At 42.2% G+C, this 71,405-nt stretch overlaps 5 protein-coding genes across 8 annotated transcripts in view; all 5 read left to right on the top strand.

The window, feature by feature from the left end:
* The window catches only part of LOC115559005 (cytochrome P450 27C1), an 11,374-nt gene extending 1,743 nt beyond the window's left edge, over nt 1-9,631 (top strand). The window contains exons 2-9 of the mRNA XM_030377599.1: nt 1,123-1,313; nt 3,497-3,696; nt 5,700-5,909; nt 6,113-6,276; nt 7,170-7,336; nt 8,278-8,356; nt 9,003-9,206; nt 9,354-9,631. Coding sequence (XP_030233459.1) covers nt 1,123-1,313; nt 3,497-3,696; nt 5,700-5,909; nt 6,113-6,276; nt 7,170-7,336; nt 8,278-8,356; nt 9,003-9,206; nt 9,354-9,476 — 1,338 coding nt within the window. The 3' untranslated portion in view covers nt 9,477-9,631. The remainder of the gene's footprint in view (nt 1-1,122; nt 1,314-3,496; nt 3,697-5,699; nt 5,910-6,112; nt 6,277-7,169; nt 7,337-8,277; nt 8,357-9,002; nt 9,207-9,353) is intronic.
* A 20,230-nt stretch (nt 9,632-29,861) lies between these two features.
* Nucleotides 29,862-36,926, top strand: LOC115559006 (cytochrome P450 27C1-like). Its single transcript, XM_030377600.1, is given in 10 exon segments — nt 29,862-30,044; nt 30,139-30,329; nt 31,692-31,891; nt 32,819-32,891; nt 32,893-33,008; nt 33,212-33,375; nt 34,526-34,692; nt 35,380-35,458; nt 36,097-36,300; nt 36,477-36,926. Coding segments are annotated over 9 exon segments (1,317 nt in total). The 5' UTR covers nt 29,862-30,044; the 3' UTR covers nt 36,600-36,926.
* A 2,245-nt stretch (nt 36,927-39,171) lies between these two features.
* On the top strand, nt 39,172-48,632 carry shcbp1 (SHC SH2-domain binding protein 1). Of its 3 annotated transcripts, none has more exons than XM_030377315.1 (13): nt 39,172-39,503; nt 40,382-40,588; nt 40,757-40,872; nt 41,240-41,448; nt 41,579-41,674; nt 42,697-42,927; nt 43,364-43,541; nt 44,041-44,161; nt 44,979-45,110; nt 46,588-46,706; nt 46,972-47,058; nt 47,264-47,411; nt 47,804-48,632. In XM_030377315.1, exons 1-13 carry the CDS (start codon nt 39,350-39,352, stop codon nt 48,202-48,204), a joined length of 2,199 nt encoding a protein of 732 aa, XP_030233175.1. In that variant the 5' UTR covers nt 39,172-39,349; the 3' UTR covers nt 48,205-48,632. The 3 variants fall into 3 exon arrangements, with proteins under 3 accessions (XP_030233175.1, XP_030233176.1, XP_030233177.1); XM_030377316.1 differs by having other exon boundaries at nt 47,264-47,378; nt 47,804-48,258; XM_030377317.1 differs by lacking the exon at nt 40,382-40,588 and having other exon boundaries at nt 39,223-39,503.
* Nucleotides 48,633-53,479: 4,847 nt separating this feature from the next.
* On the top strand, nt 53,480-62,998 carry slc38a9 (solute carrier family 38 member 9). 2 transcript variants are annotated; one of them, XM_030376996.1, is made up of 15 exons: nt 53,480-53,699; nt 55,076-55,229; nt 55,701-55,830; nt 56,298-56,416; nt 56,503-56,566; nt 56,674-56,767; nt 57,005-57,175; nt 57,277-57,324; nt 58,793-58,978; nt 60,154-60,261; nt 60,619-60,725; nt 60,868-60,981; nt 61,451-61,599; nt 61,725-61,814; nt 62,247-62,998. In XM_030376996.1, the coding sequence occupies exons 2-15, from the start codon at nt 55,132-55,134 to the stop codon at nt 62,410-62,412; spliced, it is 1,644 nt and encodes a 547-aa protein (XP_030232856.1). In that variant the 5' UTR covers nt 53,480-53,699; nt 55,076-55,131; the 3' UTR covers nt 62,413-62,998. The 2 variants fall into 2 exon arrangements, with proteins under 2 accessions (XP_030232856.1, XP_030232855.1); XM_030376995.1 differs by having other exon boundaries at nt 53,480-53,817.
* Nucleotides 62,999-64,294: 1,296 nt separating this feature from the next.
* On the top strand, nt 64,295-67,042 carry tmem208 (transmembrane protein 208). Its single transcript, XM_030376997.1, has 6 exons — nt 64,295-64,501; nt 65,081-65,176; nt 65,322-65,381; nt 65,515-65,651; nt 65,794-65,878; nt 66,027-67,042. The coding sequence occupies exons 1-6, from the start codon at nt 64,496-64,498 to the stop codon at nt 66,162-66,164; spliced, it is 522 nt and encodes a 173-aa protein (XP_030232857.1). The 5' UTR covers nt 64,295-64,495; the 3' UTR covers nt 66,165-67,042.
* Nucleotides 67,043-71,405: the final 4,363 nt, after the last annotated feature.

Raw genomic sequence — 71,405 nt, 5'->3', positions numbered from 1 at the left:
TGTTTCAAAAGTTTTTGATCCTATGCATACTTTTTAAACTGCCTTGTGGTATTGTGTGTAGATACGTTATGAGAGAGAGAGAGGGAGCCAAGCAGAAGACACTTTAAAATCGATAGTCACATTGCCTGACAACAAGTATGCGAGAATTTTACCATAGGTTTGGAGGAAGTATGATCATTATCTTGCAAATACGAATGAAACAAGTGTGGAAAAAGCACTGGATTCTCAGTGACATCCAAACGTGGGACTTGTTTAAACCTTCTGTTGCCACCGAGATGAACTTTGTTTACTTTGCTGCCCTTAAGGGAATCCCTGGAACTGTAATTCTGTATATTTCTGGGTCACCCCATCTTGACAGGAAAAGACGGGGAGGGCTTTATGACACCAACTGTATACGTAGATGTCACCCATTCATGCCTTCTGCTGCCCGGGGATGAATCTTGTTTGCTGAGCTTACTCCAAGTTATCTGCTGAAGCTGTGTACCCCACCAAAGAAGAAAGAAACCCCATGCATTCTTTCTCTCACTTTACTTGTATGCCTACTGACCTTTATGTTAAGGTTAACTAGTTAAAGTCACTGTCGAAGTCGAACATTTGCTGCTTTATGAATGTATTCCACAACAGGCTGGCCTTATACAATGTTTGTAGGATGTCTTACGAAAGGTTATGCTAGTTTTGTGATAAATAATGTTAAGTAATTTCAACTGGTCATGCTTTTCATGCTGATTTTGTGGTTTAATGGGAATATAATGTGGTTGGGGTATATTCTGTTTAAGAAATAACCAAAATTAGATCATTTATTACCCTACACGTGTAACCCCCCCCAATTTGCGTGTTACCATTTGTGCTTGTTTACGACCTGTGGCCATAGGTGCCTCTACTGTACCATGCAAGCATTATAATATTACATGCTACATGTTCACGTATTTAATACATGAATGTGTAAAATTACCACAATTTTCTGAATAGCCCCCTAAATGATTGATTCTTGTTTCCTGTGATCGGATCGTGACTCCATGATGAGGATCAAGTATTAACATTGTGCTCAGCCACAGTCACATGTAAATCTTCTGTGTATTATTTTTGAGGATAATATAGAGTGCATCGTCCCTCCGTCTCTAGATGGAGCACCGTCAGAAGTACGGAAAGATTTTCAAGTCCCGCTTCGGCCCCCAGCTGGTGGTGTCCATCGCTGACCGTGACTTGGTGGCCCAGGTGCTGCGGGCCGAGGGAGCCACCCCCCAGAGGGCAAACATGGAGTCCTGGAAGGAGTACCGTGACCTAAGGGGCCGCTCAACCGCTCTCATCTCTGCGTGAGTAACCTTTGACCTGTCTTTTTTGGACCCCATGAAACTGGTAGGCAATGCCTTTTAAAAATATTGTAGTAAAATGTCTAGTGATGTTTGGAGAGGGCAGGAGATGGGTAACTATGCATGATCCATACTGGCCTAATATGTGGTGTCGGGGCCAACATTAGCCTAATATGCTAATGAGGCCTAAAAAAAAATTTGGTTTGGTTCTGGTTTCCGACCGACCCTGTCAATTTATGTGCGACCCAAATTATTTTATGAGTTTTATAAAAAAAAATAATAATAATAATAATTTTTTTTTTAATGTAATTACGTTTTGGTACAGCACCTCTATAATTACGTTTTGGTACAGCACCTCTTCATTCTGTACAAGGATGAGCGAATTTTCTCGTTTTTAAATGAAAACAACCTACCTATCATTCGCTGCCGCTGGAAAAAATAAAATAAAAAAATAAAATAAATTCCCTACCTACCCATGACCTCAACTGACAACCAACAGGAACCAAACTTTTTTTTTTTTTAGGCCTGAGAGTGTCGGAGTCTTTAGAGTCTGGGGTGCATAACATGTTGGGGCTAGGGATGCACCATTTACCAATTCAGCTATTAACCATGGTTTAAATGTCTCGGTTTGGTAACTAATGGCACAGCCACACCTAGTGTTCTGTCCTCACTCTAAAAAAAAAAGGATAATAAAAAGCATTCACTTTTTATGACCAACCGTTGAACATTGAGTTTAAATTGTAATCTATAATCGTTGAATGGCTAATTGGGGCCTTTAAAATGTTAAAGTACATCGGGGCAGAGCCAGGATTTAAACATTAAATACGTAAATATAGTTCTGTATGTTTACTGCCAAATAACTATCACTAATGTTAACGGTCATATTAAATAAAAGCCTCAAGCTGTTTTCCGCCTTGTCCTCAATCGTTTTTAATCACACCAGTCCTGACAAGTGCTGAGCCGTGCTGAGCCTTGCAGCACTCCCCATATTAAAGCTCAGGTGTAATGATTTGGTTGGTATTGTCCTTATTAGCCTTTCTTATTAGGTGAGCGCTGCAAGCCAGCCCTAATAAATAAACCTATTAGCATTAAACGGTTTCTGAATGGATAACGCAAAGTTTATATATACCATAATACAATAATTGTTCTTATTTAAAGTATAGCCTTTTCTTCAAAAAAATTATTTGAAGGAAAATGAATTAGAGAATGCGTCGGAAAGAGCCAACAGCTCACAGCTAGCGGAGCTAGTGTATAGCCCCTTTTCTGAGGTGTATTGGTAGATCATTACTCTATAAACTGCAAACTAAACTACTAAACTGCGCCAAAAAAACGTAAGTTAAGGGCGAGAAGAGGAGGGGCTGATCATTGATGTACTTAAAGTGGAATCCCCTGTATTTTACAAGTGTTGCATTTTTGTACGGACAAATCATTTCAGGATTAATTACTCAGCAAATACTAATACTAATCATACCACTACTATGTATAGTAGTAGTACTAATTTTGTATCATCCTACAACAACATCGCCCATTATAACGGCCATACACTACGACTGCACTTAAAAAGTATTAAAATGTTGATATGGGTGGTAACCATGGGATAACATGCCCTCATCCTTCCATTAACTCTAAGCCGAAAGCAATTTATTTTCATCTTAGGGTATGAATTCATGCTGAAAAAGGGGGTTAATTTACTGCATATTTTACACGACACTCAACATTCTATTTTGATACATTGGATCTCCATTTTTGAATATGTTTACAAACAAGAGGACCAACAATTTAAATGATCAGACAAACTAACCATCCATATTAACGGTGTAAGACAAATTTGCTTGAAAACATAAATTATGAGCAGCAATCTACACACATTTTCTTTTGCATTGATTGATAAATCCTATAAGATGAGGGACCCCCTGAATTGTCATCACCTTCCCCCTGTTTGCTGCACCGCTGGTTAGATAACATGTTGGAATCTTTAGAATGTTGCAGTACATAACATGTTGGGGTCGTTAAAGTCCTGCAATCCTTAGAATGCTTAGTTTAATATCTTGTTGAAGTCATTAGAATGTGGGATACATAACATGTTGGGGTCTCTCTAGTGTTGAGGTACATAGCACAGTGTAATGTTTGAAGGTTTTGAGTGTAATGCATATATCAAAAGTTGTGTTGCTCTTTGTATCCTGCAGGGAGGGTGAGGAATGGCTGAAGATGCGTAGTGTGTTGCGGCAGCTGATCATGCGACCGCAGGACGTGGCCGTGTTCTCAGAGGATGTGAACCTTGTGGTGGACGACCTGGTTAAGAGGGTCGGCTCCCTACGCAGCCGATCATCTGACGGGGAGTCTGTGGTCAACATCAATGACCTGTTCTTCCAGTACGCCATGGAGGGTAGGTGTCTTGCCAAATAGGACGCTTCCTCAGTGCAGAAAAAATCCTAACCTGTATGAGAATAGGAGAGTCTTCCCCTTATCCTTCTTACTCTCCTCCCTCGTTCATTTCTTCCTTCTCCTCTCTACTCCCTCTTCCTCTCTCACCCACCTTCTCCTTCCCATCCTCCTCTCGTCTCTCTTCTTTCTTTCTCCTCTCCTCTGTTTGTGGAAAGAGGTAACAGTTATTGTAAAACTGGATGTCGGAGACATTGCAGTAACGGGGGAGGAAGTTTGGTTCCACTTGGCTGACGAAGGAATGTTGGATTTCAAGGAGATGTACTGCAGGGTAGGAAAGGTTAATAACTACCATATGTTTCAATGCTTGCTGGCAAGCATTCAAATTCCAGCCATAACTCATTGGAACGGCGCTGTGTGTGGATTTCTATGCTTAAAGTACAGCTGGCCCTGCCTCAATTATTCAAGAGGCAGAGAGGGGAAGGAAGGAGAAGGAGGAAGAGACTGACTCTATGGAGTCAGATTGATGTCAAAAGTATCGTCTTCGTATCAAAATAAAGCTGATGACATGATTTCAACATGCAGGCGGGGTGAAGGGAAGGGGGGGAATTCATTGGTCTTGTCCACTAGCTCGACTGAGGGCATGCAAAAATGTGAAACTTCAGAAAAGTCGGCTAGCCTGGCTACTGGCTAGGCTTGTCATTAGCCTCCAAGCCTAGAAACCCGCTGGATATGCTTGTGGCTTGGTTGGTTAGTAGCCTCTGTCTTGTAACAAGCATGCTGGGTAATCAATGACCAGACAATCCAGTAGCTGATCCTGCGGATTGCTAGGACACCTCCACATCAAAAAGATGTCCAAACCCATAGTGTCAGAAAAACAATATTGTATTTTTTTGTTTAAAGAACACATATTATGGTGTTTTCCCAACAAGTAAACATAGTATATGAGTTCCAGAAGACACGTTATTGAAGCTGTTTGTTGGAAGTTGCTTATAGGTAAAAGAATCTTGCCTACCACTACAACCCCTCTTTTTCAGTCCCTTCAGAATGTTTCTGGTGTTTCTGGTGTCTGTAGCTTTAATGCAAATAAGCTGCTGACGATTGACCAATGAGCTGTAAGAGTGAACCACAGCATGGAGGAGAAGTGATTGTTGCCGTTTAAGGACTGCTGGAGCTCTATATCTATATAATATAATATAATATAATATAATATAATATAATATGATATAATATAATAATAGGTATTATATATTATATCTAATATCACGGCCAAAAGCTATGCAAGCCGCGGATGATATTATGAATCGTAAAGACTGCGTCTGACGTCCCTGGCACTTCCACAACAAGTAAAGACTCATAGTGGGGGTTATCTCGGCCATGGTTAAGAAGAATGGGGGAAAGGAACTTTGGCCTTGACTCTCTGAAGTCCATATGGACATCGAGAAGAAAGGGATGGTGCTGCCGGAGCTGAGCTGCCGGACTGCCGCCAGAGCTTCGGCGGCAGTCCGGCAGCTCCGCCAGACGCCCTGCCAGGCAGTCACATATGGCGAACTGACAAATTAGACATCTATTTTTGTATGGAATATCCCTGCTTCTGAAATGCGAGAACATCTCCGCCCTGAGCTCTTCCGCTGGTCCACAAAATCGTAGCTCTGCTCTGATTGGAGGGGGGTGGGGAATTAAGGGAGGTAATATTCAACTGCGCCCCCTTCCTACGTAGGAGGGGGCGCCGAAACTGACTCGCTCGATTGCTAACTGTAGGCGGGGTACTTTCAGAAATGCATATCTCACTCAATAAATCATGCACAGACTTGTTCAAAGTTTGTATGCGTGTGGGAGCACCAGAGACCCAAAACAACACCCCAAATCCCAGGAAAAGTTTTGTTTCCATAATATGTCCCCTTTTTAAAGAGTGATAAATCAAATTGCAATCCCAAAAATGTAATTGTGAACTTAACTTTTTGTTAAGTCATAATTATGTGTTTATTCCATATGCATCCTCTGCAGGAATGGCCTCCATCCTGTATGAAACTCGTCTGGGCTGTCTGGAGGAGGAGGTGCCAAAAGATACGCAGGACTACATCGCTGCTCTGCACCTCATGTTCAGCTCCTTCAAGACCACCATGTACGCCGGGGCCATCCCAAAGTGGCTCCGGCCTGTCCTACCCGGGCCCTGGGAGGACTTCTGCAGCTCCTGGGACGGCCTTTTCAACTTCAGTAAGAAGTGTGTGTGTGTGTGTGTGTGTGTGTGTGTGTGTGTGTGTGTGTGTGTGTGTGTGTGTGTGTGTGTGTGTGTGTGTGTGTGTGTGTGTGTGTGTGTGTGTGTGTGTGTGTGTGTGTGTGGCTTTCTGTTGCTTCTGTACAATCTCTCACTCTCTTCCCTCTTTCTTCTCTGCCCCCCCCCCACCCCCCTTCTCCAGGTCAAGTCCATGTCAGTAAGAGGTTGGAGGAGGTCAGAGGTCAGACAGAGCGGGGGGAGGAGGTGAAGGGGGGTCTACTCACCCACATGCTGGTTACCATGGAGATGAGCCTGGAGGAGATCTATGCCAACGCGACGGAGATGCTGCTGGCAGGCGTCGACACGGTGTGTGTGTGTGTGTGTGTGTGTGTGTGTGTGAGAGAGGGTGTGTCAATGGATGGCCTGGTGCTGAAGTTTGGTTTCAATGTGTGTGTGTGTGTGTGTGTGTGTGTGTGTGTGTGTGTGTGTGTGTTCTAGTGTTGTATTTCAAGGATTGTGTTTCTTTGGCGCCAATATCAGGGTTTCAGCCTGAGGTCAGCACATGCGCACACGTACATTTACTCCACAGTTTAAGATGTTCTCACCCAGATCCAGTTTCTTGTCATTTTGCCTGAGATCCTCACAGGGTGGGACTTTTATCTTGTTTTCAGCTCAATGTGGTTCGTGTCACATTCACGCACCCACACTATTTTGCACTTGTATAACAACTTTGTTATACAACTTGTATAACAACTGTGTGTGTGTGTGTGTGTGTGTGTGTGTGTGTGTGTGTGTGTGTGTGTGTGTGTGTGTGTGTGTGTGTGTGTGTGTGTGTGTGTGTGTGTGTGTGTGTGTGTGTGTGTGAGTGATCTCCATGCCAGTATTCTTGAGGAATAGGTAAAGAGAGATGAGCGGAAGAAGCTATTAAGACAAAGACAGGAGGATAAGGAGCTTGAATACTAATGCCAATAACTCCAATACACACTTAACTACAAACATACTCCTTCCAACTTTAATATACACTAACAGCAAACCTATTAATGAGATATGGAATAGAGGAAACAACAGTACTGATAATAATGAACATGGCTCAATATACCCAGACTGGACTCAGACTGACTGCCTGGTATTGGTATAGTATTTAGCAAAGCCCTTTGGTACAGTCTTTTGTCGGATGAATCGGTCGCTGCCAAATGGAGATCCTTTGTTCTATATTCAGCTCTGTGTCTCTGACCCTCTTGCTCTGGCTCTCTCTCCAGACATCGTTCACCCTGACCTGGGCGGTCTACATGCTGGCTCTGAACAAGGAGGTGCAGCAGGAGATCTACGAGGAGGTGCTGGGGGTCCTGGGGCCGGAGGAGACCCCCACCGCCGACCACGTTACTCGCCTCCCCCTCGTCCGAGGCCTCGTTAAGGAGACGCTCAGGTACCCACAAATACCCTGACTCACTATCCATGTTTCATAACTTCATTTATTACTGAAAACCATTTCGCGAGTACGGACTATGGCTTAGCTGAAGACGTCTGTTGTGTGGTAAAGAAGTCGGAAATACTGACTACGCCTTTACTGCATACTTCTGTTGCCTGGAGAAGAAGTCTGAACTTTTTGCTTGGAGGTGGAGCGTTAGATGGTCGGGAATAGCGTGTTAAATGGTACGGAGGTGGAGGAAAAGAGAGTAGGGTGGTGGGGGGCCGGTGGGCAGTTGTAGGGTTAGATGCTCGGAAGCTGGAGGGTTAGATGGTGGGCAGATGGAGGGTTAGATGCTTGGAAGGTAGAGGGTTAGATGGTGGGGAGGTGGAGGGTTTGATAGTTGACAGGTGGAGGGTTAGAGGGTAGGGAGGTGGAGGTTTAGATGTTGGGAAGGAGAGGTTGAGGCAGAGGATGCGAGTAAAGAATGATACGAGAGGCGGGTAGAAAACGGGAGTTTAAATAAATACCGGTTGTTACATAACTTTTTATGTTACTCCATTAGTTACTCCATTTTAAATATAGGTGGTTATTTTGGTGGAGCAACTCTATTATAGAATGGAATTTCAACTTTTTTATGTTGCTTGGACTAACCTTGCACGGACATAATTTTGTATCTTCTTAGATGTCACCTGCCTTTTCCGTGTTCAATACCTGGTAGTTTCAGCGGTGGAGTTTGTGAACATGTGAATATCTCCAGGCTATGTGAAGGGCTGTAGCGGATGTAAACATGGTTTAAAGAGTTCTGGAAGAGTTCCTCTCCTCGTGAAGGACCTGCTCCCTGCGGCCCCTCGCTCTCTATGTCTGCCCCTCCCGCTCGTCTTCCAGAGGGAATGGTTTAAAGAGAGAGAATGTTTAGAGAGAGAGAGAGAAAGAGGGTCTTTGTGTGTCCGGTGCAGGCTGTTTCCAGTTCTCCCCGGCAACGGGCGGGTTACCCAGGATGACTTGGTGGTGGGAGGATACTACCTACCTAAAGGGGTGAGTAGGACACACGTTATCATGCACACACTGCCTAGATCTGTCTTTCTCAAAGACTGGGTCGCCAAATTAATTGGAAAGAAATTCAAAAAGAAATACTTTTTTTTTCCTTTTTACACATTAGCATTTAACAAACTTTCAGCAAGAAGCATGTTTTTGATAGTACTGAATGTTTGTATTGTTCTGATAATTTTGCTTATAACATTGAATCTAGTTGAAAGGCTAATGTACATGAATAACAACAATGAGATAGCCAAAACAAGGAGGTGTGAACCCCGCCTGAATGCATTTATTTGGTCTCATTTAGGGCCGAGTATTTCATATGTGTATTATGTTTTCAATAACAAGTGCATAAAACAAAGTTATGATTTATCTCTTTGAAATGGCTGGTTTAGGTTCATACATAAGGGGATGGGGAATTGGCAGTAAAAACGTTCAGGAATGTTCATTTATGCACAAATTTGTTCAGCTCACGATTTTTCTTTTTATTGATAAGGTCTACTGTGAATTGGGTCGCGATGGTTTGTAATTTAAAAAAATGGGTCCCTAGAAAAAAAAGTTTGGGAAACACTGGCCTAGATGACTAAATGTTGAGTCTCTCTGGATTAAAGTGTCCTAAATGACCCTATGTGCTTCATGGTGCCAGACCCAGCTGGCTCTTTGTCACTACTCCACATCTATGGAGGAGGAGAACTTCCCGGACGCCGGAGACTTCCGTCCGGCACGCTGGGTCCGAAAGGACAACACGGACCGCGTGGACAACTTTGGCTCCATCCCGTTCGGCTACGGCCTCCGCAGCTGCATCGGCCGCAGGGTAGCGGAGCTTGAGATGCACTTAGCCCTTGCAAGGGTAGGAGCAATACACACACACACACACACACACACACACACACACACACACACACACACACACACACACACACACACACACACACAGAAAATCAACACTCAACTGGTTGAATGTAAATGTTAAAAGTGTTTTATCTCCTCCTGTCAGCTGATCCAGAAGTTCAACATCGACGTGTCCCCACTTCTCTCCTCGGAGGTCAAAGCCAAGACCCATGGTCTGCTGTGTCCCGCGGCGCCCGTACACATCCGGTTCAGAGACAGAGACTCCTAGACACGCTGGAGACAGAGATAGATACCTAAAGACAGACACCATAGACCTAGACCACCTAAAGACATAGACCCCTTTAGACATAGTGCAACTAGACCCACTACCACCTTACAGACATAAACCCCTTCTAGGCAGACCAAATAAACCCCCTACACCCCCCTAAACCAGTGGAGGCTCCTCCAGTGAGGAGAGGGAGGAAGATCCTCCTTAACATTGTTGAGAATAAAAAATGTAAATTGTCCAGACTACTGTAATGAATTAATGCCCTTAAATATCACTACTTTAATGCCTTTGTATATGTAATGTTCGTTTCCATGGGAAAAGGGACATTAGCACCCCCTATCGCCTATGACAATTATTTCAGGGAGGACGTTCCTCCCTCCGCCGGCATGACTCCCATTAATTTCCCCGAAAGTGTTGATGGCCGGTGAATAACATTGGGTTCAATGTAAGAGAGGACGAAAGACCTCCTCTGAGTGGGTGTGACTTGCTAAGGGATCTGGATACCGCTTACGTCTATTCACGAATAGGCTGGATCCCTGGCTGCGCTATAAGCAGGAGCCCTGGGTGTGGAGCAGCCCGGAGGGAGGGGTTATCCCCTCACGTCTAGGCTACGACAACCAACGAACCCGCCCAGTGGTATGCCTCCTTTACACCGACCGGTGCGCTTTTGTTCCTTGCTGTACAGTGCAGCTCTGATGGCTTATATTGGCGTATCCGTAGCCCGCGGCTCGGCTGCGGAGCCTGCGACCGAGCTGCCCGCGGCCGAGCTGCGGAGCCCGCTAGGAGGATTGACTTGATCTATTAATGAAGTCCCTCAATCTTAATTGGCTTGACACCGTGACCAACATTCTGAAAAAAACAACGATGTGAAATAATGTTCTTGTTCTTTTAATTGTTTGTTACTCTGACCGTTCTGTTTGATATTGCGGAAAGGATGTTAGTGATTGATTCAGAGCATGATGCATTTTAATTGGCATCACTTTCATTTTTCTTAAACAATTGTAGCTGACAATAAACATTGCCAAATTACAACCAATAGCTTCAGTCATTGAGGGAAAAAATAGGCCCAGATTTTTTTATTTAGTTTTACAAATCATGAGTAGGCCTAGGCCTAGGCCTGATTTGACGCAGGGGGAGAACACAGTGCACAACAGCTGCGGCTATGACAGAAAGGGGTGCCGTACTCCTCAAATGTATGTCTGGGCTCTGGATCCATGTATATCCCCCGTGGTCTTAACCGGAATGGGCAGATAGCATGCTAGCATCAGTCCAGGTCCTTAAGAAGTTAAACACTAATGACTCACGAAGGGAGTTGGTGTTGGTTGCTTGCTAGATGAGCAATTTTAAGGCCCTTTTACCATAAAACATTGACATTGATACAAAATAAAGCTTATGATGATAACAAACAAAATCAAAAGAATAAGTCCTTTGTGGCTGGATTCCCCAGGTACAGTACTCCTTGGGAAAGGAGTTGTTCGGTCAAGGAATGTCTACTTCAGGGGGGGATATCCGGATACGTGTGTTTCAGTTTCTCTTACTACCGGGTAGGTTAGTCTATCTGTTGTGTCTTATCTGTAACAGGCACGGCGTTATGGCTGGGTCTGTCGGACCTAGGACCAACCACTGTTTAACAGGCCCACCCAAAACTTTTCTTCAAAAAAATTAAAATAAAGGTTAATATATTATAATCATTATTATTATTACTTTTTTAAAAAAGGCTTCTGAAATGCTTTATTGCAATGCAGCAAACTTTGTTGATGTTGATGCTTGATCCGATTTGAGTTAAAGTGCTGTTAATCTTCATGGATGACCGTGAATTGCCGGTAGGCTATTGTATTAGTTATTATCTCGTAGCCTGCTACATTTGAATGCATCTTCTTTGTATGATAAGCCAAGCTCAGTCGGTTGCTAATGCTCAAAATATTGTTGAAAACTTAAAACAATTAAACAGAATTATGAAATTGTCGGCCTCGTGTTACATAAGCATACTAAACTATTTGGAATATATTTGATTCCTGACCACTTTTACAGTCTCTAGGCCTTAAATCTATAGAGCGACGCGCTAAAGCACAGCCAGATATGGAGCGTAATGGAGATTCCAAAGCGCTCTTCTTTGGTCGGGGGGGGGGGGGGGGGGGTCTTGGTAGAGGTGTTGCTGCGTTGTCCCAAGAGACAACAACGCAGCGATATGAGCAGTTTTATGGAGAGACGGTGAAATCCGCGAGCTGCTGACTATCATGGGAGAGAAGGTGATGCAGTCGCATTTAACAAAGACGTTGAAAGATGGTGCGATCTACGAGAAAGACGCAGAAGAACATTCCTTGCGTGCCAAGCCGCGACCGAACCGGCTTGCCAATGTAAAAAGGCCGAAGGAGGGATCGCGGACAGGTCCGACCTATGCACCGAAACTTTTTACAATGCTGCAAAATATTAAAGAACATCAAGCTATTAAAATCTCTATATGCACAGATAATATAACAATATATTAGTCAGTCATTTGTATTAGGTTAAACAGGGATTTGATAACGTTTTTAATTTAAGGACCACCCACAATTGGTCTGGCCCATCCACAATTGGAATCCTGGCGCCGTGCCTGATCTGTAATGAATGAATCTTCACAATCGTCTGTGGCGGTGTTCACGGCTGGCCACGCCGTATCCAACACTTCCACAGTTCTATTGGGCAAAGCTCGGCATCATAGAGTCAATCTTCCTGGGATCAAACAAAAAAAAAAAACCTGCACAAATAGTGCAGAATTGTAAGTTATCTGGTACTATTCTGTATCAAACATGGGATTTTACTCATCTATATTGTATAACCAAAAAAACAAGGTTATATTTATAAATATAATGAAATGAATTGTCACCTATCAGAACAATTAGTATTTAAACCACAAAGAATGAAATACTAATCTTGAATTACAATATGCACAGTAATTAGTCAAACAATTAATTATTTATCTTTCCAAACCATGTTTCTAACCTAACATTTGTAATGTAAACTATTTTTATACATATTTATGTTTTAACCATTACAATGAATGAAATTGTTCTTAAACGTATTTAACTAGTGCACTACAGACAACGAAATGAATTCAATCACCATTAAAGTGGGTTAAGTATGCAAAAAAATGTCCATCAGTTAGGCCTACATCAAAATAAGCGCATTGATCCTTTATCATCATGTCTGTGCTGCTATAGGCCTACGGCCACACTACACGCTTATTGTGCGTTCACACCAAACGCGAAATTTGTCGCCCGTTCGCGTTGTCGCCGAAGTTTTGTCGCGACACACATAATCTGTCGCTGTCCAAGTTTTTTGTCGAATTTGTCGCGCCACAACAAGATAACCACCATTGCATGTCTTTACCTTTTGTGAAAGAGGGAAAGATGTCGGAGGACCCAACGCAGTATATTCATAATATTGTAATGACCACGGAAGAGGCAGTGAATGAAGTAGGCCTATTGAATAGACAGAGATTTATTAGATGGGCCTACCTAATAAACCGTTGGAACACACAAGACCGGAAACATAGCAACGCCGGTAAACAAACCCAGAGAAGCCCAATCCCTATATGAGAGCTCCCCGCGCTACGGCCATCCGGAGGCACACAGAGCTTTTGGCCGTGATATTGAATGTACGTCAGCCGAGAGCAACCAATAGGTTTAGAGCTAAATGGTCCCGCCCCCAGGAACGTTTTTTTTTTCTTCCGATTTGACTGTCAGGAGTGCGCGACAGAACACTGCCAATATTCACGTGACTCAAAACTTGCGCATGTGTGGTCAAATCTCTGAAAAGTCAGTGCTGAAAAGTCAGTTCTGAAAAAATACGTTGCAATGGCGTAAACGTACACCTTTACAAGTTTTTAAAACTAAATATTCAACCTTTCAAAACGTATTTCTCAATGTATGAACACCTGTTTGCAGAATCCCATTTACAAGGTTTCAAAACCGGGAAACAATGAAATACATTGTTAGAACAGTGCCAGATTTGAAACTCTGCAAATGCGCTGGTGAAATTGTTTGAACTTTGAAAATGTGTTGGTGAAAATGATGAAGAAGATAAAATGGAACACAAAATCATGTTTACAGATGTTTGAATTTTTGTTTGAATTTTTTTCAGGTTATAATCTATTTTTTCAGTGTTGCAAAACCTTTTTTACAAGGTGTTGAGTTTTCAAACCCAGACTTACAAGCCTTTGAAACTTTTTTTTTCAGGTTTGAATTATGGCAGGAAACTGGCTCCATACGATCCTGTCACCCCGTCGCGTTTCACACCAAACGCGACGGTGGATTTGGGCGTGTTATATTATTTCACAAGCTATTGACTGCGGGCGCGCAAAGCTCCTAGAGGGCATTACCTCGTTGCAAGCGAGAGGGGGGAATAACTTCGGTCGCACAAAACAGCCTGTCACGCCTCCGCAAATGATGTTCTGCACTTCTCTCGCTCAATTTAATTTTGGCACTATGGGGAAGGGAACCAAGGCAGGGCGGGCTCTCCTGTGATTGGCCATTTTTGAAGCGCGATGTTTGATTGACAGCCCTCCTCAGCCCTCCTCTCATTCATTCTGAATTGTACAATCAATAGACCTCTGGCTCCGGTTCCATCGGTCAAATGTCTATCAATAACATGTTTTTTTGAATGATCGTACCTAACAAACACAATCTGTAGGTGACAAAGAAATAAAGCTGCTCACGTTTTGAACTACACACCTGACTTTTCCATCTAGATTCCACGCGTATTAACTGCGAGCGCGCAAACTATCTCTGCGCGCGAGCAAATTATCTCTGCGCGCGCAAAACAACCTCTTGCGCGTAACTGTGCGTTCACACCAAACGCGACAAAATCCCATACAAAGTGAACGTATAGCGACGCGTATCGGGCGAATTTTTCGAGAGAGAAAACCGGCGACAAGTTTTGATTTGTCGCCCCACACTTTCGCCGTGCACAGGCGAGCGCTTTCACGAGGATTTTTGACAAATTCGCTAGAGTTGAAATATTTCAACTTTCTGTTGAAACAAAAACATGTACAGGGGGGACAGACTTCACGGGAAACCATGCTGTTACAGATTTATAAGAAAGTGCCGCTTACCCTAACCTCCCACCCTAAGCGGCACTTTCTTATAAATCTGTAACAGCATCCCTGATGAACTCGGATTAGAGCCGCTGCTCCTTTACTTAGAAAGGAGTCAGCTTAGGCCTGAGGTGGTTCAGGCATCTGGTAAGGATGCCCACTGCGCCTCCCTTGGGAGGTGTTTCAGGCACGTCCAGTGGGGAAGTGACCTCGGGGAAGACCCAGGACTAGGTGGAGAGATTATATCTCAACACTGGCCTGGAAACGCCTCGGGATCCCCCCGTCAGAGCTGGTAAATGTGGCCCGGGAAAGGAAAGTCTGGGGCCCCCTGCTTGAGCTGCTCCCCCCGCTACCCGACCCCGGATAAGCGGATGACGAGGAGATGAGAGACGAGATATATCTTTTTTTTATTATTATTATTATTAAATTATTTCACCGGACAATACGGAAGCATAATTATCACTACCGATTTTTTTTCACTTTATTCTGTTTCGGGCATTTACTCCCAGTGCAAATATATGATTAAACGAGTTACTAAAAACAGTGTACCGAAATGGGATCAATTGAGAAGAAAATATTTAAATCATTGTTGCAAGTGGCCTGTATGCATCGCCTTCACATGGTTTTGCAAAGATTTTTTTCTTAAAGATATTGATGTGGATGGTTCCAACATTCTCATCTATTCTTGTTTTTTACATTTCACACAGTGCAAATATGTTTTTGAATGAGTTTCTGAAAGTGGTGTTTTAAGATGGGACATTTGTACGCCCATGTAACAACAACAAAAATCATTTAAAATGTTGATGCATGGATGTGGACTATATGGAAATAATACAATTCCAGGTCTTCTGGAAATGTTTTTGGTCGCTGTGTCATAATTCAGCGTAATATTTAATTTAGATAGATTTTCCCTTTCATGCGCAGGTGAATGACAACGTTCTAAAAATATTGCAGTCATTGCGAATAAAACATTACTAGAAATGCTTATAGTAGGCCTAAACATTTATTTAACCATGGACGAACAAGCATAGCCTACACTGATTTAAAAAATATAGCCTAGGCCTAGAAAATGTAGCGGAGGAGAATGAGGCAGCCGTTCAATTGACTTTCTGTTTACAAAGGTGTCTGACTTGATGATTATTCATGAAAATAGACATTTTGAAATCAAAGCTAAATTTTTTAAATAGTTTATTTAGGTTATTATATAATAGGCTACCGTTTATGCTGAGAATGCTTTCCTTTATGCTACCAGTCTGTGTGCAGGCTTTGTGCAACGTCAAGGGAAAGGGCCGGTAGTTGGAAAAAAAAAATCATTCGATCACTTATTAAGTTCATTCGTTGCTTATGATGGTTTATTCGTTACCCAGTATCATTTCCTTAATTAAGAAGAAAGTTTTGTTCATTTTTTAATTGTAAAATAAATACAATATTTTTCTGAAATTGCGAGTTTTTGAAATTATTGGAAGCGAGTCGAGCTGACCTCGCCTGCTGTACCGTATTTGTAGGCTACTATAGGCTGCTGTAGCCTATATTGGTGAAACACAAAACTGACAATATGGCAGTTCCATGCTCAACGTGGATTTCTAAAGTTTAGCCTAGGCTAGGCCTACTGTACAGTGGCGGCGACTAGCGTCAGGAGCTGAAACATAACTACGGTAGAGCTAAGTAGGTCGAGATCTTCAGACCAACCTTACCAACGAACGACAGAGAGTCGTTGCAAAAAACGTTTCGGGTAAGGGCCGGATTAACAAATCATAGGCCCCTGGGCACAAATGTCTGAAGGCCCCCCCCCTCCCCGAAAAAAATCAGGAAAAAAAAATTCTATATATTTTTTTTATTATTATTATTATTATTGTAACACACACACATAATGACACATAAAGTGTAGCCGGCTTGGTCTTACTCCGCCGACTACTGCGTTGTGTTCAGGTGCATAGATATCACAGGACGCTGCAGTTCTTTTAAGACACTTTACTTTTAGTCTCTCAGTGTGTAGATTCCAAACTCTTTTGTTGGCAGGCAAAACATAAACAGACAAAAGAAAAGGACAACTGAAACATATGGGCTACACTACAAGACAGAAAAACTAAAACTAGCATAGTAAAAAAGGAACGCACGAGGTTAGCTATATCTAATCCCAAAACTTACAAAACAGCAAATACATCCCAAAATCCCAAAACAAACTAACCAACTCTACATGCCCTGACCACAAAACATATTAATGAACCCCCGTGTGCACCTATCTTAAACACATATAATACTAATCTACATTAAATGATTATGGACACACTATTAACACGTATCTTTTGTTGGCAGGCAAACATAAACTGAGCCAGGCACGTTACTGCAGCCTATAGCCATTAAACCAGCCAGTAGAGGGCGCACTTACTCAACAAAATAACAATACAATCCTAGCTATAATGAAAGAAATCAAGATTTTGGTGAAATAAAACTTATATACATAAAATTACATTCGTTTTAATAATGAATTTTAAATGAATACCCTATTTAATAATAATACCATGAACCGTCGCTGCCGAAAAAGTTGAACATTTTTCAACTTTCTGACGCCCCGTGCCCACTACCTCCGTCAGTTGACCGTTGCCCATTGACTTTGAATGGGGACGGACGCGCAATGCATTGTGGATCCGTTCGTTCAGTTGGAGCGTTCGCCACCGTCAGAAAGTTGAAAAATGTTCAACTTTTTCGCCAATCAGATCGCGTATGCAAATTTAAGCACTGTGACGCGACTCGGGCTCTGACGATACTGGAAAGCGGGAAAGCGGGTCATCTTGCCTCGCAACAAGCAGGAAGAAGCGGGAAGAACCCGGCGAAGCGATTTGATTGGCTGACGGATGCCTCTGCAAAGACTACTCCCCCATCGGTCAGCCACGCCTTCCCACGTCCGTTGACTGACGGTGCAGTGGGCACGAGGCGTGACGGTGGCGAACGCTCCAACTGAACGGACGGATCCACAATGCATTGCGCGTCCGTCCCCATTCAAAGTCAATGGGCAACGGTCAACTGACGGAGGTAGTGGGCACAGGGCGTATTGTGTCTTTACGTAAACCTTCCCTTCTTCCGAAATATGAGCTTTCAGAAAAAGCCCCTCAGAATTGCGTCGGCTATGACATAAAACCGGGAAAAAAGATTGTTTGCGAGAGTAGACTTCATAACAAGTAGTAGGCTACAATTATGGATGCCAGCAGGGACCTCTTTGGGCTTCTTTGCTTAATCTAATGAATCAGCTATCAGAATTGCTTGCGATGGTTGAACATCAGCGAGAATTTATCAGGTGATGTTTATAATTGTAATTTATAATGTAGGCCTATCGTAATGTAAATGTTAGAATGGGTGTTAAGTTCGCCTCTTAGTGCTTGCTGCAAATTCACTTGAATCCCATTACTTGGCTCGCTTCAAAATCTCAGCCCTAACCCTCGCTGTTGCGCGTTCACGCGCCGTGGAGCCATGTCCCAATACCAGTTAAAGGTAGCTTAAGGGGTAGGGGGAGGGCTAACATCCCCTCAAAATTGAGATTTTCGATGGGCACCCTCAAATCGCGTCAGTTGTGACTTGCTCCCACAATACCTTGCGAGAAAACGGAAAATCTAAAATATCCTAGACAAGATGGTGGGCGAAAAGTTGCGACAGGATTGGAAAAACACAAATGTAAGTGTTTTCTCTGTAATTAACTAGTAATTATTTTATTAATTATACTCTGCAGCCCGGCCGCGGGCTTCGAAGCCCGGCCGTGGACTCTCGGAAGATCATCAAAGTCCGCGGCCGACTTTCGCGGAAGATCGCAAGGCCGACTTTCGCGGGCCGCCCGACCCCGGTTCTCGGCCGGGCTCTGCAGCCCGGCCGTCGACCGGGCTGCAGACCGGGCTGCATATCATGTCGTATGATATCCAGATCTTCCATGTTCTAGTGACTCCAGGTTAAAAATAAGCTTTATACTAATATATTATATTATATTAGTAATATTCTATAAGTAATATTATATATACTAATATATTATATTATATTAGTAGTATTCTATAAGTATTATTATATATACTGATATATTATATTATATTAATAATATTACATGGTTAATCAATGTATTTTTTGGCAGTACTATATTGTGTACATACTATAGCTATTATATATTGTACATAACATATGGCCATATCAACCAGTTCTGGCATATAATTCCTAATTCCTTCTTATTCGTTTTCTTTCAGGACTTCGTTGAGTCCACTGCCACCAGCCCCCCCCCCACCTCTCCCTCATGCTCCTCCACCCCAGGCACCTCTTCCACCACCCCAGACACCCCTTCCAAGAGGAGAGTGCCAGGGAGCAGGCGAGGCATGAGGAGAGCGAGGCAAAGTTGGCGGAATGGTTGAGAAGACGTGATTCTCCACCATTCTCTCAAAAGCTGAGAGAGAGTGTGTGTGTGTGTGTATTTTTAGGTGTGCGTGTGTGTGTATTTTTAGATGCGTGTGTGTGTATTTTTAGATGTGTGGTTCAGTGTTTCTTATTTAAATAAAGTGTTCCTTCTAAAGTGTTCTTGTTCATAACCGATTATTATCTAAGGGTGCACTCACACTATGCCATCTGGCCGTGGCCGTGGCCTAACCATGCTCAAATCTGCCAGTGTGAGAGTGGCCAGTCTGGCCAGGCCGGGCCAATTTGGTCACTTGGGAGAGGTGTGCTGCTACGGCACGGGCCGCTACGGTACAGATGCTAATGAGCCGACATGCGCACACGCACGGCTACGCAACCTGAGCTGGATGACGTATAGTCAATGCGACGACCACGGACATAATAAAGGCGACGAGCCTTCTTTCCCATTAAACGGTAAACATCGCGTCAAGCAGTTCAACTGTTGGTGTGTTCTCTGTGTTGTTGTCCATTGTTGTTAAAACTCTGACTGGCGGCAGACTTTATTATGGTCCATGCAGCTGACGCTTGGTGATGACGTGTTACGACGTGATGACGTATGTACAAGAGCCTTCCGTGTCCAGGCCACAGCTGCGACGGCCAACGGCCATGGCCAGATGGCCTAGTGTGAGTGCAGGCCAGAGAACAATGGGGCCATTTGAGCACGGTTAGGTGTGAAAACGGCCAACGGCCACGGCCAGATGGCCTAGTGTGAGTGCACCCTAATACCACCTTTAACATGTAGCTAAGTGACATTCAAAATAAAGGTATATTACGAGGGACAAATGGTATTAATTTTTTTTTTTTTTTTAATACTTTATTTAAACATGCCAATTACAAAATATAAATACCATTTCAGGTTAAACATCTTTACAATGGGTCTTGCTCGTTGCCCAAGACAATGGCAGCCAGTCTGTCTTTTGTAACATTACCAGGGGTCTGGTTATCTGCTAGGGGGCACGGGGAGGCCATGATGACGTCACAGGGTAGGGTTGTCCCATTTGGTAGGGGATCGGTTAGGGGTAGCAATGAGGGGTAGCAATGAGGGGTAGCAATGAGGGTTAGGGTTGAGACAGAGCAAAGAAATGGGATTGGGCCATGAGGCTTTGTTGTGACATCAACTGGATGCTCGGGTTGCTCTACTTCCGCACGAGGTTCCGAGGGAAATCTCCAATTTAACATAGTGTTCCAGGCGATTTCCTCCACAATTCCCGGAAACTCCGACTGTGTTGAAGGCCAAATTCAAAGTGGCGGTTACGAACGACGTTGGAAACTGCTTAACTCTAAGCTGCAGGGGAAAGCAGGCGATCTTGGGAGGGGGCCCTTGAAATAGAATTAACCACTTTAGCCACGTCCAGCTTGTCTCGTGTACAACTTGTGTGTGCGTCATTGACCAATTGAATAAAGGCCAGCGGATTAGAAAAGGGCTCCAATTAATCTTAAAACTGCTCAATGGCGCATGGGCGCCATGGATTAAAGAATTGGCGCAGGGCATTATCAAGAGCTGTGTTCGAAATCGTTCCATATCACTCACTCACTATTCCCTAGTGTTATTGCACTATATAGGGAACAAACAAACAAGAATTCGGACACTATACACTGAACATTTCTAAACCGCATTGCATTGTGGTAAACGGGAGTAACATGGGGTGATATCAGCTAAATTGGGCCACTTTTTGGTAAATCGCTTGGGACAAAACCACAATATTATGTATGCATTTTCCATGAGGTTTTATGATCAAGAATGACTGTTTCTGATAATTTTGTGTTTAAATTATTTACTAAAATAGAATTATTTAGGCCCTACAGTTCTTGAAACATCAGCTGTGCCAACTGTTTTTGCATGAGCAGCTTCAGTTAAAATGGGCCAGCTGTTCAGGTTAGATGGGCCAGTCAAACTGCAAAGGGAAATAGTAATTTATCATCAATTTTAATTGTAAAAAACAATCGCTTACACATCCACATAACATTTAAACTGCATTAGACACACATATTCATAGTGCTATTAAAACAACAAGAACCGCATCAGTGAACTGATTTCAGTGTGTGTGTGTGTGTGTGTGTGTGTGTGTGTGTGTGTGTGTGTGTGTGTGTGTGTGTGTGTGTGTGTGTGTGTGTGTGTGAATCAATGCATTCTAGGATGAAAGCAGTGCATTTGAGGAGCATACAAAAGAGAGGTGAAGAGAATGGTATCTGTGATCTGTGATATCTGTGTGTGGGTGCGTGTCTGTGTGCGTGGGTGTGTGCGTATGCACGTAAGTACACACAGACACCCTCTCTCTCTCTCACACACACACACACACACACACACACACACACACACACACACACACACACACACACACACACACACACACACGTGCTAAGATATCAGTTAGGCTACTCTTCCACTAATAAAGCTTCACCACACAAAAGCTACCACCAAGTCATATGTAACAAGCTAAGTTAGACGAACAGCAAAAGTAGTTCACTACATAGGAAGCTAGCCTACTTTGAGTTGCGCTAATTTCACATTACAATCAACATACATGCTTTGATTTAACCAAATGTCATGCACATGTGTTTATATTTGTTTGTGAGCGACACATAGGATGGCCCATTTTAGCTGAAACCATGTGGCCCATTTTATCTCAGTGGGTTAAGGTTAATTGGGCCGCCAAGATAAATATCACTTTTCCCAAAAATGTGTTCATATATATCATATATGCCATCAACACAGATATTATGCATTGTTTTTTCATGTGTATGTTTGTTTTTAATAGATGTATCATCCTTATAAAGGTTTTGTTAGATTTGGTATGCCAGGCTACTATGCAGCTTTCTGGTGCAGTTTCGATTTTAATTATTGCCCCACCCATCATAGCCACCATAAACCAATCAAATCACCTGTTACTTACACCTGTGAAGCACAGTTATGCCAACAGTTTGAAATCCTTTTCAGTCATTGGCTCTCAATTCCAGCGGGGCTGGGACCCCCAAACCTTATATGGCCCATTTTACCAGTTGGCCCATTTTACCTGATATCACCTAGGGAACATCATTACTCAAATTCTGGAAATGTGCCCCTTATGACATCACAGGTGGGCATGTCCATCTAGATGTGTGGATAGATGAGCAACGTTTGCTACAGTCCACTGGGTAGGCTGGTAGACTGATCCATCCAGCACACATCTAGGTGGACACGCCCACCTGTGATGTCATAAGGGGCACATTTCCAATAATAATAATAATAATGGATTGAATTTATATAGCGCTTTTCTAGAAACTCAAAGACGCTTTACAGTGAAGGGGGGACCTCACTAACCACCACCAGTATGTAGCACCCACTTGGGTGATGCACGGCAGCCAATCTGCGCCAGAACGCTCACCACACACCAGCTTGAGGTGGAGAATGAGGGAACTAATGAGTCAGCCAATTATACAGCAGGATGATTAGGGGGCCAGATTGAATGAGCCTGGGCCCAGTTTCCCGAAAGCATCGTTAACCTAAGTGGATCGTGAAGTGCGTCGTACGAGCATCGTACAGTTTTCACACCGCTTCCCGAAAGCATCGTTGGTAACGAACGTCGTGAAAACGTTCGTAGCTAACGAGGACTCCAGGGGTACTCGTAGGATGCTAAGAGCATCGTTAGCCTACTATAGCCTCAGTGGCGTCACCAGCGGACATTCCGTGTATTGGATGTGTTTCATTAAGAAACATCAAATACCACGGAATGCCCGGCACAATTTCACAACCAAAAACACTGGTTACCGCCGATGTATTACTCATAGACTACTGTTAGATTTAAACAGCAAAGATAGAGACATGTTAGAAGTCAACAACAACATAATTTATTGCAGCAATTTAAAATTCCAAAAATACATGCGCAGCCAAAATGTACCGATCAAAAGCCACGTCACAAGCATGGACATATTATAGAATGGACACCGGATTCCAAAATAGAGGCCATTCATTCCTATGTAAAATGCTCAATAACGCAGGGCAACATCAGGGAGAGATATGCTTCCGCATCAAGAGAGCCTAGCTACGCCCTAGTTCATGACATACCGGATGCAGAAATATTCTTGTTTTTTTGGCCGGGCCGGTATTAACAATATTATAAAAATGATACCGTAATGCACCCGTTCTTTGTCTTTGGATCTTTTGAATAAATGGATCAATAAATGGCGAATCGCAATGATCGCAAGCAGAGGAACATGAGAGTCATTGAGCAGCAGCTGAACCAGTCTAAAAATCCCTTCATCACTAAAACACTTTCAGTGATAAAATGTCACCACAGTGCCTTAAAACCATCAAGGCCATTCATGTTAAGTAAAAGGAGGAACCTCGGACATGCGAAGTTAACGGAGCCGTGCACTAGGCCCTCTCGAATGCCGGGCCGGAACAACATTTGTTTCACTACGACTCCTTTCAGCTGCCCACCCCTCCTCCTCCAGCAAAATAAAACGGCTAATAAAACGCTTGATTTTTTGATTTTTTGACGCTTTGAAAAGAGAAAACTTACATTTTTTTAGTACATGGCATAAAGAAAATTATGAGCCTTTGATTGATATCCATTCATTTTTTGCGGAGACACATTCCTGTTCCCCACTTGTATTGGAGTTTACGGAGATATCTACTTCTGGGCTCTAAGAATCGAGGGACCCGTCCACAGACCGCTTAAACAGGTGTAATACCATGGACATATTACAAAATGGACACCGGATTCCAAAATGGGGCCCATTCATGTAAACTGCTCAATGGCGCAGCCGGGCAATATCAAGAGCTGTTTTCGAAATTGTTCCCTATTACGGATATAGTGCACTGTATAGTGTGCTCGCCATTTTGTAGTGGGGTTTGAATTCTAAGTGGTAAATTTCATACACTATACAGTGCCCATATGCCGCATTTCCACTGCAGGGTGCGGAACGGATCGGATCGCAAAGGTGCGGTAGGGAGGGGGCGGTATAGCCCAGCTCAGTTCCGAGGTCGCGTTTCCACTGCCGACAGTACCCTTGGTGGTAGGCCGGATGTCGATCGCCGCGGCAGCTACGTAAACATCGTAAACAACGTCTTCCTCCCCAAGAATGCAGACGAACGTCTCCACCTCCTTGTTCGCCCAAGCAAGCTTTTTACGCGACATGTTAATTGTAAAGAATAATACCTCGAGGCTACTGTTTGTTTGTTTTTATCCCCGCGTCACCCGGAAGTGACGATTCTGTTGACCAATCAACGGAGGGGGGGTGTAGCCAGAATTTCACGGGACCCTTTCAGGCGTCTGGTCTTGTTTTGGGTACCGCAACGGAGGAGTCCCGAGAATGGGGCCGGAACGGGTACGGCAAAGTCCGGGTCACGCCCACTTTTGGCGGTGGAAACGCGACCCGACCCGCACCTTTGCGATCCGATCCGTTCCGCACCCTGCAGTGGAAACGCGCCATTAAAATACCCAAAATTTGAGTTTACATACGATGCACCCTACATGTTACTCGAATATCACAATGCAATGCGGTCGTGTTTTTCCGGAGTAGAAGAAGCTGAATAACCGCGAAAACGAATACATTTAATGATGGAGTCTCCGGCTTTCGTTTAGAAATGTCAACAATTTATTTGGGATTTAACATAGAAAATTTGACATTGTAAATTAATTTAAAAAAACTTGGAACAAGGAAATGTAATATTCAACATCAATACACCTCCAGCTTTCCTCGTGAGTGCCCGGTTTGTTTACATGATGTGGGCGTATCTGTCTGCGTCCCACAAATACCCGGCGCATTTCCTGACGCAAATGACGGGAATACTGAGTGAGTGTATCCACCTTATTCCGGGCGTAAACAAGGGGGGCGCAATATTGGTTCTGCTTTGTGTTGTCTATCTTCCGGTTGAGCAACTCTGTCCGTTATCAGTGGCACAATACATTAGCAATTTTAGTCAAGGTGACCAGCATTATTTGTTCTGTGCGGGGCTGCCATAATAACTGGAATAAAAGACGGGTGTCCTTGCAACAATACTATGTTGTACACGGGAAAACCAGGGCAGAATGTTGTGGGGCAACCTCAATCTTCATCCTCCGCCATCGAGCGATGAGGACCGGCGTATGTATGGAGGTAGATTTGTGTCTTTATTATGCAATCAAAAATAATAGGTTTGAGAGCAAAACTTTCCACACTGCAATCAAAAAATAGATTTGAGAGCAAAACTATCGACACTGCAATCAAAAAATGTTTTATTGCAAGATAAATTAATGTGATAAAAAAAATATTAATGGGAATCCAAAAGTTTTGTTCGCAAACCCAAAAGTTTTGTTTGCAAATCCAAAAGTTTTGTTTGCGAATCCAAAAGTTTTGTTTGCGAATCAAAAAGCTTTGTTTGCGAATCCTAATGTTTAGCTTGCGAATCCAAAAGCTTTGCTTGCTGTTGAGCTGAATCTCGTGGGCGGGACCTACACCGAAAGATGTAAGACACGTCTCTATTGGCCAGTCTCGATCGGAGTGACAGCTTGGCAACATCCGAAAAGCCGCTGCCCCCCGACCGCCTCCAGAAGCAGATTGTCGGCCTGACGGACAGGGTGTTCGTTTGTGCCTCTCAATCCGCGGCGGCGGTCAACAACATCGCCCTGCTCTCCTCTGCCATGGTCTCCTTGTCGCCTGACAGGGAGGCCTACGGGATATTCAGGGCGCGCAAGCGCGCGCACGGGACAAGCTCATAAGGCGAAGCCTAGACGGCATAGCCTACATGAAATAGAACTCCCTCTCTCGTTACTAACTGTGGATGTTGCCAAGCTGTCACTCCGATCGAGACTGGCCAATAGAGACGTGTCTTACATCTTTCGGCGTAGGTCCCGCCCCCCCAAATTCAGCTCAACAGCAAGCAAAGCTTTTGGATTCGCAAGCAAAACTTTAGGATTCGCAAGCAAAGCTTTTTGATTCGCAAACAAAACTTTTGGATTCGCAAACAAAACTTTTGGATTTGCAAACAAAACTTTTGGGTTTGCAAACAAAACTTTTGGATTCCCATTAATATTTTTTTTATCACATTAATTTATCTTGCAATAAAACATTTTTTGATTGCAGTGTCGATAGTTTTGCTCTCAAATCAATTTTATATTGCAGTGTGGAAAGTTTTGCTCTCAAACCTATTTTTTGATTGCAGTGTGAAAAGTTTTGCTCTCAAACCTATTATTTTTGATTGCATAATAAAGACACAAATCTACCTCCATACGTATGTGGCTAAAGGCGCTACATTTGAAGAACCCTCAGAAAAAACCCTACTCTGTTCTTTTCATTTTGTGGACGGGAGACCATCAGATCAACACCCATACCCCGAGAAATGGTTGGGATATGTTATTCCCCCGGCGAAAAAGGCTCGTCGGATGCTTGTGAGGCTCCAAGGTAAGACAACATTTTAGCACCAACAGCTATCAATTTTGCTAGTCGTTAACCAGCTAGCGTCTAATGAGTATGATCAGCATATACCCATAACTATGTCTTGGCTTGACCTCAATAAATTAACAGCATTACAAGATAAGATCAGTTCGAGGCTTTCTAATTTGATGTCCAGGACTGGTTATGTTGAAAGGCAGCAAAATGATTAACCTTATCGTTGATAACTTACTGATGTCTGATGCTGTTATTTCTACAGAGCCCTCAACCAGCTCTGCAATCCAGGAGACTGATGGGATGACGCACTGTGATGCTTCTACACAGGGGAAGTATGCATTCATGGAAGATCACATCTATGCTGTCAGTGACTCACTCCATTGTCCTCTCCTCCATGACCAGGCAACACAGTGTCCTGAATAACATCTTGTACACACCGAACTTCTCCAGAATGATCAGCTGTGTCTACTGTACACTGGGTTGTCAGTGGATGCCTTTGAGGCTTTATCCGACGACCCGAAAGAAGGATGCAGCATCTCTCAGCTACATCCCAAGGATCAACTGTTGATGACCCTGATGGAGCTCCGGCTGAACCTATTGCAGGACGACATTACAGAGAAGTTCAGAGTGTCTCAGTCTGTGGTCAGTAGGATAATCTCTCAGTGGCTGGACTTCATGGAGGAGAAGATGAGGTGCTATGTTCCATGGCTGCCCAGGGAAACTATCAAGGCAACGATGCCACAGAGCTTCAAGGAACATCATCCATTAACCACATGCGTAATCGACTGTTCTGAGACCCCTCTTCAGAGGGCTCACAATCTGGACTCAAGAGGCGAGTCTTACAGTCATTACTATGGACATAATACAATCATGTTCCTAATAGCTATTGCACCATGTGGTTTTATTATGTTCATCTCTCCAGCATATATGGTGGGAGATGCAGTGACAAGTTCATCACAGCCAACTGGGTTTCTGGAGTATCTGCGTCCAGGTGATGAGGGGATGGCTGACTGAGGATTTGTTATCCAAGATCTTCTGTTTGAACGTAAAGTCAAGCTCGTCCTGCCAGCTTTCACCAGAAGATGCCTTCCCTTGTCCAAAGAAGACACCACCAACATGAGGCGCATAGCCACAAGAGGGTCATACGCCGCCTGAAGAACTACAGAAAAGTCTCTTAAACTCGGGTCCGCGAGCGACTAGAGGCTCACGGAGGCCCTAGAGACCGCGAGTACAATGTATTGTCTAAGATGTATGCAATAAATGCTGAGGGCGGCTTAAACCTTGTTTAACGTGTGATTCGTACCTGGAACCCGGCTCATTGGGGGAGCGGGGTAACACATTTGGTGGAAAATGCAGGCATTCAAAGACCTCACTGCAACCACTTGGTAAAGTACCCCACCAACCCGGAATGCAGAACCCGGACGGGACAGCCCTGCCGCTGCCGCAAGAGACGCCGCCGCCCCCGCAAGAGACGCCGCCGCCGCCGCAGCGGGAGACGAGGCCGCAGCTGAAGACGAGGCCGCAGCTGAAGACGAGGCCACAGCGGGAGACCGGGACGTGACGGTGCCGTCGGCCTACGCGGACGAGGGGACAGGCCGGCCCTGCATGCTGGCGACCTGTTGGGCACAGGAAGCATCCGGGTGCCCAACCGTACCTGCGAGGGTTATGAACAAAGAGACACAGGCCATATTGGACACCGGCAGCATGCTCACCCTCCTCCGCCCCGACCTGGCGGAGGGAAGGGAAGGGTCACCCATAGAGGTGACGTGTGTACACGGGGACGACCGGACATACGAGACCTGCCACGTGGTCATCCGGACACCACAGGGGGTGTTCACGGCTAGGGCAGGGATCGTACCACACCTCCCGGTACCGCTCCTGATCGGGAGGGATTGTCAAGATAGCCCACCAGAAGCAGATCAGGCCTCACCGGGAGGTCCACCAGAAGCAGACCGACACTGATGCCTTGTCCCGACGCGATTCCTGCCTGGGCGAGTGTGGCGTCCCGCCCCTTAAACCTCGGTCCGAACGGACCCGAGGTTTCATCCTGGACGGAATATACTACCGTCATCCACCAGCCGGCGACGGAGTGCACCCGTTGAACCCCAATCAGCGAGATGGGAGACACCTGGCTGGACAGCCAGGAAGACATTTTAAAAGGGGCACGAGGACTGACATTTGGAAGGAACGGGAGCGAGGAAGAAGGAAGCGCTCGGGTCCGCGAGCAACTAGAGGCTCACGGAGGCCCTAGAGACCGCGAGTATAATGTATTGTCTAAGATGTATGCAATAAATGCAGAGGGCGGCTTAAACCTTGTTTAACGAGTGATTCGTACCTGGAACCCGGCTCATTGGGGGAGCGGGATACCACAGTGTGTGTGTGTGTGTGTGTGTGTGTGTGTGTGTGTGTGTGTGTGTGTGTGTGTGTGTGTGTGTGTGTGTGTGTGTGTGTGTGTGTGTGTGTGTGTGTGTGTGTGTGTGTGTGTGTGATGGATTCCCAAGGCCCGCCGAGCCCAGAGAGGAAGCTCTTACTTGTTAATATGCCGTTATTAGGCGTGTATGTCGCTGTCCATGGGGCCAAATTGTGTGTTTGAGTGTGATGGATTCCCAAGGCCTGCCGAGGCCAAATAGGAACTTCTTACTTGTTGATATGCTGTTATTAGGCGGGTTTGTGTTTCTGCAGACCGGTTCCTGTTTAATTTTTGTACTATGGAGTTCAATCAAAATTTCATGGAATATGGTTTGATAATCACCTTGTCCAATTTATTCTATGGAGCAGTTCACTCGCCGTGTGCCTAAGCTTTCGTTAGTATGTGCTCATTATACCACTGTGAAGGGGGTCGCTGGCCCTCCGCTGCGCGTCGGGGCCGGACAACGCCCCTTAACAGTGGTATAATGAGCACATGCCACAGCCTGTCGTGATCTATTGCATATATATATATATATATATATATATATATATATATATATATATATATATATATATATATATATATATATATATATATATATATATATATATATATATATATATATATATATATATATATCTACCTGACATTTTTATTTTATTGTTCCCCTGCTTTGGTAATGAGTTGTAACTGGTCATTTAACAACATTTGGAGGAGATAATCTGCGGGTTGGTCAGGGGTGTCACATGCCACCGCCGCCTAGGCCTACACTTGTTGCACTTTTTTTTGCCGATTTCGGATGACACAAAGCAAAATCATCTCTACAGATGCCATGTTTGCGATTGTCGATGCCGTTAATTTGATCCGGAGGTATGATTCGGCCGCTACTATAGATATGAATCAACCTGAGACCAGCGGGTGTCGGATCATTTCTGCAGGCGTTTTTTGTTGCGATTTTTTGCATTAAGCACTGTAGGCGCTTCGGTGAGGCTGTTATGAAGTTCACTATTTATTGGACCGTGTCTAGACAGTAACGAACATCCCTGACCATAGTTAATCGCGTTTGTAGTCTACACTCAGACGTGAACTCATTATTGCAGGTCTAGACTCCGTGCGCAGCCCCGCCTTCTCCAGTGAACCAAGAAACCCCGCGCCCTGACGACCGGGGGTTGATCCCCTCGTATTTCGAGGAAAATTGAGATAAGAAGGTGAAATTGCCGGGATTGACAAGCTGCGACCGATCCGGCTTGGCGGCGTATCCTGCCCAACTATGTGGGCATGATCTAGACCATGCTCTCCTAATCGGGTCAGCAATAGCCGTTGTGCTCAGCCACAGTCACATGTAAATCAGTGTATTATTTTTGAGGATAATAAAGAGTCCAGCTTCCCTCTGTCTCTAGATGGAGCACCGTCAGAAGTACGGAAAGATTTTCAAGTCCCGCTTCGGCCCCCAGCTGGTGGTGTCCATCGCTGACCGCGACTTGGTGGCCCAGGTGCTGCGGGCCGAGGGAGCCACCCCCCAGAGGGCAAACATGGAGTACTGGAAGGAGAGCCGTGACATAAGGGGATGCTCCACCGCACTCATCTCTGCGTGAGTAACCTTTGACCTGTCTTTTTTCGGACCACATGAAGCTATGGTAGGCTAGCTGTAAACCCGCTAAAATATCAAGTAAAGTGTCTAGTGATGTTTGGAGAGGGCAGGGTCCAATACTGGCATAATATGTGGTGTCAGGGCCAACACTTAATAATCCAATCATAGTATCTATAATCCAATCATAGTTGGACTAAGCCAATAATTTGACTTTCCTGAGTGTCATGTAAACGCACTGACTGACCTAATATGCTAATGAGAGTGTCGGAGTCTTTAGGGTCTGGGGTGCATAACATGTTGGGGCTAGGGGTGCATAACATGTTGGGGCTAGGGATGCATCATTTACCAATTTCACTATTAACCATGGTTTAAACGTCTCGGTTTGAAAGGCACAGCCACACCTAGTGTTACTGTCCTCTCTATCAAAAAGGACATTATGGTGTATTATTTTTTTATGACCAACCGTTGAACAGTGTGTTTAAATTGTAGTCTATAATCGTTGCATGGCTAATTGGGGCCTTTGGATTGTTGAAGTACATGGGGGCTGATCATTGATGTACTTGTTTTATAAGTGTTGCATTTTAGTAAGGACAAATCATTTCAGGATTAATTACTCTGCAAATACTAACACTTATCATGCAACTACTATGTATAGTACTAATATTGTATCATCATGCAACAACATCGCTCATTATAACGCCCATACACTACAGCTGCACTTAAAAATAATTAAAAAGTTATTATGGGTCGTAAACATGGGATAACATGCCCTGATCCTTCCAATAACTCTAATCCAAAAGTATTTTTTTCATCTTATTGTAAGAGTTCATTTACTGAACTTACACAATGTACTTGAAACTGTTTTAGGCAGATTTTACGCGACACTCACCGTCGACACGACACTTCTATTATTATATATTGGATCTTTACATTTGAATATGTTTACAAACAGGAGTACCAAAAATTTAAATGATCAGACAAACTATCCAGCCATGTTAACGGTGCTTGAAAACATAATTTATGAGCAGAAATCTGCATACATTTTCTTTTGCACTTACTGATAAATCATAAAATTAAGATTAAGGACCCCTGAATTGTCATCACCTTCCCCCCGTTTGCTGCACTGCTGGTTAGATAACATGTTGGAATCTTTAGAATGTTGCAGTACATAACATGTTGGGGTCGTTAAAGTCCTGCGATCCTTAGAATGCTTAGTTTAATATCTTGTTGAAGTCATTAGAATGTGGGATACATAACATGTTGGGGTCTCTCTAGTGTTGAGGTACATAGCACAGTGTAATGTTTGAAGGTTTTGAGTGTAATGCATATATCAAAAGTTGTGTTGCTCTTTGTGTCCTGCAGGGAGGGTGAGAAATGGCTGAAGATGCGTAGTGTGTTGCGGCAGCTGATCATGCGGCCGCGAGACGTGGCCGTGTTCTCAGAGGATGTGAACCTTGTGGTGGACGACCTGGTTAAGAGGGTCGGCTCCCTACGCAGCCGATCATCTGACGGGGAGTCTGTGGTCAACATCAATGACCTGTTCTTCCTGTACGCCATGGAGGGTAGGTGATGTTTTCACATAACAGTCTTGCCAGATAGGACGCTTCCTCAGTGCAGAAAGAATCCTAACCCGTATGAGAATAGGAGAGTCTTCCCCTTATCCTTCCTACTCTCCTCTCCCCCCTCGTTCATTTCTTCCTTCTCCTCTCTACTCCCTCTTCCTCTCTCACCCACCTTCTCCTACCTATCCTCCTCTCTTCTCTCTGGCACCAAGGAAGTTTGGTTCCACTGGCTGAATGTTTGATATCAAGGAGATGTACTGGGAAAGGTTAATAACTACCATATGTTTCAATGCTTAATGGCAAGCATTTAAATGACAGCCATAACTCATTGGAACGGCGCTGTGTGTTGATTTCTATGCTTAAAGTACAGCTGGCCTCCTGCCTCAATTATTCAAGAGGCAGAAAGGGGAAGGAAGGAGAAGGAGGAAGAGACTGACTCTATGGAGTCAGATTGATGTCAAAAGTATCGTCTTCGTGACGAAAAAAGCTGATGACATGATTTCAACATGCAGGCGGGGTGAAGGGAAGGGGGGGAATTCATTGGTCTTGTCTACCAGCTCGACTGAGGGCATGCAAAAATGCGAAACTTCAGAGAAGCTGGCTAGCCTAGCTACTGGCTAAGCTTGTCATTAGCCTCCAAGCCTAGCAACCCGCTGGATATGCTTGTGGCTTGGTTGGTTAGTAGCCTATGTCTTGTAACAAGCATGCTGGGTAATCAATGACCAGACAATCTAGTAGCTGATCCTGCGGATTGCTAGGACGCCTCCACATCAAAAAGATGTAAAAACTCCAAGTCTCAGAAAAAACAATAGTGTATCTTTTTGTTTCAAGAGTGATAAATAAATAAAAAATATAATAATAAAATTGTGAATAGGGAATTGTTAATAAGTCATAATTATGTGTTTATTCCATATGCATCCTCTGCAGGAATGGCCTCCATCCTGTATGAAACTCGTCTAGGCTGTCTGGAGGAGGAGGTGCCAAAAGATACGCAGGACTATGTTCAGCTCCTTCAAGACCACCATGTACGCCGGGGCCATCCCAAAGTGGCTCCGGCCTGTCCTACCCGGGCCCTGGGAGGACTTCTGCAGCTCCTGGGACGGCCTTTTCAACTTCAGTAAGAAGTGTGTGTGTGTGTGTGTGTGTGTGTGTGTGTGTGTGTGTGTGTGTGTGTGTGTGTGTGTGTGTGTGTGTGTGTGTGTGTGTGTGTGTGTGTGTGTGTGTGTGTGTGTGTGTGTGTGGCTTTCTGTTGCTTCTGCACAATCTCTCACTCTCTTCCCTCTTTCTTCTCTGCCCCCCCCCCCCACCCCCCTTCTCCAGGTCAAGTCCATGTCAGTAAGAGGTTGGAGGAGGTCAGAGGTCAGACAGAGCGGGGGGAGGAGGTGAAGGGGGGTCTACTCACCCACATGCTGGTTACCATGGAGATGAGCCTGGAGGAGATCTATGCCAACGTGACGGAGATGCTGCTGGCAGGCGTCGACACGGTGTGTGTGTGTGAGAGAGGGTGTGTGTGTGTGAGAGGGTGTGTCAATGGATGGCCTGGTGTTGAAGTTTGGTGTGTGTGTGTGTGTGTGTGTGTGTGTGTGTGTGTGTGTGTGTGTGTGTGTGTGTGTGTGTGTGTGTGTGTGTGTGTGTGTGTGTGTGTGTGTGTGTGTGTGTGTGTGTGTGGTGTGTGGGTTCTAGTGTTGTATTTCAAGGATTGTGTTTCTTTGGCGCCAATATCAGGGTTTCAGCCTGAGGTCAGCACATGCGCACACGTACATTTACTCCACAGTTTAAGATGTTCTCACCCAGATCCAGTTTCTTGTCATTTTGCCTGAGATCCTCACAGGGTGGGACTTTTATCTTGTTTTCAGCTCAATGTGGTTCGTGTCACATTCACGCACCCACACTATTTTGCACTTGTGTAACAACTTTGTTATACAACTTGTATAACAACTTTGTTTACAAGTGCATAGTGTGTGTGTGTGTGTGTGTGAGTGTGTGTGCGCACGCCTGCGTGCGTGTGTGTGTCTGGCCCCTCCTTTGGTCAAAATATGTAATGCGCCCAGCCAGTGGCCATCCGAAAACAGTAGCCATGCCAATTAGCCTGGCTTAGGGGGTGGACCTAAAAGGGATAGGTAGCTACCTGACTACTATGGGATTCATATCCCAAAAAGACATTTACCCAATCCCATGAGTCCCAAGCTCTCAAATTAGAAGGTATTCCAGAAACCGCCACACTAATTGGAGTGATCTCCAAGCCAGCATTCTTGAGGAATAGGAAAGGAGAGATGAGCGGAAGAAGCTATGAAGACAAAGACAGGAGGATAAGGAGTCGAATACCAATGCCAATAACTCCAATACACACTTAACTACAAACATACTCCTTCCAACTTTAATACACACTAACAACAAACCTATTAATGAGATATGGAATAGAGGAAACAACAGTACTGATAATAATGAACATGGCTCAATATACCCAGACTGGAGACTCAGACTGACTGCCTGGTATTGGTATAGTATTTAGCAAAGCCCTTTGCTACAGTCTTTTGTCGGGTGAATCGGTCGCTGCCAAGTGGAGATCCTTTGTTCTATATTCAGCTCTGTGTCTCTCTTAAAATGACCCTCTTGCTCTGGCTCTCTCTCCAGACATCGTTCACCCTGACCTGGGCGGTCTACATGCTGGCTCTGAACAAGGAGGTGCAGCAGGAGATCTATGAGGAGGTGCTGGGGGTCCTGGGGCCGGAGGAGACCCCCACCGCCGACCAGGTTACTCGCCTCCCCCTCGTCCGAGGCCTCGTTAAGGAGACGCTCAGGTACACACAAATACCCTGACTCACTATCCATGTTTCATAACTTCATTTATTACTGAAAACCATTTCGCGAGTACGGACTATGGCTTAGCTGAAGACGTCTGTTGTGTGGTAAAGAAGTCGGAAATACTGACTACGCCTTTACTGCATACTTCTGTTGCCTGGAGAAGAAGTCTGAACTTTTTGCTTGGAGGTGGAGGGTTAGATGGTCGGGAATAGCGTGTTAAATGGTACGGAGGTGGAGGAAAAGAGAGTAGGGTGGTGGGGGGCCGGTGGGCAGTTGTAGGGTTAGATGCTCGGAAGCTGGAGGGTTAGATGGTGGGCAGATGGAGGGTTAGATGCTTGGAAGGTAGAGGGTTAGATGGTGGGGAGGTGGAGGGTTTGATAGTTGACAGGTGGAGGGTTAGAGGGTAGGGAGGTGGAGGATTAGATGTTGGGAAGGAAAGGTTGAGGCAGAGGATGCGAGTAAAGAATGATAAGAGAGGCGGGTAGAAAACGGGAGTTTAAATAAATACAGGTTGTTACATTACTGAGTCACTCCATTTTAAATCTCTCCTCGTGAAGAACCTGCTCCCTGCGGCTCCTCGCTTTCTTGGTTTGCTCCTCCCGGTCGTCTTCCAGAGGGAATGGTTTTAAAGCTGCGTGTGTAGAGAGAGAGAGAGAAAGAGAGTCTTTGTTTGTCCGGTGCAGGCTATTTCCAGTTCTCCCCGGCAACGGGCGGGTTACCCAGGATGACTTGGTGGTGGGAGGATACTTCATACCTAAAGGGGTGAGCAGGACACACATAATCATGCCTAGATCAGTCTTTCCCAAAGACTGGGTCGCGACCCACATGTGGGTCGCGGGAGATTTGGTTGCATGATATATATATTTTTTTTTTAGCATTTAACAAACTTTCAACAAGAAGCATGTATTTGATAGTACTGAATGTTTGTATTGTTCTGATCATTTTACTTATAACATTGAATCTAGTTGAAAAGCTAATGTACATTGTGAGAGGAAATAACAACAATGAGATAGCCAAAACAAGGAGAGGGGAACTCTGCCTAAATGCATTTATTTGGTCTCATTTAGGGCTGAGTATTTAATATGTGTATTATGTTTTCAATAACGAGTGAATAAAAAAAAGTTGTGATTTATCTCTTCGAAATGGCTGGTTTAAGTTCATATATAAGGGGATGCGGAATTGGCAGTAAAAACTTTCAGGAATGTTCATTTATGCACAAACTTGTTCAGCTCACGATTTTATAAATAAGGTCTATTGTGAATTGGGTCGCGATGGTTTGTAATTTAAAAAAAAATGGGTCCCCAGAAAAAAAGTTTGGGAAACACTGGCCTAGATGACTAAATGTTGAGTCTCTCTGGATTAAAGTGTCCTAAATGACCCTATGTGCTTCATGGTGCCAGACCCAGCTGGCTCTTTGTCACTACTCCACATCTATGGAGGAGGAGAACTTCCCGGACGCCGGAGACTTCCGTCCGGCACGCTGGGTCCGAAAGGACAACACGGACCGCGTGGACAACTTTGGCTCCATCCCGTTCGGCTACGGCCTCCGCAGCTGCATCGGCCGCAGGGTAGCGGAGCTTGAGATGCACTTAGCCCTTGCAAGGGTAGGAGCAATACACACACACACACACACACACACACACACACACACACACACACACACACACACACACACACACACACACACACACACACACACACACACACACACACACAGCAAATCAACACTCATCAACTGGTTGAATGTAAATGTTAAAAGTGTTTTATCTCCTCCTGTCAGCTGATCCAGAGGTTCAACATCGACGTGTCCCCACTTCTCTCCTCGGAGGTCAAAGCCAAGACCCATGGTCTGCTGTGTCCTGCGGCGCCCGTACATATCCGGTTCAGAGACAGAGACCCCTAGACACGCTGGAGACAGAGATAGATACCTAAAGACAGACACCATAGACCTAGACCACCTAAAGACATAGACCCCTTTAGACATGGTGCAACTAGACCCACTACCACCTTACAGACATAAACCCCTTCTAGGCAGACCAAATAAACCCCCTTGTGAAGATGTGAATGGCATCTTCACTGTGTTAACATGTTTTAAAAGATTCACGTGTTCCTGTCCGGCTGTTAGCCCTGTAATAGTCTGCAGCTGTGGCTCATAGGTTAATTGAGCCACACCCATTCTTGTGCTCCTTAAGAGGGCCAGAGTTCTAGACTGGAGGGAGGCTTGAGTTGTGCAAGTGACTCGACCTTTGTGTTATTGTTTTTAAATAAAAATATGTTTTTACCAACAGTGCGTCAAGGAAACACTTTTTCCACCCCTACACAATAACTGACAAAACCACCTAGCGAGAGAAACCAAGAGACATAAACCAGTGGAGGCTTATCCAGTGAGGAGAGGGAGGAAGATCCTACTTAACATTGTTGAGAATAAAAAAATTTGATTGGCCAGACCACTGTAATGAATTAATGCCCTTAAATATCACTACTTTAATGCCTTTGTATATGTAATGTTCGTTTCCATGGGTAAAGGGACATTAGCACCCCCTATCGCCAATTACATTTAAAATGGCATCACTTCTGGTTTTGTGTCTTTATTTTTCTTAACACAATTGTAGCTGAAAATATGATGGACCCAGATTTTTTTATTTAGTTTTACAAATCATGAGAAGGCCAGAGTTGACGCAGGGGGAGAACACACAACACAACAGCTGTGGCTATGACAAAAGGGATGCTGTACTCCTCAAATTTCTGTCTGGATCCATGCATAGTGTATCTTCATTTTTCAGGTTCACCTCACTTCTTTTCACCCACTGTAGGGAAGATAGAGGCCGTTCTGACTTCTTACCAAAATAATGAGTCTACGCTATGAGTGAGGCAAAAGCAATTTAATTTTCTTGATTGATGGGAGCGCTAGTTTCTAAAGGAAATACGCCAAATAAAGATCAATGGATCAATGTTGATGTCACACATATTTGAGAAACCCTCAAAAACAGGTGTCCAAAATACAACCAAAGATGGACATGACCAGAACATATCTGGTCATTTCTCTGATGACAACCTCTGCTACCATCCGGAACACACCCGAAAACATGCCTTATACTGAAAGACAAAGCATGTACACTATATATCGTACACTGTGATGCCATGTGTCATCAGGTAATTCACATCCAATGTCCTGTTCCAATGCAGACTTAGTCTTCAACCATGATGGTGGGTTCATGTTCGGGATCATGTTATTTATTATGGAGTTTGCACCTTGGGATTGAGGTCTAAGCAGAACTCAACCGGGCCCTTGGCAGGACTTTGTTAGCCTGGGTATACCCATGCTGCCTTGCGCGCATATACTACACAGTATAGCTTTCCAACCCATTTTTGTGTAGTCCACCTTCGTGAAATGTGTGGGATAAAATGTGTGATAAACAGGAAAAGGCCCTGCCACACCTGACACCTGGAATGGGGTAATTTTGGGATTACTGTTGAACTTGGCTAGTTCACCCGGCTATGAACTGATACTTGATCAATCATATTCCATAAGCACTGACCTAGATGCATCTGACACTTCTGAAGGTTTCCCAAAGATAAAGATGTGAGGAAGAAGTGGGAAGGGGCTTTGAGGAGAGAAGGTTTCACTGCGTGATTATTCAGATTATTCAGTGGTCTGCAGTCAACATTTTAAGCAGGCTGATTTTGACGGGACGGGTCAGGTTGTCAGACTATTTGATGGTGTTATTCCATCCCTCTTCAGCTTCCCGGTTCACCTCAAAAGAGTAGGTGTATCATCATAAGGCTAGCATTCATAAATGTAAATATTATATTGTCAAACAAACTTATCCTTTTATATATTGTATTGTGTATTATGTATAATATTATGTATTATTTAATTTTATTATCTTGTTTTTTTAATATTAAAGTTCTTTAAAGCTGACCGTTTTTTTCCCCCATCGCGGGGATTATGTTCCCAGTTTTGATCTCGGATGTCTGGTCATTTACAGCATATCAGAATATTCTATTAGTGTTAAGCCAACTATGAATAATAAAACAGGCCAAACCATGTGTCCTTTATCATAGCTACACGTATGACAAAAAACCGCATGAGGTATTCAGTGAGGTATGATTAATTAAATGCACTGAGTGGAGCGGATGACCACTCCCAAGGTGGCGGCCCCGCGTCTCGTCAGCGCCAGTAGGCGGTAGCGTTCGATGCTCCAACGATTATATAAGATGTCTATCTGGTCACCACATACCACGTTTCGTTTTGTTTACGCGACGAATACCCTGGAAACGTATGGATTTCCGGCGCATAACTATGGTACACATTTCCCCTGTGCCTATTCTCTAAAGTTTACTAGTTCCTAAAACGTAATTGTTTTCATTATTAAGGGAATGGGAAATAAGGGAATAACTGAACCTATACAAATCGATTCAAACGACCTATATATAAACGTTATTCCAGCCGGTCATGTCTGCTAGTGCAAGGAACGGCCCACTCCGTGGCGTAGGGTGTCGTGCCTCTCTCGATTGGTCAATACGCCATCTGTGTGGGAAATTCGAAAGACGTTGGGTGGAGTGCATTTCCTGTTTTGCCATACTATGTTTTAAGAAAAGACCCGCTAAAAGTAGAGACGTATTTGAACAGTTTTCTATCTCCTCGCTAAAATGCCGACAACATTGAGGCCAAATGCGAATGAAAGTCACGACACGCCAGTAGAGGAGTTTGAGTTGAATCTCGATTCTTACGTCCACGTCGAACTTGAAACTGAAGATGGCAACGAAATTCGTATCGGAAATGAATCTTTCGGTTTAAATCAAGGTTAGTCCACTTTTTTCAATGCCGGCTGGATAAATGAACAATTATTTAGGGTGAATGCGTACTTGGTTCCTTATCATCAGATAATGTTGGAGCTCTTGGTTTATGTAGTTTCACACTGTCAGAAGATCTAATTCAGCGTGTGTGTTTTTCTAGCTCTATAACAGACATTATTTGGATAATGAAATATACATTAATATTACAATTGATTCTATTTCTCTTAATTAGGACTTGTCTTCAGCAACCTCCATGTGTGCCTCTGCGCTCCGTAATCACTCCGCAGCAGGGTCACAGTCTGATGCAATTAACGTTAGCTCGTCGTTATTCACAACTTTCTAACGTATTGTATTATATTTTTGGTTACCTAGAATATTCACCGATGTGTCGTTAAAACGCAACGAGACTGCATCTATACGCTACTGTAGCACTCCAGACTTGGATCAGCTGATGTTTCCCTGCTTAGCCGCATAAAGCTTGCTGCGCTCCGTATGATCACGTATGACACCACATTGCTGTTTTGGCCGAGGCTACACTCGAAACCATTACATCATCGGTTGTTGAATACCATAGTTTGAGAGCAGTGCTCCAAACATAGCCGAGGTACTGATTAAAACGGAAGATGCCAAACAATAAGTAGATTTTAAAAGTGTTTCAAAGCGTATATGGGAGTTTTTCATGAGGAAAAATGCTCGAGTACTCGCAAATAACCGATTCGACATTGGTAAAAAGTGAAAAAGACCAGTGTAAATTCGCCCCCAACAATCCGCGGTGTGATTCAATTGCTAGGTGTGGCGCGCAGGAGGCACATAAGGGGGGGCATTTCAATGCTGACTAGGACGTTAACGCCCGACTATAATTGCTGTTGTCCTTTTCTTTGGAAGGCATAAGTCAGAAAGATAGTGGCCAAGAAGATCACGATGAAGTAGATGATGGCGATTCAGACCACTTGAACAGCACAGACAAATCTGGGACCCGGTTACAGAGAGCTGAAAGACGTTGTCGCGGTGATGTCACTCTCCCTGACACATTCCAAACAAACCAGCTTCTCTACTATGAGCGATTTAAGGCCTACCAGGACTATATGCTTGGTAATGCATAACATTTTTGAAAAAGTTATCCATATTATAGTTATTTCATCCAGCATGTACAAAAGTCACCAAAGCTATGGTTTATTACAATGTTTTTTCTGCATTTATATTTATAGGTGTTTACTTCTTTGCAAAAATTCAATTTGGGTATTTAATCTTTGCCACCAGGTGACTGTAAGACATCAGAGGTCAGAGCCTTCATATCAGACTATCTGGAAAAGGCAGTAGAGCCATGTGACTGGCAGGCCCTATGGTCCACCGATGTCTTTGATGTTCTTGTTGAGGTGAGTTTCATGTGTTGATCTACAGTATGAAAAGTTTTTATATTCAACACAAATGTTAAACTAGTGATGATGTTCATCTATTTAGTCATCATGAATTATATTTTCTAATTCGGTAATTAATTTGTTTTATGAATAGATTCATACATTTAGTCATTTCTAGTGTATTTTACAAATTTTAACAAATGTAAAATTCCTTTGGCCTCTGGCAACTTTAATATTTGATTAAATTCTTATATTAAGCGATTTGGTAGTTATATTTCCATGAATGGCCTTAAGTCTGTGCTATCAATACCTTTTTGTAAATACTTTTGTTTCCTCATTAGCATTTTTTTCTTAAGCCACTTAATTGCTGTTACTGTGATTACAGGTGCATGCTGTAGATTGCAAGGAGCTGAAAGCATGTGTTCAGCTCGCGCTACCTATCCAGTGTGAGACCCATGGATGTGATCTGAATGAGGAGTCCATGAGAGTGCTGCTAGAAGCCACACAACACAAGGTGCCTCTACAGGAACTCCAGTTGGTGTTTGAAGATTCAGGGGACTTGGACCAGACAGCCCTGGCCATTGAACACCTTAGGTATAGAGTAATTCTAGGGCGACACTGTGTTAATGAAAAATGGTTGGGTGATTGAAGTTGGCTCTCCGTTATTATTTTTGTTTAACTCTATATATTTAAATCAATTCATATAATCAAAACCCTTCCACAGATTTTTCTATCAGCATATTTGGAGAATCTGGGACGATGAAGATGAAGATGATGATTTTGATTACTTTGTTCGCTGCGTGGAGCCTCGTCTCAGACTGTGAGTGAAACTCATTGCAACTAATTCCTGCAACTCAAATTGCAGGAATTATTAGTGAAACGATGAAACAAATCCTGTAAGAGTCACGCATATCAAATCGATTCACAACTACCAAAAATGTAGGTAAACAATGACAAGATATGATTGAAGCCCGTAGTCAATAATCTGACCCCAAAGGCATTTCAAGTAATAGTGAAGACAAGAAGGGAAAAGGAATAACCTAACGTTGCATCCGGACTCTTGAATAAGAACTATTGTATTGTGGTGCGTAGAGCAGTGAGACGGACAGTTCCCCCTTTTAACAGCTGCACTAAATAACTGGAATAGGTTTCAGTTTTCAGGAGTTGCTTCTTGAAGTGATTTTCAAAGCTGGTTGCTAGACCTCCAACATCGGTCTGCAAGACCAGGGTGAGCTGTAGAAGTCATGGGGTGAGTTCAGAGAACGGGCTCGACTGGGGTGGACTCATTTGACTGGGGCGCCCCCTGGTGGTGACTCATTTGAAGGGCGCAACATAAGGCAACAGACGTAGGGTGAGGGTGCAGAGGCACAAAACCGCGAAACCAGGTATCACACAATGATATTTATTTACAAAAGAAAACAAGCAACCCAGGGGTCAAGGAGGATTAACAGTGGCACCAAAGGAAACAAGGAAATAATAACCCACCCCCCCCCTTGACAGGTGCTAAGCACCCAAAAATACAGTGGGTGGTGCACACTCTAATCTATGGTTGTAACAACGGGTAAACCTACGTGATGCAAGATGTAGACCCCAGGGTATCCTCCTGTCCTCACTTTCTCCCCAAAAACAGCCGGGTTAGAGCACTCCTAAACGGCCGGGTTAGAGCACTCCTAAAAGCACCGTTCCTTTTCTTGTCCATGTTGGAAGCTTACCTGTGAACACGACGGCAGTGCTTTGTGCGCCACACTTTACTATCCATGGAGGACACAGAGTGTACCGCAAGCCTTCTGTCGGAAAGGCAACGCTTCCGCCTAACAATGTTCCTCTCTTCCCTAACCATAGCTACTTTGACGTCCTGGAGGACCGTGTTCCAGCAGGACTGGTGGCAGAGTACCACTCCCTGTTGGCCCGCTGCTCAGAGTTATTCCAGGAGTTCTCCTCACTCCGCAACGACCTCACCTGCGACTCAGATTGTGAGCTGGACAATGTGTCGATGGTGGAGGGTGTCAAGCTGTATGACCAGCTGGAGATACTGAAGCGCAAGCTCTGCATCATTGAAAACCCGCTTTTACGGTGAGGTGTGATTTGACTCTGGTATACGTGTATTTTTCCAGTCGTAATATGAATGGTGTCTGATACTACGGCCCCTGTTTAAGTCACTTCAGGTTGGGTCTCATTTAGAAACGATTGCATCCGTAAGGAAGCCATATCTGCTGTTTGTATAATTGTTAAGTTGCCATTCTGGTCCGAGCAGTGTCACTGGTGAGGGAACCAGATTATAACAATGCATGGATGAAACAAAAAAACAATTTGCCAGAGAAAATAGACATTTGCATTGTGTCTTGACCATACATTTTGCCGGCACAATGTGATGACTTGGGATACGACACCATTGAGACCAAAGTGAATGTATAAATAGCTTTTCTCTTTATCATCTGTCATCTCACACCCTACAACCCCAAGCCAGACAAATGCTTTACATGCTATCTTTCACAATTGAAACCTCCAGGTATGTGCTTGGGTACAAGGGGAATGCACGCCAGCATTGTGTCGAGGCAAAAGGTTCCAGGGCATCCGGGGGAAGGGTCATCCATGTTGTCACAGCATCCACTTCAGCCAGTCAACTCCAGTCCCTCCTGAATGACAAGTTGCTGCACCTGTGCTCTGCCGACGACACTGAAATACAGGTAGGAGTGCTTTATTTAAATCTTAATAAGGTCAAAGAATGGAGAAGAATCAAATGTTCATTATTGATAGCCTCCAAAGATGGTGTAGGTAAGGTTTTGAATTTATAGAGAGCTCAGAAGAGCGCAAAAGTTTGATGATAAACGTCTCCAAAAAAGGTCCCCTACCTACATCCCTACATTACTCTTCCATTGATATAACACTGTGTGCAGACATGTGATTGCCAGGCAAGATGGATTCCCTGAACCAATGAAAGGAGAGAAGCACTGATTGGTTGGAAATTAGATGGGAGCAATCTAAAATTGGAATCGTCTCCTACAGAGGCAGGTGCAGTCCAATTGAGACGGATAATCTTATAGGACATTTTCCTAAGGGATGACTATGGATCTTCAGATTGATTTCAGTCAAATTAAAAGCCCTTGAATCAGCACATTTAATGTGCACGACTGAGATCTGACTAATTTGTCTGTTTTTCCTGTTGTGTCAAATATGTCTGTGCAGTTCCACAGTGACCCAGTGTTGGCAGTAGATGCATGCTTCCAGGGCGATGCTGTTTTGATACTCCCGGGACATTACTCTGTAACCAGTTCCCTGTTACTGCCTGATTCCATAACCATAGAAGGTAAAATAGGGAATATCATCCCATTAACTTTAAGGTTTCTTGGCTCAATATGATTTAGGCCGATAACACGCATGACACAAATGTCCCAGAAGCGTGTAGGGATGTGAAAGAAAAGGCGTAGATATCGATTGCTTACTAGGCTTTATAAGGTCACTCTTTTTTCAACAATAACAATAAAATATTGTTGCATGGAATAAAGAAAGCATTATTAAGCTCATGTGTTTGTTCAGTGTATATTATAAATAACATCCAATCTAAAGGCTAAATAATTTCTTCCATTTATCATTGATCATAATTTATCATCAATTGAAAATTGTGAAATTTAAAATGTCAACGATAACCTCCAGTCCAAAGTATGCATGGCTTACCTCAAAACATTGCTTATATGTTTGTAATACATTTTTTTATTGATTTATTTATTTTTATACATTCTTTAAAGGGCATGAAACTCTCTGTTTGGGGCAGAATCTGGAAGATGCAAACATTTGCTCGACACATTGTTTTCACACTATGAGAATGATGCATACATAAAATGCTGTCTGTGTTCTTCAGGCATTTTATATATGTGCACAAAAGCATAAGGGCGGAATTTAAGCAAGGAGGACACTTCTTTATTGTATATGCAGGAAAACCTTTCAGTTGTGTGAAGTAGAAGTTGGATATCGACCACTAGCTTACATCTAATGAATCCCTCGGCCTCCCCCAACGTCCAATATGCATGTCTTTTCAATCTCATTACCTCCTCTTTTTATTGTTGATTGGAATGTGGGTCCATTTTGTGTTTGTGTTAATTCAAATGTATGTTAAATTTGACCAGGATTTGGCCTTCCTGATGAAGTGGTGATCGAGAAAAAGAACAAGGGTGACACTTTTGTTGAAACCACTGGAGCTGCTATCAAAATTTCCAATGTGAAATTCATCCAGCACGACGCAATCGAAGGCATTCTCTGTGAGTTGGAATAGGATCACGTCTAATGATTTTGACCATTGCTTGTTCAAAGATTAATGTTGATTGCTTTTTGGTAAGAAAAACTCATTATACACAGAATCGTTTCAGCATTTTATTATTTCACGACAGAAAACTGATATATTATGAACTGTGTAAAATAAGTCAGTAATGTCTTCAATGATAACTTTGACAGTAGTACAACCTTAGTTGTCTGAATTAATAATTACAATTATTAAATAAAAATTAGAGGTTGACAGATTAGTTCCCTCCGCTAAAAACAATTCCTAGTTAGAGAGAAACTGAGGTTATTCTTTTTTTTTCAGAATATATTTATGGTTGTTTTTGTATTTTTTTAACAACATAAAAAGACAGCCACTTGCACCATTATAATAAGGATACCAATAAAGTAATTACTTAAATAAAATAAAGTAAAAGAATAAATAGTAAATTTATATACAGAAAGATATATATATATATATATATACTACACTCCAAGCACACACAATTTAGGATCCAAAGGGACCCAGATCTTAAACATCTCTGACAAACATTTTATAACTTCTTTCCAGAAATCCTGGATCCTTGAACATTCCCATAAGCAATGGAATATAGTTCCTTTTTCATCTACACATTTAGAACACACATCTGGAATATTAGCAGACATCTAATGAAGCTTGACAGGAGTTATGTATGTTCTCATCAGCCATTTATAGTGAAGTAATTTAAATAGAGTATTTATGGTTTGTTTTTGTGCCTTTAAACAAGCTTAATTCCAGTCAAGCGTTTAGTTTATCTAGTGTTGATTCAGTACTATGTGTAACTAAGATACTGTAATATTTAGATACATGGCCCTTTCCTAAGTTTGCAAGTGCTACTTCCTCAAGTTTTGTCAAGTAAATACTTGAAAAAGTGTTTTTTTGGGATTTGGTATGGCTGACATAATTGATCAAAAGAAAGCAAAGCTCAAACTACATATCGATCTATTATTTTCTGGATGCCTTTCGTATTCCATAGCCTAAACCCCCATAGCCTAAATCGAGATAATTCAGGCATGTCACCTACATGTTTGTGTGCAGCATACCAATCTGAAATCGTGTTTTAAGGATAGGAATTTTTGTATGAGTGAGGTTATTCTTAATGCGATTGGAAAGAAGGATTTCTTGAATTGCGTGTTTGTATAAAGGTAGGGGGTCTCATTTTTAGACTCATTCAAATTTCGCTGCCGTTTACTATTTAAGCAGTGGTAAGGTATATAATATGCATTATTTTTGAGAAATGATGCATATGGAAGTCATTAAACTTTGGAGGAAATACACAGAAGTAATAAGAATCATTACTGTAGTAGAGTGACTTTTATCTTTTCTGGGCATTCAACACAGACTTATGTTAATTGGGCCCTGTACTGGACTATGCATCTTTATTTTTATTTATTTTGACAAATAATGTTATTTTGCTTTTTCTCCACTCCCATTCCCAGGTGTGCGTCAGGGGAAGCTGGAGATGGAGAACTGTGTGCTGCAGTGTGAAACAACGGGGGTGATTGTACGAACCTCTGCCCATCTTATCATGAATTTGTGCGACCTCTATGGCTCCAAGGTTTGGAAATTGACTTTAAAATGTGTTTGTTTTACATAATAAAGCTATATTTAGAATTTTTGAAAAGACTACTGTGTCCAGCTGATGGTACTGGAGGTGACACCATTATTGTTATTATTATTATTATCAATTCATTATTCAAACAATATGTGTTTTTCTGATTAAACCATAATTTGTTATTAGCAGGTTTTAAAATCATGTTTTGTCAGGATCACCCTGCCTTAGGTTATGTTGTTGGTGATAGTTATTTTTGATTTGATTCCAGGGGGCTGGCATAGAGATCTATCCTGGCAGTGTATGCAGCATTACTGGGAATGGAATCCATCACTGCAAAGAAGGAGTCCTCATTAAGGTAAAAATACAAATCATCTAAATTAATACAATGATTTAGATTCCAATGACTGACACCATCACATAGGAAATTAATGAAGGGAATTAATTTTTTTGATTGAGATCAGATAACATGATAAAAAAATTACGGGGTTTCAGATACATGAACATACAACCACATAAAACTGCCTGAATCTCACTCGTCCATGTTTCACTTCCTTTCTTAGGACTTTGCTGACGAACTAGATGTGATGCCCCGTATCATCATGGAAAACAATGTGATTCATAATAATGAGGGCTATGGAATAATCCTAGTCAAACCTACCAATCGGCTGCAAGAAGGTAATGGCAGTGTACCACTGGAGACCGCAATGGGTAACCTTCACCATTTTTATAATACTTATACATTACACGGATCAGTGTAATGGCTTTAAGACAAGAGTACATCTTAATTCCGTAGTGTGACATATTTCCAAGTAAAATCTGTAATTGGACACCTGCTGGTATTCAAATGAATTTGATTGAATGCATTGCAACTAAAAATGAATGCTGATCTTTTATTGTATTGCACAAGTTCTACATTACTGTAAAACATTTTACAACGTCCCCAATGGTAGGCTGATTGTGTTCAATAGGTGAACTGCCCCTGCAAATATATTGCTATTTTTATATACTTAATTGGTCAATATATTAACTGCAAGCCATTTCAGAAACTCGACAATCGGTCTCACAAGCTTGTTTATCCTTTGTGCTTCTTTTCACTCTAGACAACCTTGCTGAAAAGGACCATGGGAGTGAGGTGGCCCATGAAAAATTGCACCAGCCACAAGAGAATCCAAAAGCCCATGCAAATCCTCCACCAGAAGAGGTTCATGGACCCCTCTCCACTGATGGCCTTGTCTCACCAGCAGCCTCTGCCCTGGCGACCCCTAGAGCGGCCTCCATGAACGGTCTCGGCGTGCAGCATCATATTCTGGGTGAGACACCCGAGCCGGCCACCACAACCTCAACTAAAAAGTGGCAGCTTTGTCGCCAGTTGAGCAGAAACAAAGACGCGGGCACTACGCACACAGACATGGGGCTTCTGGAGCAGAAAATGTTTGTCTCGATTCAAGGCAACCAGTTCAAACGCAACGGCATGGGGGACTTTGGCACTTTTCTCTACTAATGGACATTGATAGACACAAATGTATGTTGTCTCATTTGTGAGACCGATGACAGCTTCTCAAGGACCGTAATTAATGCTGAATACTTTTTTAGAGATTTTATCACAGCCATCTAATACACTTTAAAATGAATCAAGTAAAGCTTTTCTTTCCCTTTGTCACCAGTATGTATCACTCATGTGAAAATATTTTGGACTTGCCCTATTTAACAGTTTTCTTGTGTTTTATTATAAGCTTTACAGCTGTTTTGAAAGCATTTCCGTTTTATTTTATTGGAATTTCAAATTCTTAAGATATTATTGAATCAACTACCATTAGTTTGTTAACTGTGGAAATAAAATGTTATCACTAAATACTTAGTATTTAGCATTTGTCGTGTGTGTGGGTGAGAAATTACCACGGATGGAATTAAAGTAAATTGTCTGGGTTCCATGGTGCTGTTCTTTATCAGTCTGCATGAGCCCAAGCGCTGTTGTATACATTTAAAGTAGGGGGTATTGTTGAGTTAAAGCAAGGTGGCTGATTGGAAGCTTTTGTTTTAATAAAAACAATAGGATACCTGACCTCGACAACAGCTCCAGAGACTCCTTGTTGACTAGTCTTCACTAGGTGACTACTGGTGTGCTCTCAGGTTCAGCCCTGTTAAGTTCTCAACCATCTTCCAGGAGACCCAGTACCTCTTCTGCGTCTCTTCCCCCTTGGTCAGGGTGACGGTTGGCCGGCAACAGCTCAACAGTCCTCTGCACTGCTCCTTACCGCGTCTCCACTGGGTTGAAAGACGCTTCATACTACAGACTTTGATGATTTCAACCTGAAAATGCTGACTAGTATTCTGAATGTCAATTTCAAGTCAATAAAGGTTTCTATATAGCAGTTATACTCAAGTAGCGGCCCGCGGGCCTTTTGTGGCCCGCGGGGTGTCTATTAATGGCCCTCGAGCTGTTTTGAAAAGTTTTTTTAATTATAAAAAAAATAAATTAAAAAAAAATAAAATAAATTGTGCTGGGCGCTCTTATTTTGAAACCGCGCGCCGCAATCTCAATACGAGGCTGGGGGTTGCAACGATAAACAGATAGCACTACAGCCCACAGACCACTCCAGCCCTCCCAAACTCGAGGCAGACAGTCCATCTCAGCAGCAGTCAAGGCCGATTTAGGGTCGTTTTAGACGCAGAGACGTAAGCACGTAATTTACACAAGGGACTTGTTTTAGACAAGTTTTGATTTACGTTTCCTTTAAGGTTCCTTAAGGATTGCGCGTGTTGCAATGGGATTCTCTGCCAGAACAGTAGGGGGAGCAACGAACGAATCTGTGGGCGTGGAAGTGGAAATCGCTGGCTTGTTTATATTTATAATTATCATAATTCGTTCTTGTGTTTTCTTCTTCTCCTTCTTCAAAATTCTTCATTCGCTTCTGTCACAGCCTTTTAAAAATGGCGCTATTATGCTGTAAAACCGGAAATGTGAGACTCCTGAAAGGATGTGGTTAGCTGGCCAATCACAGTCTTTGCGAGCTGCGTAGGGCCGTAGTGTTTTAGTCGCATAGTCAGGAATTTTGGCCGACGCACTTAAGCACGTAAGGGGGGATATTTTACCGCGCAAGGGGGGGTTATGTATCTTACGTGCTTACGCGTTACGTCTAAAACAGAGCATATATCGGCCTCAGTCACACGTATACCGACCGGCCCCTTGAGTCACTGAAAAAAATTTTTGTGGCCCCTCATCATTTCTACTTGAGTACCCCTGCTATATAGGTACCCTGTCCTGTCAGCTCTCCTCCAAACCTGCCACAGAGACTCTTCTCTGTATTTTCTCCTTGCATCTGGACATAGTAATACATAGTAATATGCTTTACAGTTGTATTGGTCCTCCCACCCACAGGAGAACGAGACCTGTGGGGCAAAAAAAAAAAGTAATTCGACTGTCATGTGTCCTTCTGAAAGTAATCATGTTGAATTCAATCACTAACTGTATACGAGGCAAGCTCTGAAACGGCCCGTCTACAGCGCCATCTAGAGGAAGCCTGTGACTTCTGTCGAGTATAAGTAGAACGAATAGTATTCACTGGCTGCAGCTCAGTCATTCAGCAACCACGCTCTAGCTTGACTTGACGCACCCTCTGCTAGAGCGTAGTGACATTGCAGAAGTTCTTCAAGGAAAGTCGTCAAATCCAGGACATCTTTTAACAGTTACTTTATTTGGTAAGTATTTCGGTATGGTAAACTAATACTATGGAGCAAAAGGAGGTGGAAGCGTGTCTTTGCACGTGCTGAGCATCTCCTAGCTTATCATACACATTAACCCTTATCTAATCGCTGCTGGAAGATTCTAAGGAGCTTGCTCCTGGAGATTGTTGTTATGGTCTGATCCGCATGGCCCGGAAGGAGTGGGAGGAGCCGGTGTGACGTATTACCCTCGGCTTCCTCCCTTGTCTGTGGTGCTGCCTTCTGTGGATGGAGCAGTTATTGCAGCCTTCAGTAAGGTCCTGCTCCCCTTGTGGCTATGTATAGTATTTACAGCTTATATGTTTGGTCCTGCTTCCTAGGGTCTATGTTTGGTCAGGTTCTTAAAATAAGTAACAACATAATCGCGTTACAGTATAACATATAGCACATTGTTAACAGCATAATACTGGTAGCCTACTGACACAGTACATGGAGTAAGGGCACAATCACATAACACTTAACACAGTGCAAAACAAAGGTATGTTTCCGTGGCTTTCCGATACTCTTTGGAGAAGTTAAAGTAAAAAGAAAAAATCATCACACACCGATGAAGAAAAATCTAATGATTTACTCAGAATTTGGCAGATAAATAGGATTACATTGTTTCAGAATTTATAGGCCCTGTCGTATGTTTTTAATTATTTATTTAATGCATAGTTTCTCTATGATATGAAGGCCTCCCACAAGGCGGCTTGGGCGGGTTTTTTCCCCTTAAGATTTAATCTTCGCCATAAATCGTCACAAAAATATTAATTCAATACCTAATTCACCTAATTAACTTGTATAAGTGCTACGTGACGTAGGCCTATGTTGATTCAACTTGATTGATCAATCCACCTTCTCAAGTCTTTTCTCTACGGTGACACTAATACAAAGTAGGTCCTCCACTTGCAGCAGTACCCGCACCGGCAACGGAAGCCTGCCATGGATACACAGCAGGGCCCTGCGAAAAGTACACAGACTCAAAGCCGTCATGAAGGTAAGTCCCTGTTGGTTGTCTGTATTTTCCAGCCATGCATCTCCTTCAAGCTCATTCATTATTTCATGATCAATCATACATTGAGATAGTAGCAGTAGCATTAGCTACACTAGAGGTAATTGTTCTGCTGGCCTCTGTCTGCCCTATGTCCCCAGCCACTATCATATTTGGGGATTTTAGCAGCTGTCCCCTCGCTGCTGATTCCCTATCACTGCTGGACTGACATCCAACAACATGTACAGGGCCCAACACATGCCAAAGGGCACACCTTGGACCTGGTGTGCTGCGCTGAAACAACCCCCTCCCATCTCCATTGCAGGGCCCTGTTGTTGGGCTGTTTCTGATCACCATTCCGTCCTGTTTTCTGTCCCTGTGCCCTCCCAAAGCAGCCCTCAAAGCAGTCCATCACATACAGGAACAGGAAACGTGTGTGTACATCCATGCTGGCCAACACTCTAGCGATCAACCTCACCATCCAGCCCCAAAACCACACAGTCGACGGCCTGGTGGAGCATTACAACATCGCTCTCGCCCTCAGCCTGGGCTCCATTGCCCCATTAATCACAAGATCTGTCTTTTTTGCCCGCCCCACTCCCTGGTTTACCCCAGAGCTTCCGAGGTTGAAGTCCATTGGGTGCCGGCTCGAGAGGCTATACAAAAGACCTGGCCTCACTGTCCTTCGCAAAGCCTACAGAGACCACGTCAAGGATTACAAAGAGGCTCTCTCCTTGACAAAAACACTCTATTACTCCAAACACTCTAACACTACTCAAAAACATCCCAAACAATATTTCTCTACCATCACCCTCCTTCTCAACCTTCCTGATGCCCCACAACCCTCTGATGCTGCTGACCTCTGCTCCAGGTTCCTGGATTTCTTCAATTTGCTGATGGATGGAAACCCTCCATCAGCAGCTCCGGATGACCCTGCCCGCCGGCTACATAAAATCTGCAGGATACAAACCACCCATATGCCTGCCCTCCACAGTGCTGCTTCTCTACCTTTTCCCTGCTGGAGTCTTTGACCTCATGACCAAAGCCAGGACTACATCCAGCAGTCTGGACCTACTGCCAACGACCCTATTGAAGGCCTGTCTCCCCACCCTCTGCCCTGGGGTGTTAACCATCATCAACTAAGCTCTGGCGTTTTACCCTCGAACTTCATTACGCGACGGCCAGTACCTCTAGCGTCTCTCGCGTGGAACTACAGTTTTCCTAAGTTGGATTACAACAAGCGCTCCCTCAATCGATGCGTTCTTGTCGTACTTAGGTCGGACTTGGTCAACGGGAATATTTTAGGCCAGTTGAATCCCAAATCACATGTGAAAAAAAGAGGCTCAACTTATGCTGATGTTGAAATTAACTGCCCCCAGTAATCTTTCTTAAATGTGAAGTCATCATTTTATTTTCTTACGGTGTATTTTGTGTGTTTAATAATCAGCAATTAATTTATTAATTTATATTCAAATAATATTTTTCTGGAATTCGTATCCATTATTATCTATTGTATTTTATTTTCTTCTGCTTTACCGCGTCTCTCATGCGTCTTCACGTAGAGTCGGTAAACTTCGTCGGAGAGCCCTTCCAACCAATCAGAGGTGGGAATCCAAAAAAATTAAAGCAGACCGCACCCTGATAGGTCGTTTCTGCAGGATGCTGCTACGGATCAATAGTAATCAAGTGATGCACATGTGTAATTGTTGTTACCAGAGTAGAAGCTGTTGCATGGATGAGTTATTCTTTAAAACCTCTGACATCAACCGGCTGGTCCCCAGGGATACATATGCCTATACAAAGTTATCTTTCAAATGGAAAAAGTATGAACACATCCAGAGTGTAGTAGGCTACATACTAAAATGTCGACACAAAAGCCTTGAAAATGCGCTTTGAATAAATTCATCTAAATGATATGGATAATAATTGTACCGGTTATCTGACCTTTAGTCTGTTAAATGCATGGACATATTATAGAATATAGGTTAGGTTAAATGGCGTAGGAAGTAGTACCGAAGTGAGGAACGTCACATCTATGCGTCACGTAAGCTGCCTTGCACAGAACCGGGCGGAAGTACCTGTACATGGAGGCTATTGGTCGGTCAGTCACCAACGTCTGACAGACAACATTCACGAACAAATCAAGGGGAGAATCTGTTATGCCGCCTATTTATTTTGCACCGCCCAGTTCTTTGGTACCGCCAACCCCTAGGTCCACACGTTACAGTGTCGCAAGGACTGGGCTCACTGCTGTGTCAACAAAAACAGTCACGTGAATGAGACAGCGGAAATCAATTGTGGTGAGACTTCGCTGAGCGTTGCATCTATAGAAAACGTTGTTTACCATACTATCAAGTCTATGGAAATATTGTTAGGGTTACGTTAGGTATCTGTTAGTTTGAAACGTGACACTGAAAGGTAAGTAACCTAAACAACACCACGATTTAGTATTACCTATCGAATTGATCGGATATCAATTCATAATAACTTTTAACGTCAAACTCTAATCTTTCATAAATACGTCTGATTTTAGACCAGCCTTTATCTACACCTCAAATTTGTATATAGATTTGCATCCGAGTCTAAAAAGTTGGCGAATAGCCTATCCTTGTGTCGTCTATAACGCATAACATTGTATTTTGTTTTTCACTGCTTGTAACACTACAACGCTTGATGCATACTTCAAACGTTTGCAATCAAAAATAACACTGCCTGCACATAATAAAGAGGACAACAGGCTGCACTTCTACAAGTAGAACATATCCAGGGGAGGGGACTATATATTTTACTTGAAAGGCCAACAGTACTCAATATTGTTAAACTATGGTAAATACATTTAATGAAAAGAATGGCTGACGAGTAGGCCTATGTATTGCACACGAAATTGTAAACGCACATATTTGAATAGCTAAAACCGTTGGCTAAACCATGGAGCAATACTTAAAAAATATTACCGATTGGCTTAAATTAGTATTAGCCGGAATGCTAAAACACCTGTCCTGATAGTTACAATCAGGAAGTTTCGGCTGCTTATTTCCTTAAAGGATACATTTTCGACGTAACCAAAGTATTCAAGCATCCACAGATTGACTAGTGTAAACATCTTTATTTAGTGCCTTGGTTCAGGATATCGGTTTTGCAATGCCACTTTGAACCACATTCGGCACCTGCAAGGTGTTAATTTCTGACCCTGTGGACAAATTTGCATTGTCGATTATTCGCTATACCACCAACCTTTATTCGACCTTCAGAAAGGGGAATTTTGCACATCCCTGGAACTAGAAAACCCTGAACTTCAGTTTTCGAAGGCAATCCTGGCCCAGCTAGACGCGCTGCAGGAAAAGCCACACAACTATAAATTGCGTTGGAAACCAGGGTCCAAGGTTTGGGAAGCTTGCCATCAAGCTGCATTATTCAAGTTGCTGTATAACCAGCAACAACACATCTCATAAAGAAGGAAATTTGCTCATGTATGTTCCTGTAGCGGCAGCTACTGCCTCTAAATAGGAACACAGCTATACACAGAGTGTGAACTTATAAAACACAATGACTCCGGTAGCATTATCATGAATTACACGCAACACAAATTATTCAAAAGATAAAGCTAACATGTTTCATGTGTGAACTGACCTTTTAAGCCTCCAAATATATTTTCTTTACTGTTTCATTTGCTTAGACCTATACGATCAAAGCCTCATTTGGGTAATGATTTCAAGACACTAACCAAGCATCATGGACGAGGACTGGAAACCACTTGTAAGCTCAGATCAAAATTCTGAGAGCTCAGACCGGAGGGACTCCACCGACTTTTTGGACTGCAAAGCTAAAAGGCAGGTTTACATCATGCACCACTTAATATTCTTGTCATAATAAAGATGAGGTGGCAGTAGCAGAAAAAGATGATCTTGTAATCACGTTTTTCCGCTGTGCACTAATTCTTGTTACCTGATGCTGCTAAATGGGTTTGATTATTAAATAAGGGAAGCTCAGCAATACAGAAACAACAGAGCTATCCAAAGCCTGCTCAACATCGCTGATCCTCATAATGTCATCCTCATCCAGTGCTTCCACAAATGTCTTTTAAATAGATTGAGAGGAATGGGTTGCGTTAAAGGAGAAATGTGTAGAATTTAATGGCCACTGGCAGAAATTGAATATTCATAAGTATGGTTTTAAAAGTGTATAATATGTATCGCGCCACACAAGTTACATCACCATCTATAACCAGCATCTAGTATATATTTTAACAAAAAATGAATTGGAGAAATAATAATCTAAAAATGTATTCTTTCTTTCTCAAGACCTTTTCATGTTGAGCCCAAGAACATAGTAAAAGATGACCTACGGGAGCGGGTTTCATCTGAAGCCTCCATTCTGAACAGCAGACTGCACTACTACAGTCGATTGACAGGGTCGTCAGATAGACTACTGGTATTTAAATCTCCCAATCAAAAACCCTCCTTCCCTGCTTACTCATGCATTTTATATATTTTTTTTAAATGTCACTTTGTTTTGATGGGTATTTTTCCATTAAAACAACCTATATGTTACTATTTTTAGATGGTACGATGATATCAGTTAAGGTTATCTTGTGACTTTACCTGTCTTTAAAGATAAATAATCATTTGTTCATTGATCCTTCCCTTTGCTTCTGATTGAACATGTATTGGACACATCCGTACAGTATTTTGGTAATACATAGTTGTTTTTTTAAGGTTATAAAATAAGCTTGAACTTGAACATGAAAAGTATGGCTTCCTTGAAGTGAGCAGTTCTGTGTGGTAGCTCCATGCTCACAAAGGACTGTCTTCTTTATTTCCTTTTTCATTGATAAGTGATGTGAAATCTGATTTTAATCAAATTAAAATAAAACTGTACTTTTATGATCCTTCTATTAGAGCCCCCCTGACCATGTTATACCTCAACCGGAAGAGATTTACATTTACAGCCCTTTAGGGACCGCATTCAAAGTGAAAGGAGGGGAAGGCGCCTCTAAAAACCCAAGTATTGTCACAATGTAAGAAATCATGGAAAGGGAGACATTTAGACTCATTGACCTTATCGTTTAATTATTCATGGTGCTTGATTTTTTTTTCTTCAAAGATTTGCAATATGGAATACAATGATGGGCACGTCTATACTGAGTATACCTTGGGGTATAAAACAGGTAATTTCCAAACTGTACACATTACTACACTGTTGCTTACCTCTGTATGTTTTTTTGTTTATCCTGCAGAAAAAATATAAAAAATTAAAGAATTAAGTGTTTTTCAGGCTGGCTTCACTCTAGGAGTTCTTATTCTGAGCGCTATGGGGCTTCTGACCCTCTACTGCTGCTACAGAGTCCTGAAATCCCCCAAGTCAATACGTAAGTTGAGTTAGTTTGTGAAAGAGAGAGATACAGTATATCGTATAGATAAGATAGATTGTACAAAGCTAAACATTTTATATGGGACTTTAAGGGGAAGACGAAAACATGGGTTGAAATATGTTTAATTCCTACACGTATTCAATGATACTTAATGAATGCTGCATCAAATTTGAATTGTGTCCAAGGGATATACAGAAACCTAACTTGTCTTTCTATTTTTGTCGATTTTCCAAGCCTACATTGACACATCTGATTGGGAATTCCCCGACGTGTGCAGGTATTACTTTGGTAAATGTGGACAGCTGTCCAGCCTGGTTTTCTCACTGGTGTCACTGTTAGGGGCAATGGTGGTCTACTGGGTCCTTATGTCCAACTTCCTCTACAACACTGGCAAATTCATATACAGTAAGTTCATGCCATGGTGCATATTTGTAATGATGCCGTAAATAATGTGGGCTGCAACAAAGCTCTTGATATTTTTCTTTTTGTTGACGATTGACTTTCAGACTATGAGCATAACATATCTGATCCTGACTTCGGAAGCAATACCTCGGGTAAGAACGAAGTCATCTTTCATATACCATAGAAGTATAGGCTCAGAGCGTTCAACTTCCACTTCTAGGGTATCCAGTTTGAAACCCAAACATGTGTATGAGTAGGGCTTTTGCCACACATATATCCAAGAAGAGATCAAAATGCAACTCTGTAATCACAACACAATAATGGAACTACAGCTAAACAATTGTTGCATCATCCCGTTTCTGTAAACTATTTTTTTGTTATGGGACTGAGTAACCTTTCACTCAAAATAATATAACATTAAAAAAATAACATTGGCTTTACAATGCAATGAAATACACTGTGTTGAGCACAGCTTATGTAATAGACCTTTTGTGGCTGCTCGACAATCTTTTTTAGTTAATTGATATTTTACAGAAGTTAAGTATATCTACACTACAGTTTCAAACCTGTTGAGTGGTATATTTGTAAAAAAAAAAAGAGTGAGTCAAATCTTTGGGCAGCTGTTCGAACAATGCAGGAAAATAATTGTTTATGTTCTGCAGTCGTACTGTTAGTTTGAGCTTTTTCTGTCAATATGTGGTTGTTATATTTCAATACAAATTATACTAAAATTTATATAGATATATTATTTGTATTTATTATTATAATCATTATTATTTTATTTTTTCAATATTTCCCTTCAAAGGGAACATGAACTATAGAGGACCAAGTGTGCTACAGAAAGAATTTATCGATGATAAATCTGTCTCATAGCTCATGTGATTCTGTGCCCATTGTGATGTGACAGCTCAGAGGAGCCTGGGTGTGGTTTCTGAAGGGAGATACCTACCTAATTGCTGTCTTATATTGTTCTGGCTAACAGTAGGGGAATGTGTTAACCAGCTGCTGATTCCCAGAAACTGTTCCCAAGGTATTAAATAAGGCTCACACCCATCTGATGGGGCTCACCTTGCAAACGAGAAGACCCTACAGAGATTAGTGGCAAGAAGCTATTGGCCGGCTATCCAAAGGTCCGTCAGAGAATACGTCTGCTGGCAGTGTGAAGAGTGGTCCCGAGCGCCTAGCCTAGTGTTGTGCTAAAGCACATCGTTGTAAGAATACCAGCTCCTCTGGTTGACATCATGGAAACGATAACAAAAACGACGCAGCCCCAAACGGACAGATGGAATCCAACTCAAAAGAAAAATATCTCACATACTAATATGCAACTGTCCCAAATTTTTTGCTTTCATCAAGAAAACAATTTAATGATGAGACTTTATAGACGTTCCGGACCAAATGTTTGATCACTTATGGTATTGGTACTTGACATATTTTTTTGCTTTCATGCAGAGATATGATGGTTATTATTCCGTGATGTTCTTGACCATAGCTATTTATTTTTAATTTATCAAATAATTGAGATAGCTAATGTATTCAATTTGATGAGCTATTGAAAATAATTTTTTCACAAAGAATGTTTTAGTTTATTTATTTATTTGTTTCCCTTTATGTCAACAGTGATCTGTCCATACCAACTTCACAATAGCTCCATGGATATTAGCATCACTTCTAACAATACCTCAGATGCCCTTTTTCATTTTTGGTGGAGCAAGACCAACACAATACCCTTTTACCTCATCATCTTGTTGCTGCCTCTGCTGAACTTTCGCTCAGCCTCCTTCTTCGCAAGGTTCACATTTTTGGGTAAGTTTTTATAAACCACACCTTTTCCATTGCATTATGATAGGACTACTGACGGCACACAAAAAAGAATACCATCAGTACTGTAGTATATTTTTCTTGATTTGACAGATAAACTGATAAACATGTAAAAAGAAAGAAAGAAGAAAGAAAAATTGGTTAATGGATGTATTTTGTCTGATAAACATACTATTAGAAATGTTTTCTAAATCTCCAAAGATTTTAATTAAATCAATGAAAGTAACACAATTTTGATTGAGCCAACTGATGAAAGCTCTTGCATTTGCAGTACATTGAATTTTAAGAACTGGATGTCTGTGGCAACTTTTCCATCATGCATTCAAATCTTCAAGCGGCATAGTTAGTGCTCTCCCACTGTCTTGTTAGCCTGGTCCTACCAGACCATCGTACTTCATTTCATTTGTACAGAAGGTCTGGAACTGCTCAATTGACAAACGTTCACTCACTTGGAGGCGGGTGTCTGTAGAAGTTTTAAAATGATTGGATCTGCCCAGTGCCACTCTGGATCTGCCATAACCAATCGCATAGCGTTTGTTTGTGACTTATGTCATGCGACGGGACCGGCTCCTTCACCACTAACGGAGCCAGCTGGAAAATCAAACTTTTCCCGAACCCGGTGGGGAGAAGCGCCACAACATCATTGCCACAAACAAAACTCTGCAAAGCTTGTTCTTGCTCAGGCTTTAACTGATCGATTTTCGGCAGCGATCCCATAACAGACCGAATAGCTTCTCTCGTATCCTTCTCCATTGTCTTCCTCTGACTACAACTGAATCTGGCGCGCGACCTCACTCCCTCTGTTCTCTGATTGGACCGCCAGAAATCTGGTTTACATGGAACGCATTTACATTAAGCAGACCCAGACCTAGTACTGAAGTGAAATGAAAATTGAGCGGAAGTAGGTAGGTGGGCGGTGCAAGGCTACTGTCTTGTGCGTGTGGCGTTCAGTTTTTTTTGACCCATAGGTGCCGCCAAAGACAATGTTACGAGATCATTGAGAAAACAAATGTAATGTTCCATATAGATTTGATTTGCATTTCAAAGTAGAAAAAGCCTTAAGGATGTGATGTAACAAATCTAACATTTTGCTTGATATACAATGTATTTTAAAAATGAAATGCAAATCTGAACCATAATGCAATATCTAATTTGTTTAGGTACTATATCAGTAATGTACCTGATCTTTCTGGTCACGCTTAAGGCCATTCAGCTGGGCTTCCACTTGGAATTCCACTGGTTTCACTCAAATGACTTCTTTGTTGCAGGTACAGTTGTGTTTTTTGAAATTATTGCTTTGTGATGTAGCTAAAACGGAAAAATTGGACCAACATAAAATGCCCCACGTTTGGTTTCTGTTATTAAGTGATGACCACCACATTTAGATGGATACGCTGAGAAATGTGAACATTTACGTTTTACTATCTTACCCAGATTCAGATGAGTTGTTTTATTCCAAATTTCTCAAGTCAAACTCCAATTTACATATATCTTGGCGTATCCCTTTAAATGCAGTGGCATACATTTTCTACTTTTTTTTTAATTTTTCTTAAATACATTGTTTAATGCATTTGATTACATCATTTTATATATAACGTTAATAGTATCAATTTTAAATTTCCAAGAGTTCAGGACGCTGTTCCCTCAGCTGACCGGTGTTCTTACGTTGGCCTTTTTCATCCACAATTGTATCATTACCCTGATGAAGAACAATAGACATCAAGAAAACAATGTGAGTTATTTTCTTTATACAGGGCTCTCTCTGTATTCCTTGTTGAAATTTGAAAAATATGAACTGTAGATTCGGTTAAATTAAATATGAAAAAAAAAAACATTTAAAGGTAATTAAACTGTACTTTTTATTGTGCTTGCAGATCCGGGATCTGTCTGTGGCCTATCTCTTAGTTGGACTGACCTATCTTTATGTGGGAGTGTTGATCTTTGCATCTTTTCCCTCACCTCCGTTCTCCAAAGACTGCATTGAACCAGTAAGAATTCTACTCTTCCCTTTCATTTTTTCTTCCTCCACTTGCGTAGTAGCACCTGCACCGAACTCCCTAAGGCCTCTTCATTAAAGATATAATAAACATGCATCTAACAATTTAACAGCTGTGGAAAATAATTTGCCATTATTATTTTTTATTCAATAGTCGAGTGTTAAGTGTGATAATTCACTTGACCCAAACCAAAGTGAGGCGTCTCAAGGGCCACGCCACAGCCCTGTAGGGCGACATACCGTCACCTTCCTGTCAGCTCGAACCGTCATGCCACTCTGACCTCTCATTATAAAAGGCATGTTTGCCCTCACAACTGTGGGCGAAATGTTTTCTGTACATTTTAATTATATATTATCATCATTGTCAGTAAGTTACGTTTTTATTGACCTTTCCTTAACGTATCGTCGTGGGATGTGTAATAAATAACCTATTTATTTTTCTGTTTTTTTACTCTTTGTAGAACTTCCTGGACAACTTCCCTAGCAGTGACGTCTTGGTGTTTATTGCTCGAGCATTCTTGTTATTCCAGATGACCTCAGTTTATCCATTGCTCGGCTATCTAGCCCGGGTCCAGATAATGGGATATCTATTTAACAACTCCTACCCCAGGTAACTGCATGACCAAAGTTAGTTTTTGATTTATATTAAATTAGACAAAATTCAACTCTTTAAAATCACAGCATGGACTTTGATCTGGGCTGTTTTATTTTTTTTTATTGTGATTGTCTCCTCAGTTTCTTCCACGTCATCACGTTGAATATCTTCATTGTTGCTGCGGGTGTCCTCATGGCCAAGTTTTATCCTGACATTGGATCCATCATAAGGTTGCTTTTCTATTTCTCTTTGTTCACTGACATTATGCAGTTTGCATTACGTAGTAACAGACCCTTTCCACCGAGTTTTTAATCGAGGAAACCAAACAGGTGTTGCTCATAACACTAATTATGGGTTTGCTACTTTTATTTACCAGGCAAAGGATGTAGACTTTATAAGTGAAGATGGCACACCATGACCATGGCCCTTTTCACAGATCAGGGTTACATTTACCAGTATGTGTTTCAAAGCACCAGCAGTGGTCAATGACCAGGGATTATCATCACCAGTTATAAGTATATTACCTGTGCCCTGATACATAAGAGTAGCAGACCCATGATTAGTGTCATGAGCAACAAGATGTTCTTTCTACAATGACACTTCTGTGAAAATGGTCAATCGGCTGCCTCTGATTTTTTTTTTTTTTCTGTTTCCACATGCAGGTACTCTGGAGCAACATGTGGCCTGGCCTTGGTCTTTGTCTTGCCTGCTTTAGTGCACATGATATCGCTCAAGAGGCAAGGGGAGCTTAAATGGCCCTCAGCCATTTTTCATAGCCTTCTGATCCTGCTTGGTATAGCCAACCTACTGGGTCAATTCTTCATGTAGACACTGACTGATTGGATATTTTCATAAATGGTTTTCAAAATTCTAAAACATGATGAGAACATCCCATTGAATCTATGACGTTGGTGAAAAGATCCTTAGAAGACTGTATTTTTTTTATCCATTGCTGCCTTGTGCTTTTACTTCGATTATTTTTTTCATGTCAATGGTATTAATTTCTTCTTTCAATAAATGGTGCGATAACCTATAATTAATTGAAAAATGTGGACATTTGCAGAATTATATATTTTAACATTGCATTAATCTCGGTCAAATAGGCATAATTTCCTATTGAAATTTGGTATGGGATCTCATTTTAATGTTAAGTCCGTGCTGAAACTGAATTCAGTTGTTTAGGGTGTACTCTGTATGAAAATATTTAACTGTATATAAGGGTGCTATTGATCACATTTTGCTTGTACAGCTGTCTTCAATTGTATTAAAGAGTCGTTATATGTGAGGTAATTAATTCCTCAATGATAGAAATTATTCAAAACACTATTTTACTCATTTAAGTTTACACTCCAAGATGTATCTCCCCTCTTGAATGTATAAAGGGAATAAATGGAAACTGTTTGCAATAACAAGACTACCAAAGAGAAACATTTTTTCCCCAATAGAGAAATACAAAGATGGTGGTACATGTCAACATTCAATAAGAGCTAAGCACAAGTTCGTTTTTGAAGACAGAGGAATTTTGCAGATAATATTAAGCTATTCTATAGATCATATGAAGCTAGAAGAGCTAGGAAGCTCATGCTAGTATACACAATTGCAAATTCCTGTTCCAAAGCAGTGCCAGTGCCAGGGGGGGGGGGGGGATATATAACGAGAATAGGTCGTTATGATTGCATAAAACGGAAAAAACAGGGTAGAAGCGATACCCTTTTGTATTAATGTAAACTTTAACAACTGTATAACACATTGCAAACATACAAAACTAATTAAATCCACCAATACAAAATTGCATTTCACCAGCCAATATTAAGGCCGAAACAGAGCAACTGAAGTTATGTTAAAATTAGGCCATTGCTTTTCAATATAGTGATCAAGGTTGTTATTTTCAAGGTTTGTCTCTTTAAATACCTAGAAACTAGATTGCATTTACGATCTCTAAGGACAAAAGTTTCTTGTAATGGTTATTATTAAAACTCAAGACAGAGATTTCAATATGAGAGCAAGATATTTACAGATGCAAACATTCCAAATTGTGCCTGCAGCAATCATTATTAAACAGGGACGTTAGCTGCTGCAACTTCTTTATTAGGCCTATTTACTCTGATCTCAATCATAAAATTGAAAGGTAGATTGGTTGGATTCAACAATAACCACTATGCTGTTACTTTGGCTTAACTACGTTTCATTTAAAGATACAACAACAACAAACAACAACAAAAGAAGGGAGGCAGGGGAAAAGTAAAGAGGTGAACTCATTCATCATTGTATTCATCCATGGGCACGTTGCTTCTCAACTTCCAGCCACTAGATGTCAGTAAGACTGCAGCCTGCACTCTTGTCTTTTGAAAAGTGCATGTTTCCATTTTGCCTGTAAGCACCTTCCATGGTGAGCACCACCGCATGTAGGCATGCGCGCGCGCGCACACACACACACACACACACACACACACACACACACACACACACACACACACACACACACACACACACACACACACACACACACACACACACACACACACACACACACACACACACTTCTGCAGGTTTTCGTAGGAGTCTGTAAGCGTATTTGTTTATGAGCCACTGCCCATCAATGTTATATTTATCTATTGAATAAAAAAATGGGTGAATCAGGCATTCTTTATATTGTATTTCATTTTTTATATACAATCATATTGCTGTCTTGTTTAAAATGACGAGGATGACGTGTTGCTGACGAGAAATTCCTGCGCCGGATGTAGTGCATGGAAGGCTAATGCTGATGTGTTACTAGAATTTACAACAGATACAAACTTTTTTGAATTCTAAATGAAACGATAAAAAAGGTTGACCCGATATAGGTCGATGTTAAAAAGTACTTACTGCGCTGTCTTGAAGCAAGCGACAGCACTCTGGCGTAGACCAAATGGCAGTAAGTAAACTCAACATTGACTAGTCACCACTTTATGTGAATAATAGCCCCGATTTTTGGCTTATAATTTTACATTGATAGTGCCCATAATGCATGTGTGCGATTGACTGGTGATTTAAATGTTGCTGAAAAATGTGTTATCTCATTGAGAAACTCTTACTGTTCAACTAGCTGTTGATCCCGATCCATAATATTTATTTTAACGTATTTTTTTAGTTATTATTAAATAACCCTCTTCCAGAAGAAACGTCATTTGTCTGGAAGGAATCGTGAGGGAATGTCTTCACGTAAAGATTGTTTGGATGCTTTGTTGTTCTTGTACCTTTTTGTAGATTGGATTTACATTGAAATTGCCCGAGTTAAAACCTGTATTCTGCAAAAACGTGTGTTCTTCCAAAAACAATCGAGTGCATCGAGTCTCGAATTTGACTCCTATCTGCTAGATACGGTATAGCTGCTGAAGCTACAGCACAGCTGATTTGGAGAGGATAAAATCAATTGGTTCTGCATAGACTCAAGATTGGATTAGTTGTACCTTTTATCAGTCATCAATATTTAATAACGCTTTTTATTCTTCAGCCCAAAGGTAAAGTTGGCACGAAAGGCAAAAAGCAGATCTATGAGGAGAACGAGTCGACTCTCAAGTTTTATACAAGAGTCATTCTCGGAGCAAATGTAAGCATCTCAAATGTATTACATAATGTAGTTTGTCAGTGATTGTCTTTATGATTTATGTGTTATGTCATAAACTTAATCTGATACCAAAAAATCTTAAAATACACTGCTGTTTATTCTCTCTCACACTCGCTCTCTCTTTCAGGCAATTTATGCTGCTATAAACATTGTGGTGTTCTACAGCTCATCCACGTTTTGGACATGGGTGAGTGCAACCCTCAAGTTAATGTTATGCCTTCCCTCTAGTGTCAATGTATTTTAATTACGTTTTTTTTCTTTGCATTTTACAAAACTAACTATACGTTCTTCCAAATACATCGGGCGCTCGTTCCCTCTAGCTGCTGCTGGCGTTTGCGCTGGCCGTGTATATCGGGAGCTACCGATCCATGTCGGCCATGGCCAAGCCAGTATTTGGGGAGGATGGAAGTCTGTTGGACGGAGGAATAGATTTAAATATGGAACAGGGCATGGCTGAGTGAGTGCTCCCTGACACACTTTCACAGATGTTTGAGTGACATGTGGTCGTGAGGAGATAGATGTTAGGACCTCTGCTCAACAAGTTTCCTTTCAGTTCACTCGTTTTGTCATTTGTTACTTAGTTACTTGTTTTGTTTCAGGCACTTGAAGGATGTCGTTCTCCTCACGGCAATTGTACAAGTTCTTAGCACCATCTCGTCCTACTTCTGGTATCTCTGGCTGCTGGTAAGGTCATTTTACAGGCTAGGATTCCTTTGAAGCAGATTTTCAAACAACTTGAAACATTCAATATATATATATGTGTATATTTGTGTGTGAAAATGTTTGTTTGTGTGTGTGTATATGTGTTTGTCTGACGGTTGGTTTGTTGCAGGCACCAGCCCGGGCGCTACACCTACTGTGGGTTAACATCCTGGGTCCCTGGTTCTCGACCGACGCTCCCTCAGCCCCAGAGGAAGTCAATGAGAAGAAGCAGAGACGGCAGGAGCGCAGGCAGATGAAAAGATTCTGACCCCAACTCCCTCCTTTTAGAGCAGACTGAGCAGTATTTGGCTGTTTTTATATATACTGAATCTAATGTACAGACAGCAAGGAACCCATAAGTTATTCAGGTGGACATTTTGATATGTAATTTAAAAGAAAAAAACAACAGTACAAATTAAATGATATAATGTAACTATTGTATTAAAATGAAATCTCTATTTCTGCTTTCTCCTTGAATCAGTCATTGTTTTTCTTGGTCAAATGTACAATCTAAAATCGGCTTCATTTGGTAAATGTTTTTGTGCACTGCATACATACCTCTAAATAGCACAGAGTCTTGACAGGCACTCCACTGCTCTTGATATGTATCTGAACACCGCTGAATCATTTCAGCATTTGCATCCTTTTGTCATCACTTTTAAATACGGACAGCAACTTTTGTGAACTCCTGCGAAGATGAGTTAGTGTACAGAAATAGTTTTTATGTTGCTTCCATTTTGTCATGAGTATTTTTTTCTTTTAATACAATATCAAATAATGAATTGCCAATTCTCGTGTTTTTCGTTCAAGGCTTGTCTTTCATAGCGCCTTCAGTCATTCTTTCAGACTTCTGGCTAATGACCTGTATTATTTGATGTTCATATTCCATATTTCTTTCTTTTTTTTTACTACTGTTTTTAAACTCCTTAGTAATGTTAAATTCCCCTTAAGAGATAATCTTTGGGAATGGCGTGTATGCAACGCTTACTGTAAGGTCTGTACTTTTGTTTTATTCCAATCAAATTATTTCCTCTCACTTCATTTGACTTTTCCTGAATGGTTTTCCCCTATTCCTTTACCTTTTCATTCTTTGCCTTGGGGATGGGTATTCTTGTATGAAAAACAATAAATTAACTACACCTTAAAGCTTTCTCCATGAGTAAATTATACTTCAAAAGTGACCACTATCAGGTTCCTAATTTAGTGATGGAATGATAGTGACAGGGGAGACATTACCTCATGGATAGCCAGGGTTTACACTGGCAATGCTACCATTAAAAGCATGATCCTTTCCAGTTGTCTTTTTGCTCCCATCTGCCTGCCAAGTTGCAATGCTTAATAGGTTTAAGGGAAGCCAGCGCTGCAACGCTCTCTTTTGTAGCGTTCCATCCTATTGACAAACAATTCTGAATGTAATCACAAGATCTCTTTCCTCATCTTGTGATTACAATTGGCTTAAATTCTTCAAGGACCAACAACTAAGACATTCCATTGGTGGTTGCTGTTTTAGATCATACCTTCATTATCATAAGCAACCAAACAAAGTGCCTATGATCTGGCAGAGATGTTGCAACGGTATTATATTTCTTTGGCAGTAGTAGTCTGCTAGCCATCGAGTCATAGCTGTAGGTCATATGAAACTGAAACAAAGTAATACTGAGGCATGACATCGTGTTTGAACAATTAGGGGGAAATGGCATGATCTCTCCCTAAAGAATTAATTGAGACACATTAATAAACATACTGAATTGCAAAAGACAGGCCATTTTATAACGACTTTGTTTGGGGGGAAGGGTTTAAGTATTGTCTAATGCTCATGTGCAGCCAATGTAATGCCAAACAGTAACCATATTCCCATTGACTCATAGGTTAGTTGGTTCTTTCAGTGCTGAGCTAAACAGCGCAAATGAAAATGACTGACTGAAGATGAAGAGTACCTACCCAACACCCAACTAAGAAAAAAGTGAATCAAACATTTTCATCAAGTTATCATATTTTGGCTACCAAAAGCTGATGGCTGTTTGCCTGGCAGGGAACTTCTTCAAGTTAGATATGGGGGGTGTTATGATGTTACTGAATAAATTGCTATTTACAGTAAGTTATTAAAAATTATTGTTTTTTAAAACGTGATAAATAAATAACAAATAGATAAATATACGTACACGTATAAGTACTTTAAAAGACTATGCATAATTCAAAAAGTCTCTTTTTATAAACTCTCATACTCTTTCTCTGATACTTTTTTTTAGAAGAATGTCAACAATCCCATATGCCTTGGTAGAAAAGGACAGCTTTAACTTTGAAAATGACAGCTTTTACTTTGAAAATGACAGCTTTTACTTTGAGTGGCCCCTGGCATCCCTTCCTCCCCCCGCTCGGCCCTGTGGCTCTATACTGTCTGTATTATAGGCCCTGTGGCTCTATACTGCCTGTATTATAGGGTTAGAAACAAAGTTACCAAAATTAGAGCTGCACGGTATCAAGTTGTCGGGGCCAATTCCAGTTGTGGGCTGTGAGCGGGACCACGTTGCAGTGTAATTTCGCACTCAGGCAACTCACATAACCTCCTCCAATCACAGCTGAGTTCACCCACGGATTTGTTTTTATTCCTCCCTGAATCTGCAAGTATTGTTATTATCTACTGATGTTTCTTGAAAATTGGTAACAGAATTATACTGTCTTTACTTTAAACCTTTACTGGTAACCTTCAAAGGTATGCATACAGTTTTCTTCTTCTTCTTTTTTTGTGTGTTTCTTAATATCCAAATGCCAAAGTTAAAAAAAATGACTGAGATGTGTGTGTGTGTGTGTGTGTGTGTGTGTGTGTGTGTGTGTTGTGTGTGTGTGTGTGTGTGTGTGTGTGTGTGTGTGTGTGTGTGCGCGCTTGCGTGTGTGTATGTGTGTTCGTGTGTGAGGGATGCTCAGAAAGAGACGTGCTGCAGTTGTGCTGCCAGAGTCAAGGACACATGGCCGCAATCTCATGTCCTTTTTGACCCCGGGAGCTGGAGACAAAACAGGAAAAGGAGGGAATGTGTGTGTGTAGGTGGGTGTGTGGGTGCGTCTGAGTGTGTGTGTTGTGGGGCAGGGGGAGGGGGGGGGGGTTCTAACCTTCGACCCTTGAACTATCGCGCTCTTTACCTTTGAAGTCCCCAGGGGAGAATCACATTCAATTACGTGCAATACAACGCACGTTACCATGGATATCATGCCTGTGCTACAGATGGAGCTCCCTACACTTGAAACGGGACTTTAACATATGATTTTAACTAGAGTTTAGTTTTAGTTTAATATAATTTGTTTTTAACATGAACTATGAACAACTACACAGCTTTTTATGAACCAGAGGAAGGAATTTCCACCCCCATGCCTTCTTCCCTCTCTGTTTCCGTTTCTCAAAGGTGCTTTTCTCTGTGGAGGGAGCCAATAAATCTACCCATCGAGCATGGGCCTGTATGGTTGTTTGGAACTTTAACTGGAAAAAGTATTGCAAATATATTTGACTTGATATAAACGAGGTGGTTCATGACATCGTATTACCCTTATGGTTTACTTGTTTTGCAAATAATTTTTCAAAGTAGGATTTAAGGACTGATCAAATTGTATAAGTCTTTATCAAATGAAACCAAATGACAGAAAACATTACTGCGTGTGTACATGCATGTTTGTGTGTGTGTGCGCCTGCACGCTTGTGCCACTCTTCTAAGAATGAAGAGATAGCCGATTTGTTTAGGAAATCCTATAGCTTTGTTATGACAAGCCTATAGCTCTACCTTCCCTGAGCCGGCTGGTGGCCTTGGATCCTCTTCCTGCTTTCCGATTAGAACCACAGTCGCAACCACATTGAATGCCCTCATCACCATGGGTAACCGTCGTTGTTTGAGACTTACACTTTAAGTGACTTGTTCCTCCCGGGGCTAGAATCTGTTGTGTTCTTTCCCAGTAAACATCTAACAATCAGTTTGGAAAAACTAGAATGAAATTCAGATGTAAATGGTTAGAAACTGATTATTTTGGGTTTGTCTTTACATTTCCCATCCCTGTCAATTTGTATTAACATGAAGTTGAGTGAAGAAAGGCGTAAACATTGAACATGGCTCTTGGACCTTTCATGTCATTTCAATACAAAACCAATGACATATGTTGTCAAGCATTTCATTTGCTACACTTTTCGACCGAAGTTTTGGTTTCATGGCTGCAATGTTTTTGCAGTTTAGCAATAAAATAGCTTTTGTCCTTGTATGCCCATGAGGACTCATCATCTAACTAAAATGGTGCCATGGTCTAAGACTCCAGCATACAGGGGCTGCATTACTGTTCTCGATATCTCCATTGTTCCACCATTCCAATTGTCGAATTGCTAAAGATGCTCGACAAGAAGCTCATATGGCCGCTGATTCATGTTGGGGCCAGAGGAATCATAAGACAATCTTTGGTGACATCACCAGACATTAACACATCATGCTACTGTATGGACACATGTAAAAATGGGGTTGGCTTAGTCTGAAGGTTCGGATCATCAACAGTCATCACATCAATCCACTTTAAATGTGTTGAAGCAGCTTAGCTGTCCCAATCAGTCTCAATTGCACATTTCTCCTACATCGCGACACTGCTAAGCTCGAAGCTTGAGGGATCAAACCTGGGCTTGATCACTCAAGGCTAAGCCCAGTGATCATGTTGAAATGGAGCACGTGTCTCTCCTGTCTGTGGTCACTATTTTAATAAGGTTCCCTTCCTTTTCATTCTGTGGCTTTCCTTGTTTTTTATTATACTGCCCCCATGTGGTGGAAGTGGAAGCATCATAGAAACAATGCACCAATACAATTTGCGAAATAACATGAAACTAAATAACACAACTAACTAGTTGTGGCCCACGAGTGGCACAGGATAGCACACGCCACAACCCGGCCATTACAGATGGTTGCAAATCTATACAACACAAAGTTAACATATTAATTAGAATAAAATTGATATATATATGTCCGAAAGGATATATATATCTTATGCACTGTGACAAAAAGTGCTTCCAATAATCTGTCCACAATGTAAGGGTTCCCTTCCCAGACTTATTGTCTGTAGTATTCATTGACAGCCTCATGCCCAGATTTTGATTGACGAGTTTAAATCCTTTTGAAGGCAGGATTCAGCCCTCTAGGTGGCAAATCAGACTTTGTGGGGGGAATTTGCTATTTGCTAACAACAGGCCCACACCTAGCCGGAGCCATACATGGACCCCAGCTCCACACTCACTGCAGCTATCAGATCTAATACCAGGGCTAAAGAATGGTTGGGATTATTTCAATTGATAGAAAACAAGTTTCATATAGTGGTCAAAAATTTGAGCAGGGTAAAAGGGGGGGAAATATGGATTTGGTTTGAATTCCAATTTTGGCCAGAGTCTAATTTCCTTTTGGGGCCTTCCTTACATTTTGTCAATAACACATCAGCATGCAAGGTAAAAGGTTGTTTCGAAACATTGCTACATTTGACCTTATACATTTGACCTATG

Source organism: Gadus morhua, chromosome 14 (assembly GCF_902167405.1).
Source record: "Gadus morhua chromosome 14, gadMor3.0, whole genome shotgun sequence".
Lineage (NCBI taxonomy): Eukaryota > Metazoa > Chordata > Actinopteri > Gadiformes > Gadidae > Gadus > Gadus morhua.
This window is presented reverse-complemented; position numbering and strand designations above follow the sequence as displayed.

Bases quoted from the DNA above. Each gene is read 5' to 3' on its own strand.
- slc38a9 (XM_030376996.1), top strand. From the start codon at position 55,132: ATGGACGAGGACTGGAAACCACTTGTAAGCTCAGATCAAAATTCTGAG. The intron at 56,417-56,502 runs GTAAGAAATCAT...TTTTCTTCAAAG, and splicing joins AACCCAAGTATTGTCACAAT to ATTTGCAATATGGAATACAA. The intron at 61,815-62,246 runs GTTGCTTTTCTA...TTCCACATGCAG, and splicing joins GACATTGGATCCATCATAAG to GTACTCTGGAGCAACATGTG.
- shcbp1 (XM_030377315.1), top strand. From the start codon at position 39,350: ATGCCGACAACATTGAGGCCAAATGCGAATGAAAGTCACGACACGCCA. The intron at 40,589-40,756 runs GTAATGCATAAC...CTTTGCCACCAG, and splicing joins CTACCAGGACTATATGCTTG to GTGACTGTAAGACATCAGAG. The intron at 41,675-42,696 runs GTGAGTGAAACT...CCCTAACCATAG, and splicing joins GTGGAGCCTCGTCTCAGACT to CTACTTTGACGTCCTGGAGG.
- tmem208 (XM_030376997.1), top strand. The intron at 65,652-65,793 runs GTGAGTGCTCCC...GTTTTGTTTCAG, and splicing joins ATGGAACAGGGCATGGCTGA to GCACTTGAAGGATGTCGTTC. The intron at 65,879-66,026 runs GTAAGGTCATTT...GGTTTGTTGCAG, and splicing joins TCTGGTATCTCTGGCTGCTG to GCACCAGCCCGGGCGCTACA.